At 40.2% G+C, this 72,089-nt stretch overlaps 1 long non-coding RNA gene across 1 annotated transcript; it reads left to right on the top strand.

Moving 5' to 3' along the window:
- The first annotated feature begins 12,613 nt into the window (after nt 1-12,613).
- LOC140332033 (uncharacterized) lies at nt 12,614-47,971 on the top strand. Its single transcript, XR_011921021.1, has 5 exons — nt 12,614-12,707; nt 46,914-46,954; nt 47,043-47,206; nt 47,296-47,433; nt 47,548-47,971. It is a non-coding gene; the product is annotated as an uncharacterized lncRNA (long non-coding RNA).
- Nucleotides 47,972-72,089: the final 24,118 nt, after the last annotated feature.

Raw genomic sequence — 72,089 nt, forward strand, 5'->3', positions numbered from 1 at the left:
CTAGAACTGAGAAATACCAAAAATTGGGATAGACATATATAATTAAATTTTAAGAATGTGTGGTATAGAGATTATACTGTTTAAATATGATTTGTTGGAATACGAACAACTTATGACACATTTTATGTTGGCTTGTTTATTTGTATGAATAAAATGAAAACTAATTGAAACAGAATCAGATCAGGGACCCCACTTCAATGGAAAGGTGATGCAGAACTGCATGCAGATGCTAGGGGTTGAACAAAGATTCCACATTCCCTACCAACCGGAAACCTCGAGACAAGTGGAAAGAGCTAACCGTCAAATCAAAACAATGCTGAAGAAGTTTGTTAATATTAATGGTAAGAATTGGGACAACCTGTTACCATTGCTGGCCATGACCATTAGGGCCATGCCCTCGACAGGCACCAAATTAACACCCTTTGAAGTAATGACAGGTAGACAAATGTGACTACCAGAACATCTGTTGATAGAGTTGCATTCCCCTACCATTGATCAACTGTCAATGGACCAGTATCTCTTAAAGCTTTCCAGAGAAATACACCTATTTCCCGCCATACACTTGGGTAAGAATCAGAAAAGAGCTAAAGCCTATGTTGATAGAGGAGTGAGAGACTGTGCATGGACAGTGGGGGACAGGTAATTATCTGCTTCCCCTGTGCTACCGCGAGCACAGCCGCCGGAGGGAATAGGCTGTGTGCGCCCTCCTGAGATGGGCCATTGCCTGGGATAGAAGGCCCAAAGAGCGCACATTAAGAGGAAGGAAATAAAATGGCCAAAAGCAAAATACACCACTTTTAGCTGGCTCCATCAAGAAGACATTTCAGGATGATGTGGAGTTTGAACAATCAGGCCCCTGTTGCCTGGGTGCTGGTTGTCAGACAGAACCCAACGGCAAGAGAATCTCTGTCAGAGCTTGCTCCTGTTTTTGAGTTAATAGGATTTTAGTGTATTGTAGGGTATCATCATCATTGTTAAGAAAGGAGAATGGTGCCATCACCTGCCATAGAAGGAGCCTTTGAAAATACCTCCATAGGTGAAAGAGTCCAAGGGTTAAAAGAGCAGCTAGTGACACTGGAGCTCAAAGAAGGTCCAAGATATCATGGGGAGCTGAAAGGAATTTGCCTTCCCTCCAGCAGATGTAGCATAGGGGACAGAGCTGTGGATTATTGCATGCAGGGACTCTCTGCTGTCATGTGCAAGATTGGAGCCAGCTGAGGAGGATCATCCAAGTGGAGGGCAGGCAAGTGTGCCAGCTGAGGAGGATCATCCAAGTGGAGGGCAGGCAAGTGTGCAAAGCATGCGAGGATAGCGAGGAGGCTGACATACCTAGGGCCTGGAAGCTCTGAATGGTCTTCTAGGGAGTTGGATCCAGACTTTCCTGAGAGCTGGTAATCTTGGGGTCCTGTTGCCATTTGGATGTGCTCATTTTCGCTAGTGGATCACCTCTAAAAACCTTCCTATTCATAGGATTCATAAAAACATGCTGAAGTATCCAAACACATTATGAGAACAAACAGAAAAGTGGGAAGCAACTACATATTAATAAGATAAATCTTACCTCTAAGAGAAATGAGCAAATTCCTCCAGGTCCTATGTCTAGATGTATGAAAGAAGAGAGTAGTGGTTCCACATTTAAACAAATAAAGACTGTAATAGATCTAGAGAGCTCAAGGCCTAAATAATAAAACAAGGCTGAAGAACTGTGACTATCAAGAGGCATAATAGTGGATTTATCCCAATTAACAGTAGGGCCAGAGTAAGTAACACATGTAAATAAAATGGCTAAAGGTGTTTGCAGTGAGATCTTTTTTTTTCAAAAACAAAAAAGTATAATTGGCATATAAAGCTATTTTCTCAATCAATGTCCCCACCAAAGTCCTTCAATGGAGGAGCTAGGATTTGTAGTGCAATAAACAATTTGCATATGCATGAGCTAAACTTTTCATAAGGATTTTGAAATCCATACTAGGCAGAGGTCAAAGCAGGCAGCAAATGGTCAAAATTAGGCGAAGATCAGCAAAGGTAAGATAAGACACAGTGTTACACACTAGCTATCCAGGGAATAAGTGTCAATTTTTAAAACTTTGATTCTGTATTTATTGGGGTTTGTTTTGAATTATTTTGTATTGATTGGATACGGGAGTTTGTATCCAATCCAATACAAAATAAGAATTAGAATTTCCAAGTTATTTACTTTTATTTTATTTATTTTTTTATTTTTTTGTATTGGATTGGATACTGGAGTTTGTATTCAATCCAATATAAAATGAGCGTTTGAATTTACCAGTTATGTACTTTGTATTAATTTTATATTATTTTGTATTGGATTGGATACGCAAGTTTGTATCCAATCAAATACAAAATATAAATTTGAATTTCCAAGTTATTTACTTTTATTTTATTTATTTTTTTATTTTTTTGTATTGGATTGGATACGGGAGTTTGTATTCAATCCAATACAAAATGACAGTTTGAATTTACCAATTACAAACTTTGTATTTATTTGAATTATTTTGTATTGGATTCAATATAGGAGTTTGTATTGAATCCAATACAAAATGAATGAATGAGTTTCTATTTGAATTTCCCGCACACGCGCCGACGTCATCACGCACGCACAAGAAGCCGGCCGGCTGTGTTTTTCCTCCGCCGGCCGGCTTCTTGTTTCAGAGATCACCCGGCGCTGGAACGAGAATGACGCTGGATGATCAGCGGGAGCAGGTAAGAAACCGGCCGGCATCTTGTGTTCCGCCGGTCGGCCAGCGGAGCACAAGATGCCGGCCGGCTTCTTACCTGGTCCCGCTGGTATACGAGAAGGCACCCGACGCTGGAAACGGAGACCGACGGACGACGATTGACGGAGGACGACGCTGGAACACGAACCCGACGCTGGATGAGCACAGGGGGACCGAGATTTTCCCTACATTAAAATCCCCACTTACCTGTGTAAGTGGGGATTTTAATGTACGGAAAATCTCGGGCTTAACGAAAAGAGCAACTTTTTTGAGCCCGTACGAAGGTCGGGCTTAACGGCAAGGAGGTTAAGCTGATTTTTGTGTTTTTCCTTTAATTTTATTAAAAGTAATTTTTTTTTTTAAATAATTGTGTGTTTCAAACATTTTTTATATTCATAATATCTACTAGAACCCCTGTTCGGACATATTTCTGTAAGTTACAGGTCTACAATTTAAAAAAAAAATTTCATGAAAAACAGTGGATCACTTTTGGTACAGAAATCTAGACCTCAGTGTAACGCTCAGGAGGTTAAATATTGGATTGTATGCATCATTTAGGTGTTTACATAATTCAAATAGTACTAGTATATCAAACTTCCAGGGACAAACAGACTTTGTGGCAATCATATTTTCTTGCTTTTCCAGCCTTTCACAGTGTTTATGCAGGTTTGAATGCCATTTTAGACCTTGCCCCACTATATATTTGCTTTATCACCTCAGCTTGGTAGTGGAAGCACATAAAGCTGGATTCCTCATTTACCCAGAGGCATAATCATCCATGAATGTTGCTTTGAGCCAAGCCCATGACATCAGAGACCATAGAATGATTTCGTGGAAATCATCATAGAAATTGGCAATCTTTGCAATTTGAACCACATTAAGCAATATGCAAAAAAAAAAAAAACATGCCTATTTCTTCCTATAATTTCTCTTTTATATGTACAGTTAGGCCCATAAATATTTGGACAGAGACAACTTTTTTTCTAATTTTGGTTCTGTACATTACCACAAGTAATTTTAAATGAAACAACTCGGATGCAGTTGAACTGCACATGCTATTTGGTGCACCAGGAAGCGCCTTATCCACCATCTGAATGTCTAAAAAAGATCCCCCCCCCCCAAGCACCTTTGTATTAGTTAAAAAGACCTCTATTAAAGCTTCTGGCCTGTGAGTTCTTCCCTCTCCCCTTTTCCCCCACATCCATACTCCACTGCACACCCAAATGCCATTAGAGAAATGTTGTTAAGTTGTATTGTGCATGACATAGTGAATTGTACGAGCTCAAATAAAGCGTTAGGCCTGGGAGCTTTTTAGGGAATGTGCTTAGTATACTATATAAAATGTATGGGATAAAATGTTGTTGCATACAATCAGTTGGGGTATGGCGGAGTCATGCAGGATGTGAGGGACTAGCCTTGGTCTCGTCAGGCATCACACCGCAGGAATTAATGTATTTTTTAGCGTGTATGTTGGTGGGGATTGCAATGTAGTGCTTTTGCGCTGCGTCGCATTACCTTGGGTGAATGTTCCCTGACTGTATTGTTTAGGTTGTCGTATGAATGAAGCTTTTTTTCAATCAAAAAAAATTATAGCGGGGGTAACCCCCATGTTGAGAAACACAGCTCTAAAGACGCTAAGATGATACCATGGCTTCCTGCACAGGATAAACCAACTCAATACTATATGCAATACTACTTTTACATCTTTACTGATATGGCGGTAAAGGCTAAACGGGAAACCCAGAGCCTCCTGGGACACCTAGATCACCTATCCCAGAAGGCTTCCAGCTGTTCCTCATGCAAATGCCCGAGCTTGAGGATGCGCAGAACAAGCTTTACTACAATGTAAAAAAAAATGCTGATATGATGCATGCACAGTGAGATCAGCTTTTTTTTTAGGTTACATTTTCTGGAAGGCGCGTGACCCAATCTTGCTTCTGCGCAGTGCAGGATTGGGTGTCAGTAGAAGGAAGAAGAAAGAAAAAAATGGCGTCCAGTGTCCAGCCCACACCTGAACCAAGAAGGAAGATAGGATGACGCGGGACCAATGACGTTCCACCTGAAAAGATGTGTTTTTTTTCCTGATAGTTCTGCTTTACCTTCTGCACAAACACATGCATTCCAACACTAGGGTAGGCTGAAAGGCTCAGAGTAACCTCTATAGAAGATTACAAATATGCAGAATAGTTTGTTGAATAGCAGAAGAGACCATATATTGCTTCAAAAAAAAAAAAGGAAAAAAAAGAGATTAAGGTGTGTAAAGTATTAGATTGAGTTCTGGGGTAGCTGTCCTTTTAAACTGTAATAATTGCTTTAATTTAAAGAAGATACGGTTTTGTACCGTCATCTAATATTGCTAAAAACACTGACTCTTTTATCTGGGGCAGCAGTACAGTGGACACATAATGCAGGTAATAATCGTGATTTGAAATTCAAGCATTCGTCGTGTGGTAACTCAGCTGCAAAGATAATGTAAATATATACCTTTAGTTTATAAATATTCTCTTCTAAAATGCTGAATCACTATAACCATTTAGTTACGCTAGTAAACATACTTTGCTCGTCACATATACTTTAATGCAAATTCATCCGGCTTCTCTGAAGTCCATGACAGGTTTTTCCAACACACTTCGTAGCAAGAACCCACCCCCTCTCCGTCATCTTTCGCAGTTGCGCAGAACGCAACACTACCGTCTCTGCGACAGAATTTCTGCTAGTGTTTGAAAATGCCGTAGTTGTGTGACTCTCGCAAATTACAGTTGTAAAAAATGCTTAAGATTTTTGAGAAAATTAGGTCGGCTAGTTGATAGTTGCAAAGACTGATCAAGTATTACTATTGATTGATTTAGCGGCTGTAAATTATGAACTGTGGTAAAATGTTGGCAGGTTGATATGAAACTAGATTTGTAAACTGTTTTTATAGACTAACAGACTCGCTCGCACATTTTATTGGTTTCTGGTAGAAATGTTTGCGTGGAAATTTAAAGAGTGGTACAAGCCACAGTCTCTTCTTGAGTGTTTCAATTTCTGCTGCTGGGCTGTGCTTATTAAAGATTTATCTGTTTTTTCGTATAACAACTTTTCAGTGAAAAACCTTCAGCCTATTGCTGTAGGTGGTCTCTAATTTACCCTCATTTACATCTTTGGAGAAGGAGAACTATTATGTCAATGTCCCAAGCAATAAGAGCACAGTGTATGCACCATTATACCAATCTAGATAGATCGATCCTGCAACATTCGAGGGACAGACTCCTGGGCTAAACATTTTTTTCATCACTATGTAGGCAAACATATGTTTATTGAATGCTCATTATTGCATACAGGTCTTTGACTGCTTGACTGCACTGTTTCCAGGCTACCACCTATCATGTCAAGGTTTGCTAAAACCTTTAAGGGAAGGTTACTTCATTTGCTGACTTCATTTATGCCTGTATTACAGCAAACTCTTTTTGGTTATGTTCTGGATTAGAGCTTGACAATGTACCAGTGGTTACATTACTCCCTTGAGAGTGTGCCTATCCTGAGTTTGCCCACTGAGGATATAGTATATATAAATAAACCAATGTTCTTCCTGTTGATTGATCCCAGATCAATTGTCCCTCTTTCTGATGACTTTTGTTTACAGCGCTGGTAGAGTGAGTAACACAACTCAATGTGTGGTTAGATCACTCAAAACTTTGCACACAGTTTATATATCAGTTCAAAGGCATGATCAGTGCATGATCACATGACTACAAACAACTAGCTGACATGACAAATGACCTTGTGATTCTCTTAGAACAAGATATTTTTGTCAAGGTAATAGATAAATGCACAGAGGGAGGAAAGGGAGAGTTTCAAGGCAAAAAGGGGGGAGCTGACAGTTTACTGTTAAGAAGAGTACAACTAGTTTCAACATAATTCAATCATCTAAAAAACATAACAAAAGCACAAAAATAATTAACTTCAAGACTCAGCAAAATTCCTCAGCTCTTACCTCCTTTTATCCTTCAAAAAAGGATAACTACTTGACCTCATACCTCTGTTCCTTTACATACAAATAGACAGCTTCAGGCACTTGGGCATACATAACTTGAGGAAGCTGAGTGATTCTCTAGTTCTATCATCCTACAGTGGGGTATTTCAGAGGGGTTACAAGTCATACGGTAACATACATCTCCCTGGGTATTATTTATAGTATGTTTAAATATACAAATATATAAAAAAAAATTTCAGGGAATCATAGGTTTTACAGTTGTTGCAAAAGTTATAGGGGTTATGAGATAAACCCATATCACTTTCAGTAACATCAGTGTCATTGGAGATATTGCTAAAGACTCTAAGTAGTATGTTGACTGGTGTGGAGACAGCAATCAAACAAGATGTTAACATATTTTGAGTACTATGCATATCAGATAAGCAAAAACTAGAGCTATTATATATTTCTTTGGCAAGACGTTCCCATATGGTACCCCGGAAGTCAGTCCAGTCACTATACTCAAATCCTCGTCGGTGCATAGACATTAAAGAGTCATTCTTTAGGCTATGGCTTGATTGGAGACAAATGGCAAATCTTGAGAGTGATAGTGGCAAGTTGTTGTGACCCAAACAAGACAGAATATGACCATCAGGGCTCTAAAACTGCAGACAAGCATCTGGGCTTGTACTTGTGGATCAAGAAGCATTATCCTGGCTCTGGAACGGCGGTGCCTTCTTCATTCTTGAAGCGTGTATCCAGGTGTGTTCGCCATTAGCATGGCTGTTCTAGTGATGGCTTGCATGGTGACCGGAGGTCCAAAGAGCGGATCCAAGGATTTGTGCTTGTGCAGAGCTTTGACCAACACTACGTCTCCAGGCTTGAATGGGTGCGTTGGTTGATCTGTAGGTAGAGGAAAAGAGAGAGAGAGAGATTTCTCCATAGTTGCTGTTCCATTTTCAATTAACTTAGCTACATATTGATCCTGAATTTAGTCTCCTGGTAGTAAGATAAGGGGTTCTTTGGCCCAAGGGGTGGGGACTGAGCATCCCATTAAAATTTCAAAGGGGTAAAACTTATTATCTGGATTGGGTGTCATTCTTATTTCTGCTAGCATGGCTGGTAGGTATTGGATGGAATGTCCCTCTAGTTGCTTTCCTAAGTTTGTCTTTCAATATCCTATTCATCTTTTTTTTTCTCCAGCACTCTAGTGATATAGGATGTGGAACTTCCTTTCTCTGTTCATCATTTTTGAAATCTCCTGCGTGACTTTAGAAGTGAATGGAATGCCATTGTCTAAGCTTATTCTCACTGGGCATCCAAATCTGGGGATTATCTCCTTGCATAGTATCTTAGCTACTGTCCTTGCATTTTCTTTCCTGACTACAAAAGCTTCTACCCATCTGCTGAATCTATCTGCAATCACTAACATTATCTGTCATCTGTTGGAAGCCTTTGGCATGTTTGTAAAGTCAATTTGTAACTCTTGAAATGAACCCTGTGGAGGTAACAAATGTTCATGTTGTCCTGCTTTCTTTCCTTGCACATTATTTCTAACACATGTTAAACAATGGGAAAGTATGGCCTATGTGTTCCTTTAAATTTTGGGCACAAAATCGCTTGTTTATTTCATGTGTTGTGGTCCCAATGCTCTTGTGTCCTATACCATGGGTTTGAAAAACAATGAGGGGTACTGCTATTTGGGGCAGCCCTACTATCCCTCCTTTTGACCAGATTCCAAAGGATACTAAGGTCAATCCTTCCTTTTCCCAAAATTCAATGTCCTGTGGGGTGGCAAAGGACTTTAATTGTGTTCGAAGTGTGTTGGTTTCAGTGGAAGCTGGGATGGCAAGCAGAAGTGTATCGGGGGGGCTAGTGGTAGGTGTGGTAGACTGAGCAGCAGCTTTGGCAAGAAAATCTGCTAGTCTGTTGCTCCTGGCATTGAAGGAATTGGAAGAAGTGTGTGTGGTTGACATTTAACAATGGCAATTTGATTTGGAAGGTGAATGGCTTGTAAAAGTTTTGAAATTAATGCAGAGTGCTGAATGGGTTTTCCATCAGCTGTGGTAAAACCTCTTTGCTGCCAAATGGCTCCAAAATCATGTACAACTTCAAAAGCAAAGGGGGAGTCAGTGAATATGTTTACAGCTTTCCCTTCCATAATTTCACAGGCTCTGGTAAGTGTTATCAATTCTGCAGGTTGGGAAGAGTTAACAGGGAGTGGTGCGGCTTCAAAAACTCTGTCTGGGAGCTGTACCACAGCATATCCAGCTAAACAAGTTTTGTCAGAGGGTCGGGAACAAGACCCATCTACAAAAACATTTTCTGCTAAAGGAATCGGTGTTGTGGATAAGTCTGAATGTGGTGTTGATGTTGTATTTATTTCAGTGATACATGAGTGTGACTCAGGTACTTTATCCTCCGGCCCTTTAAGACCTAAGAGGGCATTGAGCACAGCAACAGGACTGCTGTTAGCAGAAGCATATTTTACACTTAATCCTGCAGTGGATGTTAGGATACCTTCATAACTAGACAACCTTTGTGCTGTTATGTGTTGAGTGGTTAAATTTTTAAGCAAGTGTAGTACAGCATGAGATGTGTAAAGCATCGTCTTGTGACCCAAAGTTAGAAGTGAGACACTTTCTACAGCCATTGCACATGATGCCAGCACACGCAGACAGGCTGGCATGCCTTGCACAGTAACAACAAGTGTCTTAGAGACATATGCCACAGGCCTCAATTTACCTCCATACATCTGAGCAATTACAGCAGCCATGGTTTTACAATTCTTGCTTGCATACAATACAAATGGTACACTAAAATTCGGCCTTCCCAATGCGGGGGAAGAGGTCAGGGATTCTTTTAACACCACATATGCTTTAGTCATTTCATCAGACCATTGAATGTTGTTAGGGGCACTGGGGGTACAAAAATTGATCATGCCAAGAAAACTAAGCAGCTGTTTCTTTGTCTGTGGGCAAGGCTGACTGGTAATGGCGAGTACAGGGCTGGGGGCTAGCATCCGGGATCCTGAGGTTGAAAGCATTCCCAGGAATGTGACCTGTTGCAGGCAAAACGGAATTTTTTTCTGCGACACCCTCTGTCTTTCCTTTCCCAAAAAACACAACAATGAAACAGTATTTTTCTGACATGCCTCCTGCGAGGAGCTACACAACAATAAATCAACACATAGTAAAGTGGATCCATGCTGCGGTTGCCAGTTGGCAAGCACCTGCTGGAGAGCAATTGAGAAAACTGTGGGTGAGTCAACAAAACCCTGGGGCAAGCAACACCAGGTGTTCTGCTGTCCCATGAAAATGAAAGCCATAAGGGGCTGAGTCTCAGGTGATAATGGTATAGAGAAAAATGCATTGGCCTAATCAATAACACTGTAAAATTGGGTCTCGGGCGGTACTGCTGTAAGGATGTTACTAAGATCTGACATGACTAGTGTCAGGGGCGTAACCAGCTCATTGATGGCTCTGAGATCCTGTGTAAAACGGTATGAGCCATCTGGCTTCATGGGTGCTAAGGAATCCTCCTTGTCTTCTAGTTGTCTCCTCCTAGTTAAAGGATACTGCTTTTGGTATATTGGTGTATGTGGTTTTGTGAGTGCTGTATATTGGGTGCAGTCCAGGAATCCCACGTCATATGGTCTGGTGGACCATGTGCTGTCGGGAACCAGAAAGTCCAAAATTGGCAGTTGCAAGGTTGTATTGACATTAATCCCTCCCTTTGGGTCAACCACCAGTGACAATTCCAGAGATCCCATCAGGTCCCTTCCTAACAGGTTAACTGGACAACTAGGTAATACCTTGAATGATGTGATGTGTAATGTATTCTCCTTGTGCTGTACATATGTAAAAATATGAGGTCTTATAGGGGTGATGACTCCGCTTATTCCCACAGAGGGCCCACCAGGTGTGGATAGACCTGATCAGGATCGGAGGACAGAACACATTGCTCCTGTGTCTACTAAGAAGTCTGTCAGGAACTGTCCTACTTCTAATGTAATTATTGGGTTCATTCATCAGCCTGATCAGAGATCTCTAACAAAGTGGTGGTGGAGTCTTCCTGTGGACATCCTTATGTTTAATGTGGTTTGCTTCCCCATTGTATGGGGTACTTTGGGGCAGGGTGGTTGTAATTGTAAGCTGAATGTGGCTGCATTAGCGCGCTATGTGGTTGCTGTTGTACTGACTGCTGTTGGTGTGTAGGGCAGTCCCTGGCCCAATGACCTTCCTGTCCACAGGCAAAACATGCTTGATTCCTTCTAACATTTCCATATCCTCTTTTGTCATTCCTGTCCTGTCTACCTCCTCTGCTTCTTCTTTTTTCTCTGTACTCTCCAGATTTACCTGAATAATGGAGTCCCTGCACATGGGGCTTTGACGGTTTAGTTATTTCAAAACATCCTGTTGCTTCTTTAGTTACAATTTTCCCATTATATCCTGCCGGGGTAATATGCTGCAATTATTGATAATCATTTTGGCAGTTTTAGCATGTTCAGGAATAATCCATTGATCAGTGACTGTGTAAAAACAACATTCAAATCTCCTCCTAATCCTAGACCTGCCTCTTCCTTCCACACTTTCCTAAATCTTGGAGCATAATCATTTACTGTTTCTCCTGCTTTCTGTTTGCACACTAATGATGTGGCCATTGATTTTCAATCTCCATTTATCCTAACAAATCCATTATGCACTTGATCCCACATAATTCGATATTGTTGCTCAGTAATGAGAGGATAATACTTCACAGTGGTCTCATCTGGAGATGGTATTTTTAGGGCTGGTGTTGGAAGTGACCAAAATTAATATGAACATGACTTGTATGTAAAGACAATTCTGCCTTCTCGGAAACAAGCTATAAACCTCATTATCTGGGGAGACAGATGCAGTCCCTCAAACATCAAAGGATTGCTTAACAGAGACAATGATTGATCTTCCATGAGTGGATGCCTGAGGATCATTAACACCTTGGCCAGTTTGACCACTTGGTGGCAGTTTCTGCCCAAACCAGTTCACTATAACTTCAGTCTCCCTGGAGGGGGCGGGGGTATGTGACAACAATCCCAAGCCTGGGACAAGGACAATCTGTGTGACCTCTTGATCAAGACTTCACCAAGGATGAATCAATAATGTAATTCGCTCTGGACCTGCAGCGGGTTGTGGTTCAAGGAGAGAAAACCCTGGTGTTTATGGTTATGTGAGAGATTGACCATGTGCTAGAGATAGAGCTAGACCCCTTTCCTTCCCCTTTTCTATATACCTTTTACCTTCTTCCCTTTTGTCTTAAAAATCATATGTAAATAACATCCTAAGCTGTAAATAAACCTTTCCCTTTTGAAAGATATATTAGTCCTTCTTTAAAAACAAGGCACCCCAAACAGATCACATTCTACAGCTGGTATTTTTCTAAAATCTACACCACTATCATCTAATTTGGCGTATCCTGTTACTCCTTCAATGATAAATCTAATGTGTTGTACTGTAAGTTGCTGGCCTTGTACCATTCTCTTTAAATAATAGTGGCTGCAGGTGTTTTACGGGGATCTGGGGCGTTTTTCATAATATCATTGAGGTCTTGTGTCCTCATTGGTTTAATATTCATTTGATCTCCGAAGGTAATAAAAGGCATTGTTACTGAGCCTTCCTTTGAGTTAAAGTATTCTGAGATCACCTTGGATCGGGTATTGTCGGCTGGGTGTGTCTGTGTCTTTGGGGTTAAGTACACAAACAGCGGATGATGTGTAGCCGCTGCTGCTGGGCGATATAGAACTAGTGGGTGGTAGTAATATTATCTGTGGCTGCTTGGTCCTTGTTTTGGTAAGAAGAGGAGGGGCTGAGGGGGAATCCTGTGTAATGGTTTGTTGCCGCACGGACAGTATTAGACAGATATTGTGCTCGTAATCTTCATCCTCCTTTGTGTTCTGCTGTTACTTGTGGATATAAGGGTGTATACCGGAGTGGAATAGAGGATGTGATTTGGGCAACAGTTTTCTCTTTACGGGGGTAATCTTTCCAATACATTTTCAAAGTATACCAGACTTCTCCCCAAGCCTTCATATACTGCCGGACCTACTTGGGAACTCGTGGATCTAATTTATATCCCAATCCGTCTCCATTACTGAGACACATTCCTAAAATACAACTAATTTGGAATTTAAAGAATGATCCTTTCAGTGGGAAGGGGTCAGGGCTTTTTAAGTTTTCAGTGCCATTTTTCAAATGTAATGTAAAAGGGTCAGTGTAATAGTCTCCTGCTCTGTGGTTAACAAAATCAACACAAGTTTCCCCTGGAACATTACAAGGAAAATCCTCATCACTGGGTGACATGGTTGTGAGTTTTTGTTTCTGTCTGATTTTAATGCGTTTCTTGTTCATGTTTTTTTATGTGAATCTGGGAGCTGTTCCTCCTTTGTGGAATTCCCCTTACTTTGGGAATTGCCCTTACCTTGGGAATTCCCCATAGTTGCAGACGGTTGTACACAGTAATTGTTGGTTCAGTTGGTAGCTGCAGTGCTCGCTGACATCCTGTTCCCAAGACCGGTTACCAAAACGCAGCTTAGGTCACGTTACTGCTTGCCTGAGGCAACCACAGCAGTGAGGATTGACCCAACCTCACCTTGGCAACCAGATTAGTACACAAACTTATCTTATATACAATATTTCTTACACTTCTAAATTATTAACAACAAAATTCTTATACTCTATACATTAAACAGAAGCCATCGGTGTGTACAAATTCAATAACTAACTAAAGACCCAGTCCTTCTATGAGGGAATCTACACTGCCACAGTGCTTAGGTTCGTAAGATATCTACAGGGACAAAGGGGAGGGCAGAGGTGGAAAAGAAAATTTCTACTTACCCGATCCTGGTCTAGAATTTTTTTTCAGCTGGGTGGGTGCGAAGCTGTACCCCTGTGGTCACAAAAGTGGGTGGGGCAATACCCAACAAATTTAGTGCTCTCAGTTTATACTATATGTGTCCAATAACCCCCGTTATTGTGTCAAAGTTCTACACTTAACAAAACATTGAACACAATCCAGGGTGTTGGTGGGCTGACATTATTTACAGGAATAGCATAGAGCACAAGGAGAGAGCAAAGAAAGAGGTTTTGAGGCTCAAGAGTCTTGTGTCAAACTATGAATGTATTAGTACATATTCACTTCATAAATAACAAAGTCATACAAATACATAGTTCAAGTTAACATACCATGTTATATTTGTTTCACCTATTTCTGCTTTAAGTCACAGAAATAGAGTAGTTTACTATACATATTATTGCTAGCGTGGACAATAGACAACAGAGAATGTATATGAGGAGTAAGAAAAAATGATAAGACCGTGTTTTCCGTATATAAATCCCCGACGCGTTTCGCCCAGATTAGGCTTCCTTAGGGGTATATGACTTTATACGATTTATGGTCTGTGTATACAGAAAGGTTATATATAAGTGACAGTTGAATATCAGAAAATAACTATACAAAGTAAATTGTCATATGCAATGATGGTTATATTGCAAATTAGTGTTTAAATTCTTAGATATAATGAGAAGGGGTCCATATATATCTGGTATATGGTCCCTCTCAGTTTTAGTAATAGGTAAGAAAAATGTAAATTGGTAGCATAAATAGTACTTACATGTGGTATAAAGATCGGGTCTGAGTATTAAATTCAGGACAGTAGTTCCTAAGGTAGTCCTGATACACTGCATTATAATTAATAATATATAGCTTGTTAATATATTTGGATTGCAATCATAATGGAATATACCATATGGAATATATTACTCAGACCCGATCTTTATACCACTTGTAAGTACTATTTATGCTACCAACTTACATACTGAAACCTGTAGTATAACTGTACAGTAGCATATATATATATATATATATATATATATATATATATATTTATATATACAGTTAGGTCCATAAATATTTGGATGGAGACAACTTTTTGCTAATTTTGGTTTTGTACATTACCACAATTAATTTTACATGAAACAACTTAGATGCAGACTGCAGATGAAGACTTTTGGCTTTAATTCAGTAGGTTGAACAAAAAGATTGAGTAAAAATGTGAGGAACTAAAGGCTTTTTTTTTACACAATCACTTCACTTCATTTCAGGGGCTCAAAAGTAATTGGACTATTGACTCAAAGGCTATTTCATGGGCCGGTGTGGGCAATTCCTTTGTTATGTCATTATCAATTAAGCAGATAAAAGGTCTGGAGGTGATTTGAGGGGGGGTGCTTGTATGTGAAAGATTTTGCTGTGAACAGACAACATGCGGTCAAAGGAGCCCTCCATGCAGGTGAAAAAAGCCATCCTTAAGCTGCAAAAACAGAAAAGACCCACCTGCGAAATTGCCACGATATTAGGAGTAGCAAAATCTACCGTTTGGTACATCATGAAAGAGAAACAAAGCACGGGTTGCTGGCGCATCGGCCAGGGGGCGTTAGGAACTACTGGAGCCAGAGCCGCCCCCTTGCAGTGGCTCCCCTATTTACCGCAATTGACGTTGATACTGCCGCCAGCACGGTAAATAGGGAAAGCTCCCTGAAAGTAAACCCCTCTCCTCCACATTGCATACGCGGAGAGGGATTTAACTTCAGGGAGTGTTCCCTGGGGTGGGCCGGTGGGCCCACCCCATAAATGGCCTAGTGGCCATAAAACTTTGCCGACCCCTGGTCTATGGTAATATGCTTGTTTTACTAAAAAAAACATTTTAAGCATGTTGGTATCAGATTAATAAATGTTTGTTTGAAGCATGTAGATTAATGACCTTGACTTTACCCATCAATTAATTATATCATTAGGTATTAGGTTTGGGCTTTGAATGGCTCATTGCAGCACCTAGACTGTAAAGCAGGAAAGGCCCAGTCCCTATTTTTTTGTCTTAACTGTAATTGTACAACCTACGCATCCAAATGCACTGTTCAGTGTTTTATATTTTACATTATTTTGTATTTTTTTTTGTATGTTTCTATTGTACAGATATAACTAATTTCACTGCATCCAATATTGCCTATATTATACAGAAGAATCTAGCACTGTATGAATAAATAATAGTGGACCAGCATAGATCCAAAAATTAGGAGTTCCTGCATTACTATGCCTTCTTTTAGGAATGGAAAATGTGGTGCTCCAGTATACACTAATAGCTTCCATGGTGTTACATAGTTACATAGTAGGTTAGGTTGAAAAAAGACATAAGTCCACTAGGGAAATAAACATATCCCAGATATAAAACCCTATAAGACATAGCTGGTCCAGAGGAAGGCAAAAAAAACCCCTGGTACAACTTGCTTCAACAAGGGAAAAAAAAATTCCTTCCTGATTTAATGATACAATCAGATGTTCCCTGGATCAACAGTCACTGTTTTTTTTACTTTAAAGCCTCAATACCCAGTTATATTCTGTGCTTCTAGAAAAACATGCAGCTTTTTCTTTAAGCAATCTATAGTAGTGTGCTGAAACTACTTCCTGAGGGAGCCGATTCCACATTTTCACAGACCTTACAGTGAAGAATCCCTTCCTTATCCCGAGAAATAAACTTTTTTCCTCCAGACGCAAAGAGTGCTCTCTTTTTCCTTGTAATGATCTCAAAGTGAATAATGGGGAAGAGAGTTCTCTATATGGACCGTTTATATATTTATACAGGGTGATCATATCCCCCCTAAACGTCTCTTCTCAAGGGAGAATATATTCAGTTCAGCTAATCTCTTCTCATAGCTGAGCTCCTCCATTCCTTTTATTAATTTAGTTGCCCTTCTCTGCACTCTCTCCAATTCCACAATGTCCTTTTTGTGAACTGGTGACCAAAACTGGACTGCATATTCCAGATGTGCTATGATCTACCAGAACCCCCAGATCCTTTTCCATTTCTGACTCCCCCAAATGTATTCCCCCTAGACAGTATGAAGCATGCATTTTGTTAGCTCCACAGTGGATAATTTTACATTTATCTATATTAAATGTACAGCGCTGCGTAATATGTTGGCGCTATATAAATCCTGTTTAATAATAATAATAATTAAATGTCATTTGCCACTTGGCTGCCCAATCCAACAGCACATCCAGGTCTGCTTGTAGATTATAGACATCCTGTATGGACTTAATTCCATTACATAGTTTGGTTTCATTTGCAAACATAGAAATGGTACTTTTAATCCCAAACTCCATATCATTTATGAAAATGTTAAACAGTAAAGGTCCCAACACTGAACCCTGGGGTACACCAAAAATAACCTTAGATCATTCAGAGTATTAATCAATAATTACAACTCTGTGGATGTGATCTTTAAGCCAATTCTCTATCCATTTACAGATTGAATTTTCTAAACCGATCGACCCTAACTTGCATATTAACTGTCTTTGGGGTACAGTGTCAAATGCTTTAGCAAAGTCCAAGTACACTATATCAACTGCTATTCCACTGTCTACCTGTTTACTTACTTCCTCATAAAAAGAGAGTAAATTTGTTTGACAACTTCTGTCTTTCTTGAAGCCATGCTGACTGTCACTTATAATACTTTGCTTTAGCAAAGTCCAAGTACACTATATCAACTGCTATTCCACTGTCTATCTGTTTACTTACTTCCTCATAAAAAGAGAGTAAATTTGTTTGACAACTTCTGTCTTTCTTGAAGCCATGCTGACTGTCACTTATAATATTATTTTCTAGCAGATCTCCTCTATGTGGCTCTTTATCAATCTCTCTAAGACCTTTCCAACTATGGACGTTAAACTAACAGGTCTGTAGTTACCTGGTAATGACTTTGCTCCTTTATTGAAGATAGGAACTACATTGGCCTTACACCAATCCATCGGTACCTTGCCAGTGACTAAAGAGTCTCTAAAAATTAGAAATAATGGTTTTGAAATAACTGAGCTAAGCTCTTTGAGGACATGTGGATGTAATCCATCAGGTCCTGGTGCTTTGTCAACCCTAATTTTTCCCAGCTGTTTCTCAATCATATCAGTTCTGAGCCATTGTGACTCATTTAGGGCAGTGACATTGCTATTATGAATTTGGACTTGAGCTCTGCCATATTCCTTCATGTACACAGAGCTAAAAAAAGTGTTTAGTAAATCTGCCTTGTCTTTATCCCCAGTTACCAATCTAGCGACATCCTTTAAGGGGCTCAGATCTGAACTTTTTGCTATTAAAATACTTGAAAAATGTTTGGGGGTTTGCTTTACTTTCCTTTGCAATCAGTCTTTCATTTTGAAGTTTTCCACATTTTATCTCCTTTTTACATTTTTTGTTATATTCTTTATAGGTTTCAAATGATGAAGGTGATCCTTCATTTTTAAATTTTTGAAATGCCTTTTCTTGTTCCTTATGGATTTTTTAACATCAGCTGTAAGCCACATAGGTTTTAATTTTAGCCTCTTAAACTTTTTACCCATTGGAATATATTTTTCAGTTTGCTTTTGTAGACAGACTTGAAACATTCCCATTTCTGTTCTGTGTTCTTTGAAGACAATATTGTCTCCCAGTCTAAGTCACAGAGAGCCGCCCTTAATAATGGAAAATTTGCTCTCCTAAAATTAAATGTTTTTATCTTTCCTGTTTTTGCTTCTTGTTTACAGCTAACATTAAATGAAATCATATTATGGTCACTGCTACCCAGATTCTCTTTTATTTGCACATTTGTTTTAAGCTCCGCATTGTTAGAAAGAACTAGCTCCAGCAGAGTATCATTTATAGTTAGGGCTTCTATAAACCGTACCAAAAAATTATCTTGTATTAAATTCACACATTTCCTCCCTTTTGCTGTTCCTGTAGTGCCATTACTCCAGTCAATGTCAGTGGAGTTGAAATCTCCCATGATTAAAACACTTCCACTTTTTGCTGCTTTTTCTATCTGTGCTAGTAGTTGATTTTCTATTTCTTCCTTAGTACTGGGGGGCTTATAGCAGACTCCAATCATGAATTGTGTGTTATTCAACCCCACATTTAACTCCACCCATAATGCCTCAATCTCATCGCTTGTTCCCTCCGCAATTTCTTCTTTCACATTCACAGACACCACCACCCTTTCGTTTGACTCTGTCTTTACAAAAGAGAGTATACCCAGGAATATTGACAGCCCAGTCATGTGAAGAACAAAGCCAGGATTCAGCAATGCCAACTAAGTCATAATTCTCTTCACTTATTAAGGCTTCCAACTCCCCTATCTTGTTTACTAGACTTCTAGCATTGGTGAACAGGCTCTTTAAACCATTGCAGCATTTACCATCATTGTTTGCCAAATCATTTTGTTTTTCAGTACAACTAGTACTGCACAATCCAATGTTTGTTTGTAACATGGGAAGCTCCTTACAATTATCCATAATCCTCGCCCCAACTATCCGCAATCCACCCTCCACTAGTGTCTGACCCCTGACTAACCTTTCTGCCACCTTTTTTGACTGTCCCACCCCCGTCTGTTCTAGATTAAATATCTCTCCACCATTCCTCCAAATCTTCCCCCTAGCACAGCAGACCCCCTTTCATTTAGGTGCAAACCATCTCTGGCATACAGGTTGTACCCCAATTAAAAGTCAGCCCAGTGCTCTATGAACCCAAACCCTTCGCTTCTACACCAGGACTTAAGCCATGCGTCATTGGTCATTGTCATTGGTTCCAACATGGACCAAGACAGCTGGGTCCTGTCCAGCCCTTCCCAGTAGTTTGTCAACTCGGTCCACCACATGCCGAACCCTGGCACCAGGGAGACAGCAAACCATTTGGTTGAAGGGATCCAGGCAACAAACTATTCTATCAGTCCTCCTGATGATAGAATTCCCTATGACAACCAACTGTCTTTTCCTTCCTGCGTTTCCCTTCTCACCACTACTGTGCTGCTTTTCCGGCTGTTAGGGGTAGCAGTAACATCTAGAGTTGCCACCACTGGGTCTGCCACCTGCACATCTTCACATAACTTTGCAAACATGTTGGGGTGCTCAAACCCAGGTCTGGCCTTCCTTTTCTGGGTGCCCCTACCACTCCCTCTAGTTACATTAACCTAACTCCCTACATGCTCATCCTGACTTACCTCTCCACTCTCCACATCTAAGCCAATAACTGCCTGCTCAGTGAGCAGGAGACCCCTCTCAAGGTGATCCACTGATTTCAGTGTTGCAATGCTTTTCTCCAGCTCTCCAATGCGAGATACCAGAAAGGCGACTTGCAAACATCTGTCACAGTGGTATTCACCTAGGAGCTTTTGCTCAATTTGTACATACATATGGGAGACTGTGAACTGAACCAAACCTTCCACCTTTCTACCACTCATCTTCCCAGTAACAATGTTTGTTTGTTTACAAGGAGTTCTAAACATTTATTTACAGTTTGTGCTTACTATAAGGATTTAACTCCTTTTGTTTTCAAACAAACAAGCTTGTGACACAATCATCTGATTTTTTGCCACAGAGAGTTGCTTACACTGAATGTTTTCAGGTAAGATTGTATGGGTTTAAAATAATTTAGTGCTGTAATGTGAACACTTGTTAAAATACCAAGTTCCAAAACATTTTTTATCCCCTATTGCAAATATTTACATCATATTCAAATGTACATAACTATAAACACAAATAAATATACAACATACTGTATTCTAGGTGTGTACTATGTTAATAAAATACCTTATTACCTCATTTAACTTAGTATTAAAGTTTTAAAGTAAAGAAAACAGAGTACAGAAGAAACTGTTGATCCAGGGAACATTACATTGCCTCACGGGATCAGGGAAGAATTTTTTTTTCCCCTGTTGGAGCAAATTGAACCATGTTTTTTGCCTTCTTCTGGATCAACTATGTCTAAAGGGTTTGTATCTGGCACATGATTATTTCCCCAGTGGTTGAATTTGATGGACTTATGTCTTATGAGGTGAAAGAGGTAGTTTATCCTAGTCGTCATCTTTTTAGTAGAAAAAAAATACCTTAAAGATTTGTTTTTTGCAATTATCAGAATTCTTGTCTCAGTGGCATTTTTTACAGCAGAACCTTATTATTTATTATTATTTGACTGTAAAATCAAATCTGTCTTGCATTAAAATGTGCTGCCCTGTCACACTGGCCACTTTTAACACTTAAACCCCAATTTTTCTGGAATGGGGAGACGTAAGAAACTAAAATGTGTAAGTTGGTACAAGTGGCTAAACATTACCTAAAAATAATCACTATGGTATCATTACCTAAAAATAATCACTATCGTACCATAGCATGGTATATAGTTACAGGTTTGTGAAAAATGCTCCATGCCATGTAAGTGGTCCCTGGGGCCCTTGCTTTTGAAACAACCCCCGTGTTTAAATTTCACAATTTTTAAACTTTTGTCCCAAATCTTGAAATTCTTTAAAGCTGGGGGGGCAACCAACCATTTGCAAAGTTTGAACACAATGAGTTGTTAAGCTGCGGAATATTGACAGCCAGACTTTACAGACATGGCTATCACACTCTGCTGCCGATAACGTAATTTTATATGTCCATTTGTACGGCCCCACTGTATAAAATTCACAGGTAGTTTTTTTTTTTTTTTAAAAGGCAGTGGTGACCTTAATCTGCTAACACATGCTGGTTAGTGATGAGAGGAGGACAGTGGCTCTCCTGCCCTTATCTGCTATCATATGCATGATGCTCCTAAAGCACACATTTTTACCATTATATAAAAGGGTGACTTTTTCTTTTCTGTTTTTATATGGGTCTCCTGTTATCTAGTTATCCTGTTAGCCAGCAGTATTCTGATTGTTTGATGGAAGAGTAGTAAGTTATAATTTGCCAATCCCTTTGAACTGATAAAAGTTCATATTGAAAGGATTAAAAGCGTAGGGATTTTTGTGTTTAAAAAGTGTAAGTTTCAAATAATAATAAATATATATAATTGTATACGTGATTGTATAAATAAACTTGGTGACAGAGTGTCATTGAGTGAAATGGCCTTACCAATAGGTGGTCGGTGCTGGAGGAGGGATGAAAAGTTGATTCCCAAATGGTATCCAAAGTAAAGACGCCTGGACTGATAAGGATGGCTGCGAAGTCCAAATCGCTTGGAGCCATGTGTTAGCAGCGTCTGAAAGTGCATAGATTGCTGCTAACAATACACAGGCAGGGACACAGTAGTAGCTACTACCAGCTTATACCAGCATGGTTTTATAGCTGCATATGTGTATAGGGTGGTATGGAATGAAGGATATGCTAAAAAAACTCTTCAAGAGGAACTACAAAAGAGTGAAATCTCTGGAATGACAAAAGCTCCTATTTAAAGTGCCAACACAACTAGGCCAGAGACAACCAACATAATCACTCGTTACAACCAACATTATGACACCAAATGTAACATTCTCTAAATTTTCCATACAAGCATGTGTCCGTCCATCATCTTTCTCAAAAAAGTGAGGGGGGGGGGTAAATGGAGGCCCCATGGGTCCCCATCTTTGCAGTCTTTTCTAGGATTGGAGCTGCAGCATGGCATTAAATCTCGATGCCTGATACTGTTAGCTGGCTGCTTCCATAATGAACTGTGGGAGGTTAGCATCAACTCACTTGCTGCAATAAGGTATTCCAGATTTTAAATTTAATTTCAGGGTGCTCTGACCACTGACCATTTACAAAAAAACTCCAACACAAAGCAAATCCAGGGTTCTCTCTTGCAGGAGACGAATGTTATCCACAGCATGACCAAAAAAAAACCAAAGAAACCAGGGCCATTCTTAATGTCTGGCCTGGAAAAAGGGAGGAGTGCCTGGCCCACCCATTTCTTGCAGGACACGCTGGGCCTGGATCCCAAATAAAATACCGCAATTCTGTTGCAATACAAATATGCATGGCCCTAAAATCTCTTTTCCAGGATAAGATGATGCCAAAAACCTTGCAAATTTGGCATCATTTGTGAAAAAGCTCATCATGTTATAGAATGTGGTGGCCATTGTACCCAGGGAACTCTTTTAGTAGGAAGTAGGCTTAGTCTACACGGACTGTTTCCCCAGCGTTTAACCTGAGGCTTTTAAAGCCCTTGTTTGAAGTCCCCATGCATTCCAATGGGCTAATCTACACCAGGACGTTTCCTTCAGGCACGTTTTTGAGCTTTATTTTAAACGTTGCTTGCAACGTTTAAAAAATTAAAACGCTGGTAAATCGCGGGAAATCGCGGGAAAACGCGTCCATTGATTTTAATGAGAGTGTTTTCCTGCGTTTATGCATGCTAGAAATTGTCAATAAAAAAGCTTCCATTGATTTCAATGGAGGCTTTTACAAACGTTTTAACAATAGCCTGTGTCCTGTGTCACTATTTCATGTGTCATGCATGATTAATTACATGTACTATGCTGTTAAAAATTAACACCTATGCCTGGCACGTGTGAAATTGTCTGCCATTGTGTTTGCTTTTGGTGCATTTCACACCTGCAAATGATGTCATTCATTATCACTTGTGTGTAGTCTTTGTCTTTAATTGTGCTTCACTTTGCACTCTTTTCACTCTATTCTGTGTATACTGTTACATTTGTCACTGTACTGTTGCATGATCACATTATCACATGTATGCAGGGATGTATGTACTTCCTGTACTTGCAGAAATCACTGCCCAGGGTCACAGTTTGCATTTCTACCAAGTGCTAAAACGCTTGTAGAATCGCGGTAAAACGCGGATAAACGCGGCATAGACGTTTTTCAGCTTTTTCCAGCATTAAAAAAAAAGTTTTAAAACGATAGAATAAGTGCACGTTTACATGCCTTTTTACAAAACGTCCATGTAGACCCAGCCGTAGGGCCCCATTTTAGTAAGATGTTCTGAGGTGACCATTTTACCTTGATGACTTAGCGCTAAATTTGACAAGAAGAAAAATGACAAAAAGTAAGATCAAAAGAAAGTGCCTGGGTGGCCATATTGCTTGTGTATGCAAGCTGTTGGCTCCTGGTTCCTGTGAGCTGTTGTTCGCTTCTTCTGCTAATTAGCAGAAGAAAAAGGGGATGGTCTTAAAGAAGAGTCTCTATCTGGAATTGACAGAGTGCCTAATCTAGCTAGTATCTGCCATTGGACCTCTTCAGCAACAACTTTCCACCAGGTTTTTATCTTTCTGTTGTCTGCTATGTTTTGCTTTCTCTTTTCTACGTTTAGTCCGTTACAACGCCAGGATTAAATAGGACTTCTTTGGGGACCTTCAGTATGTATGAGAGGAGGGTATCTGATTTTCAGGGTTGTACAGGTTACTGACATGATTTTTTCCTACCCAATGCAATGCAGTGCTGCAGGAGGTTGCAGAGAGTTATGCATGTGTTTTCTGCAAACTGCATTTATCAGCATTATTCATCCCAGGAATTATCAAGCAACTGGTGCAATTATGACATCTGAGGAAAATCAGACTCCATGTCTGCCTCTGAAGGCTCTGTGGCTGATTTATCAAGCAAACGTGCGTAAGCTCGCTGCGCGAAGATACGCGCCACTCGACACAGCGTATTACCGCTAGCCAGGTGCTAGTGCACTCGCCTGCACTGCATTGATTAATGAGCAGTGGGGTCAAGAATTCGCCCATTTAATTTTCAGCTGCACAATTCAGGAGGATCTGCTAAGTTCTGTCAATGGTGATGTCATAGCAATCAATTAGCGCACACCTGCCCCCTGTTCTGTGCACATCTACAGTCCATTACAGGCCAGTTTGAATGTTTTTTCACCTATTGTTTTTAATAGAAGCTTTCCTAAAAAGCTTACAATCGCTTGTAAAAGTGCCTAAAAATGCATATAAACGTGGCAGAAAAGTTTACATGCATTTTTTAAACAGTCTGTGTAGACCAAGCCTAAATAATAAAAGACATATATTTATAAATAAATATAACTTTTCATATTTTTATACTATATTTATATTTATTTATATATTTATCATAGATATCTATACATCTATTTATATAAATATAAAAATTTATATATATATATATATATATATATATATATATATAGAGAAGCAAAGAAGAACGTGGGTGGATGATCTAGTCCACTGGCAAACCAGACGGATCCTCGGGTCAGGTATTGAAATCAGTTAACTCCTTCTGAACCTGAAAATATTAGGTCATATAAAAATATGCTTATTTCTAAGCTAATATATATGTTTGAAACATTTGAACACATCATTCATCTTTATTTAGGGCTAAGTGGAAAATGTGTGCCTTTTAAAACAATGAATTTTTAGGGAAAGATTGACTTTTGTTTCAATCGTTTTTATTGGTTATAACAACAATTTAACAGATATAAACATAACACAAGGTTTACAAAAAAACACGACATTATGGAAAAATATTAGGGGGAGTACCCCGACACGTGCAATGAAATAGAACAAGTAGCATGTCATTGCTCAAGTGCAAACCATGCAGCTCAATGACCGAAGACCATTACAAGAACAGCCTCCCGGTCAACTATTAAAAGGAGAAGGGAAAACCAGAGGGAGAAAGAAGGTAAGGTTAAGGGAACATGAGGGGCAAGAGGAAGCCTGACTGGCCCAGTAGCAATGCACTCGCTTGTGCTGTACGCCCCGATAAACCGAAGCAATTTCTATACTGCCCTTGAGTAATGTAGTACCTATGGCCAAAGCATTTTAAACTGAGGTGATTCCTTAAACCAGTCCCACATGGACCATGTGAGTTTGTATTGCTCCGTCCTATTCTCGTCCTCCGCAACCAGATACTCCATCCGTTGTATTCTTTCCAATTCAGTAAGCCATTCCCTTATAGATGGTGCTAAGGGCTGCTTCCATTTCCTTGGTATTATTGTCCTAGCTGCATTTAAAAAATGCCTAAGGACATCCCGTTTATTTGATTTTATAGAGCCAGGGAGGATAGATAATAAAGCCATTTTGGGCGTTAGTGTTAAGTCAGAATCAGTCGCTGTATTGTATAATACAATGACCTGATTCCAGAAGCTACGAATGTCAGAACAGTCCCACCATATATGTAACATAGTACCCCGGTGGACATGACACCGCCAACATGCGTCAGAGGATGATGGTGATATCCTGTGAATATCTGTCGGGCATATATACCACCGGGCCACTATTTTATAATTGGTCTCCTGGGTTTTACAAGAGAGTGCCATTTGATGAGTTAGTATGAATGCTTTTTCCCACTCCAAAGGGGAAACGGGGGCCCCCAGATCCTTTTCCCAATACTTTGTGTACGTGGGCATGCTAACGGCCGAATACCTCGTCAACATTTCGTATAACTGGGAGATAACATGCTCCGGCCGTCGTGTGCTGCTTAGCAAAGATTCGAATGCCGTATGGTTTCTACAGAAAGCAGGCATATCCGGGAATGTAGATAGAAAGGACGACAGCTGATTATACAACAACCAGGCATAAGGTCTCCTCTGGACCTCAGAGTCCAGGGAAGAGAAGGGAGGCAACCTTCTATTCTGTAGGATACTATAGACCTGTCTGTGGTCCTGAGCCGTCCAAGAGAGAAAATTGCTTACATGCATTGCCGGGGGAAAAGCTGGGTTGTCAAAGAGAGGGGTCATGGGGCCCACCCGAGTAGACACCTGTCCAACTCTAATAAGGCTGTCCCAGATTTTCAACAGGTCTGAAGAGACAATAGGGATTGGGTCGTGTGCACACAACTTAGACCTGTCCACCCACAATAGGGAGCGTAGGTCAATAGGGGATAAAAGAGTCTCCAAGGCAACCCAGCCCTTCCTGTCCCTGTTGTGAAACCAGTCCACTATGCGTGCCAACATGGTGGCTCTATAGTACGTTCTAAAGTCGGGAACCCCCGCCCCACCCAGTGCCTTGGGTCTGGACAGGTAGCGTAAAGCTATCCTAGATCGTTTTGCTTTCCAAATAAAGTCTCTACATAATTGTTGTATTTTTCCAAGAAAGGCGGGGGGTAGGTATATAGGTACGGTTTGAAAAATATATAGTATTCTAGGTAAAATATCCATCTTCAGAGTATTGATCCTCGCGAACCAAGATAGGGGCAGCGATGAATATCGACCTAAATCTGATTTCAGCTTACCTAGTAACGGTTCATAATTGTGACGGAACATCTTAGCAGGATCAGCCGAAACAAAAATCCCCAAGTATTTGATCTTGTCCGAGCAAATTCCAAAGGATGTATGATCTCTAACATACCGAACTTGGGCTGGTTGGAGTGAGATATTGAGCAAGTTTGATTTAGTATAATTTACTTTGAAATTGCTCAACTGCCCAAAGAGATCAAACTCCTCTAACAGCGCAGGAATGGACCTTTCAGGTGAGGAGATATACAAGAGTAAATCATCCGCAAATAGAGAGAATTTGCAGTGGTAGCTTCCAACATTGATCCCTTGAACATTGGGGTTATTCCGAATTGCTACCGCCAGATGCTCCATCACAATAGCATACAGCAGGGGGGATAGGGGGCATCCCTGCCTAGTGCCGTTACGTATCGGAAACGGGGCCGACAGACTGCCATTGATTCTTACTCGTGCTCTGGGTGATGAGTAAAGTGCCACTATTCTTGCTATCATGCGCGGCCCTAAGCCTATCTGGTGCAAAGCTTGGTACATAAAAGCCCAGTTAACTCTGTCAAAAGCTTTTTCCGCATCAACTGACAACATGCACAAAGGGGTGTGTGAAATTTTTGCGGCATGAGCGACCAGAAAGGTTTTGATGGTATTATCCCTAGCCTCTCTCCCGTTAATAAAGCCTACCTGATCATAATGTATCAGCCCAGGCATGTAGGTGGATAAGCGGTTAGCTATTAATTTGGAGAAGAGTTTAGCATCAACATTGAGGAAAGATTGACTTTTAATGGAAGCTCGCTTGTGTCAAGCTGCTGGAGATGCGTGCCTTGAAGCGTACAGTCATTTCAGTTGATAAATGTCAGGAGAATATGTCGGCGTATTCTCGACAGCTGAAATTTGGTTGATAAATACATTAGAGGGGCCTGATTCCAGATCCGAATACGTGCGCGTGAGTAAACTTCCGATTTTGCTAGATGAATCAGGCTCAATGACACTGCATCCATTTTTTGGAAAGGAAAGGGAGTCTTCCTTTATTAGGGCTATTCAAGAGACATTTAATTTTGAAGAGCTTCAATATCCATTTGCCTATGATGTTATGTAAAAACAAAAACCTTTAAACAAGCTGTTACCATACTAACCTTTTCTTTGATGATTTTGTTTTAAAGTTTAGGGGGTGATTTTTGCTTTTATAGTGCCTTAATATTTCTGTGTGATGTACCTCTTTGAGGTCCCACAGAGTCATCTCAAAGTGTGTCAGACAACTAGGTTCCACAGAGGTTTTTGACCTCTGATTTTTGTATTTACCCTATCGGCTATTAGGTCTATGCTGAGCCAACGGGCTGCTGGCTGAGCGAGTCATGCTCCTGGTACTATTGGCAGAGAGGGTTTGGAATTTTTACTTTAACTAGTTTTTCTTGATGGCAAATCTTTTGTATAGCTCACAGTTTTTCTTGTCAGTAAAGTCCAAGGAACACAGCCTGTTTTTTAGTTTTATGCTTTTCCTCAACAAAACATGGTGTGTAAACAAACTATTCACAGTTACAGGAGGACACAACAAAACAAATTCAAAACTATTCAAATATACACATACATGCACACGCTATCCTTCCTGGCGAGGGAACACTGGCAATGTATACAAAAGGACACATTAAAAGTTATTTCCCTTCAGTAAGAGCTTTTCATGATTTCATTGGTGAACAGGACTCAGGCTTTGCAGTGGAAACTGGATACTGAGTCTTTGTTGAAGCTTCAAAGTGGTTCCATGTCAGCCTGACAGGGTCCTTTCCATTTTCTCCTGGCTTGCCCTGGATGTGGAGTCTTTGTCCTCTTGAGTCCCCCTTTCCATCACAGATGGAAACCTTTTATCAGGAAAGTTTGTGGCCACTCCCAGTTGGTTCACAATCTTTTGCACTCAAAGTTTACATTACTGTCTAGACAAAGTGTTTACATCCAAACAATAGGATCACATAGGTCAAATACATATGCTCTCTTCCAACTGTTTGTAATACTGGTCATTAATTGCACTTAAAATAGTTTGAACATCAAATGGTATGCTTAATGGTGGCCACCGAATAATCTGATGTTTGTTTGGCTTGTCCTGGACCTGAAATAATTAATCTACCACCAGTGCTTTTCATGTGTCACAATAAAAGAGGAACATGACTAGTTTGCAACCCTTTTCTTTCAACCTAGTCATGTCTCCAAAGTGTTAACCAAAACTTTTGCATCAGCACAAGCTACTCTAAGCAACACAAAAAGAGCTGTGCACATAACCTCATGAACAAACCTTTTTTGCATTAGAAAAAGCACACACATGAATTCTCCCTTCCGACATGTTTTTCCCAATAAGGGCTTAATAATGTTGACTGGTAATTCATTTCAAGAAGAATTTATTTGTGTGTGTAGCATAGTTCTTTTCCTGTGGCAGATGAAAGGGAGTGGGGTCAGGCTTTGGGCACAGCTGACACTCGAATGAAACTTCTGGTGCCACTTTCCTTGTCATAGAGCAGTAAGCTGTTTTCACATTTTGAATTTAATAATTGCTCCAAAAGGTGGGTTGTAATTTTTTTAGATGATAATTTGCTGTGGTCAAGATCATATACAGAGCTGGAAGTGGCTCTAAAAAAGATCAGAGTTTTGCTGGATTCCAAACAAGGAATTTGCTGGGATTCACTTTAAATTCCAACCACGCCAAGCTATTTCTCCTGCCACAGAAGTTACAAGAGTACAAATACAGGCTTGCCTGCAAGTCTTTGACCTAATGGTTGCCAGCCATTTTATATGTGCAACATGTAATTGCAGTTACAGGTTTGCAGTACAAAATCATGCAAAATCGGCTCAGGTTTCAAATCAAGCTACGTTGCCTAATAAAATCAAATGTGTCAATCCCCTCTGCTGTAAGTAGGGGAAATCTTTTCTTTACCCGTGATGGAAGATGATGAAGAGCTGTGACAACCTGTACGGCTTCTCGTCCTGTATCCCAGGAAGCTTAACAGTGCTCTTTCTGTGTATGCCTGAACTCACTTACGCTGTGGGAAATCAGGTGACGTAGGCAGAGGACGAAAGTAGGCGAAACAAGATGGCAGCACCCAGTGCTTCTTCCGAAAAGCAGCTACCCAGAAGGAGAATCCAGGTGGATTTCGGGATCAGTGGCTTTGCAGAAGTAAAGGTAGGTACATAGTTACATAGTAAGTCAGGTTGAAAAAAGACCTAAGTCCATCAAGTTCAACCAATGAGGAAATAAACATATGCCAGAACTAAAACCCTAGAGACATAGAGGAGGAAGACAAAAAAACCCTAGTACAATTTGCTCCAACAAAAAAATCCTTCCTGATTCCATGAGGCAATTGGATGTTCCTTGGATCAACAATCTGTAATCTTTCCTTAAAAGCTTTAATACCCAGTTATGTTCTGTGCTTTTAGAAAAGTATCCAGCTTTTTCTTAAAGCAATCCATAATAATTCAGTGTTTTCCCCAGAAAATGTTTTCAGCTGGGTGGGGGGAAGCTGTAGCCAGGTGTTAAAAAAGTGGGCAGGGCAAGACACTGCAAATTTAGTGCTCCTATTTATTTATGCCATAGGTATCCAGTAACCCCTATTATTGTGTCAGTGTTCTACCTACCCCCTATACTTTTTCCCAACTTTCTAATGCCAGGCTTGTTTAAATGTCTAGTTTTTCCATTTTTTTGTATTATGCTCAAACTGTTCAGTGCTGTGTATTTTAATCTAACTGCCTAGTGTTCCATATTTAATAATGTAATCCCTAGTAGTAGTGTGGTGTAACAAGTTAGGCTTTGTTCACATTAGCATAAAAAAATCAGGGCCATTTACCCCTCCTGAGTGACTACTTGGCAACTGCCTAAGCACCTGGGATTGGTAACCAGTGCTGGGTTTTTTTCAGGCCTAGAAGTTTTTGAAGCAGCAGTGGTTCCTGGTGAAAGTGAGGGGTAAATGCAGCAAATGTAACCTTACTGCCGGTGTAATATCAGCCTAACTTCAAATGTGGCCTCTAAATCTAGGTAACACAAAACTTTTGTGAAAAAAAAAAAATTCACTTGATCTTTCTACAAACAGCCCAGCGAGTGCAAAGCTTGCTCATCTTCCCTCTTCTTTCCCATGCTCACCGTTTCATCAAGTGCTAATCTCATTGGGCATGAGTGAGATTGTGCACTATCTTTACGAAGGAAAGCCTCTGATGTTGGGCATGCACAAAAGGAGCAGCCCACAGCCATCTGGGATATGTGACACAAATACCCCAGGAGGCTGCAGATTTACCCTGCAGTCTTTACCACCATGGCAGTAAAGACGGAAGGGGAGGGTATCTCCCCCAAAAATTAAAAAAAAAAACAAAAAAAAACATTTTTCTATTACAACAAAAAGTGGAATGTCACCCTTTATATAATGTTAAAATATGGTGTTGCTTTATGAGCAGACTCATAGTTAGTAATAACCAAAATATTTTAAAGAATTTCAAGATATGGGGATCACAAGTTTAAAAACTTTTGGAAAGTGGACATTTGGGTTGCTGTTTCATAAGAAAATGCACCTAGGAGCCCAAAATTGAAAATGCAAATTAAGGACCCCCAGGGGCCACTTACATAGAAAGAAGCATTGGGGTGGGGCCCCTAAATTATTTACCTACCTTTCATCAAACTATAACTTTCTGCTTTTGTTTTTTAAACCACAATTTATCTGGAATGGGGAGGTGCAGGAAACTGAAAATGTAGATGCAAGTGGGGGACACATGTATAAACGCCCCCCCCCCCCCTTAAAATATAGTACATAAAAAAACCTCTGCCCAAAACTGCCAAACTGTCCGCTTCCCTACCTTAAACCCTAATTTCTCCAGAGAGGTGCAGGTAAACAAAATTAGAGGTGGGACACTTGTGGCTAACATTCCCCAAACTTTCATCTCCATGGCATCATTACAACATAAACTCTGCCCATCAAAACACACTGCCCTGTTACACGAGTGTACCCTTCAGGAACCTGAACTCCAATTTTGTTTGGGCAGTGTTTTCTATGTTCTAATGATGCCATAGTGATGAAATGTTAGGGGGTGTTAGCCACAGGTGTTCCCCACACATTTCCAGTTTCCTAGGCATCCTCATTCCAGAGAAATTGAGGTTCAAGTGTGGTTGAGTTTTTCATGTTCTGATGATATCATAGTAATTACATTTTACTGGGGGGTTAGCCAAAGGTGACCCTCCACTGTGCCTACATTTTCGGCTTTGCATACCCCACCATTCTACAGAAATTGGAATTCAAGGGGAAGCAGACAGGGTACCATATATTGATAGTTAAAGATTTGTGACTAGTAGGTATCAATTTATAGGCTCCATCTCAATGCCCCTGATGATCTGAAACAGCAACCTCAATGTTAAAATTTTACAAGTTTTTAAAATTCTGATCTCCATATGAAACTGTGGTTACTAATAACTATGAGTGCTCCTTGTGCACCCTGAAAATTTCAAAACATTATGATATACGGTTTAGAAGATATTGAGGTTAGTACACAGAGCTAACTAAGCTAATGTAAGGCTGCAGAACACACACACACAACTATTTTGCTGCTGATTACTTTGTCATTACACACCCCCACTAGGATGAATACATTGTTACACAATGGTTTTGTTTTTTTCAAAAGAAGACTCAGCACAGCTAGAGAAGGGGGAGGGACAGCCTATGACCCAATCTAATTGTAGCTGTGCGGCTCTTATCAGCAGCTGGAATCCTCTGAATAGATGGTAGCTGAGAACAGTGCAGCCTCTCTGTTCGGAGGATCAGAGCTGCTGATAAGAGCTGCTGGTAAGAGCTGGGCGGAGGGGGCAAGGCAGCCGGGCGGCCTGCCCACCAAAAAGGGGCTGAGGAGAACAATGGTATTTGCTGAAACTACTTCCTCAGGGAGCCGATTCCACATTTTCACAGTGAAGAATCCCTTCCTTAACTGGAGCTTAATCCCCCTAGCATTCTAATTCTGTCAGTTTTTTATGCAAAAAGTGATCCTATTGTTTTTGCATAAAAATTTTTGTTTATATTGTGGGCCTGTAGTTCTTAGGATTAACTCCCGGGTATAATAATTATTTTTATTTATTACATTATAATAATAAATTATAATCTAATAAATAATTATAAATCATAATTATAAAAAATAATGAAATCATAGACCACAACAATGTAATTTATCAAAAAAACTATTTTATCAAAAATTTCTTACTAAAAATTTTCCAAACAAGGGTGCAAAATTATTGATAAATAATAATACAATTTAAATACAGATTTTAGAAAAAAAAAATATTTACATTTTTAGTAAACATCTCGGGTGTGGTAGATTTTGAAGCAGGGTGCTGCACAAAGTCTAACATCACAGTCAGGACAGTAGAACCTGGTTTCTTTGTGTTTCGTCCTTTCGTTTCATCGGTCTTTGAGCAGCAAACCACGCACATCCTTGTAGGTGCTGCCTTTTTCTGGGTTGGTGGGATGTATTCAATGAAGTGATGACCAGTAAGCAATCTGGGTTGACAACGGTGGAAGCACGATGTCCAAGGTTATTCATAGCCTCTGATGGTGTTTGGTGGTTCTTGACTATGGATTCAGAAACTTGCAAAATGAAGCCTCCGATAGGTACTCCGAATAGGAATTCGATAGGTACTGCTCAACAAGATGCCTGAAGATTTTTTTGTAGTACTTCCTTTGCTGTTTCCTCATCACTGGGTAGAATGTAATGGCTTGGTCAGCTCTGTGGACACCTCTCATGGTGTTGTTGTAGTCAATCACCACCTGTGGCTTCATCACTTCTTTCCCACGTTTTGTGTGTACCAGAACGGTGGAGGCATCATGGACAGTACTCATCAGGCACACATCTTTCTTGTCACGCCACCTCAGGGCCATCATCTTGCTTTTCTGCCAGGCAACAATTTCTCCTGTCTTCAGATTCCATTTTGCAAACATTGATGACGGGTTGCGTCGCTTAGCCCTAACGGTTCCATAGGCATCTTTTTTTTGTGTTGCAGACAGAACTCAGGAGATAAAGCTCAGGAGATGTGTAGAAATTGTCAGTTGTGATAAAATAGCCCTGATCTAGCAATGGCTCAATGAGGGATAGCACTGAAGATGTTGGTAATTTATAATAGCTGTATCTGGGGTTGAACTGTGTCCTTTTTCCAGTGTAAAGTACTGTATTCCAAATGTAACCAGATAAGGATTCGCACAGCATATATGTACACATTTTCACGCCACATCGTGCCCTCTTTGATGCAATGTACTGCACCCAGCTGAGCCTCCCCTTGTAAGCCATTAGACTTTCATCAAGGGTGACATCTCTTACTGGCACATAGGTTTTCAGGAAATGTTGTAGAATCATCTGAGACACTTCCCAAAATTTTCTTCAGTATTGGTGCAGGATGGGTAGTCTCATCAAATTCTTCATTGTTTGCAAAGTGCAGGTACTTCATTATGAGGGAAAAGCAGTATTCTGGCATGACTGTGCCAAAGATTAGAGTAGTATTCATTTTATTTTTGGACCGGTACCACTTCTGCACGGGATTGCCCACAACTCCCTGCAGGATCACCAAGCCCAAAAACAGCCAAATGTCATCCTTGGTCATAGGTTCCATCTTTCTGCTTCTTGCAAACCTCAGGTGTGGAGCACCTTGTTGTTGTCTAGCATACCTGCATAAAACAAAATAAAAAAGGTAATTTAGGATATGTTCTTTTATAGTGTGGTGAAGGTTACAAGTAATATGTTAGCAAACACAGAGCAGCATATATGTTTGCATAAAAAAAATAGCAAAAAATTTAAAACATTTAAAAAAGCAAACATGTTGGCATGAAAAAAAATAAAAAGTTAGCAAACACAGAGCAGCACACATGTTTGCATAAAAAAAATTAGGAAAGGATTTAAAAAAGTTGGCAAACACAGAGCAGCATACCTGTTTGCATAAAAAAAATTAAAAAGTTAGCAAACAGAGCAGCATACATGTTTGCATAAAAAAAATAGCAAAAAATCTCAAAAAGTTAGCAAACACAGAGCAGCATACGTTTGCATAAAACAATTAAAAAGTTAGCAAACACAGAGCAGCATACATATTTGTACTAAAAACAAATAGCAAAAAGATAGCCAACACAGAGCAGCATACATGTTTTCTAAAACTTCATTGGTCAAAAACATCTTCAGGTATGCCAGGGGGTCGTCGCATTCAGCCTCAATTTTCATCCCAGGTGCGCCGGTAAATGGAAATCGTGGCGATGCTGCCTGGTCCGCATCAAGGTCAATAGGACACCATGTTCTGCGCACAGCAGTTACCTCAGGTTCAGAATTGTCGCTCAGTTCACTTTCACTGATGACAAATTTTCTGGTGAATCACTATCGCTCGATTCCACAAGGGACTCCAAACCGCTATAGCTGCTTTCAAATTCCTCCAAAACAGAGCTTGCGTAAGCGAAATGCCTTTTGGATGCCATGTTGTCTCCTGCAATTAGTCAGGAACAATCAAGGTCAAAGACAAAGTGATGAAATGATACATTCAGGAAGTGATTTATAGGTCATCAAAAGGTCAGATCAAGGTCAGGGCTAATAGTGGGCGAAATGTAAATCGGAGCACTGGGCAATGATGCTTGGTGCACTAAAATGTGCATTTATACTATTATGTGTTTTTTTTTGTGTTTTTTACTGTAAAAAAAATTTAAAAGCAGATTACATAGTAATCTGCTTTTAAATTTCCCGCCCCCCGGAATCCATCACTCCACCGCCATCACCCAGATGTCACATCTTGCCAGGTAATGCAATTGGAATGTCCCCACCCTGCTCACTCCCCTGAATCCACCAACCGCTTCTCACATCACCAGGAGGATAGACCCCCCTACAGACAGACGCCCTGGCATCACAGCAGGATCGTCCGATCGCCACTGGAGCACGGGGCACAGGTAAGAGGGGCTTCTAAAGTTACCCTGAATGTGACTCGGGGTTACCGCTTTTTGCAAGTATTTTCCACACCGAGTCACACTCGGGATTACCGCTAGGGGGGTTAAACTTCGTTTTCTCCAGATATAAAGAGTGCCCTCTTGTCTTCTGTAATGATCTTGAGGAGAATAATTGGAAAGAGAAATTTTTATATTGACCATTTATATATTTATACAAAGTGATCATAGCCCCCCCTTAAACGTCTCTTCTCAAGGGAGAATAAATTCAGTTCAGCTAATCTCTCCTCATAGAGTTCCTACATTCCTTTTAGGAGTTTAATTGACCTTCTCTGCATTCTCTGATTCCACATACTCCATACTGCATACTCCAGATGTGGTCTGACCAATGTTTTTTACAGGGGCAGGATTATGTCTTGATCTCTGCAGTCTATTCCTCTTTTAATGCAAGAAAGTACTTTGCTAGCTATTGAAATTTCAACTTTGCATTGCATGCTACTACAGTCATACCTTGGCTAACGAGTGGCCCTGCTAACAAATTTTTCCCTCACTGTTTATGGGACTCAGCTAACGAATATTGACACTAAGCCTTGAGCTAAAAAATGTAAAAAAAAAAAAAAAAACATGAAGTAAGACACCCGATAAGTACTTGCTGTATACTGTATCAGAAAGTGAGGGCGAGACATCACTTTGACCTTTATAACTGTGAATTTGAGAAGTAGGTGTGAATTATAGAATGTATTCTTTACATAGGAATGGGGCTTCCCTGCTGCTTGTGTGCAGGATGGAGACTTGATAGGGGGAGTAGGGTGGTTTACATAACTTGCAGAAGAAATAATGTACCTGTTACCTGCTGTAACTGGAGAAAGCTGTTCATCTCAGCCTTTGGTGAGTTTATGACCTTTTATTTTGTGCTTTTTACTATTTTTTAAAAACATATCTTTAAATTGTGGGCAGCTTCCAGCACAAACAAAATGATTTTCTATAGAAACCTATGGGAAATCACGTTTCAGCTAACAAAGGTTTCGGCTAACAAATGTGATTTCGGAACAAATTATTTTTGTTAGCCAAGGTATCATTGTATCAAGTCTATGATCCACCACAACCCCCAGATCCTTTTCTATTTTTGACCACCTCAAATGTATTCCACCCAGATAGTATGAGGCATGCATATTGTTAGCCACCAAGTGCATAACTTTACATTTGTCAATATTAAATGCCATTTGCCATTTGGCTGCCCAATCAAACAGTACATTCAGGTCTGCTTGTAGATTATAGACATCCTGTATGGTCCTAATTCCATTACATAGTTTGGTGTCATCTGCAGTCAGAGAGATAGTACTTTTAATTCCAAACACTATACCATTTATAAAGATGTTAAACAGTAAAGGTCCCAAAACTGAACCCTGGCATACACCACTAATAACCTTAGACCATTCAGAGGATGAATCAATAATTCTCTACTCTCTGGATGCAGTCTTTAAGCCAGTTCTCTATTAACTTACAGATTGACGCTGCTGGATCGTGGGAAGCAGGTAGGATCTTTACTATGCTACCCTGAGTGTGGCTCAGGGTTACCGCTTTAGGTACATAAAATTTCCCCCCGAGCCACACTTGGAAATACCCCCAGGGGGGTTAACTGTCTGTAGGGTGTCAAAAGCTTTTGCAAAGTCCAACTACACTATATCTGAACTTTCTGTTCTCAACTGTTTTCCTGTTTACTTACCTCCTCACAAAAAGTGAGTAAATCTGGTTTGATAACGTCAGTCTTTCTTGAATCCATGCTATCATTTAATATACTATTTTCTAGCACAAACTCCTCTATGGAGTTCTTTATCAAACTTTCTAGGACCTTTCCAACGATGGAAGTTAAACTTACAGGTCTGTAGTTACTTGGTAGTGACTTTGCTCCCTTTTTGAATATAGGAAACCACATTGGCCTCCACCAATCCATTGGTACCATGCCAGTGATTGAGGATTTCTAAAAATTTTAAACAATGGCTTTGAAATAACTGAGCTTAGCTCTTTTAAGACACATGGATGTAATCCATCAAGTCCTGGTGCTTTCTCAACTTTGAGCCATTGTGGCTCATTTAAGGCAGTGACATTGCTATTAGCCATTTGGACAGCTCTGTCATTTTCCTTTTATCTACACAGGCTAAAAAAAAAGTATTTAATAAATCTGCCTTTTCTTTATCCCCAGTTACCAACCCAGAGACATCCTTTAAAGGGCCTACATCCTCAGATCCGATCTTTTTGCTATTAATATATTTACAAAATTTTGAGGGGTCTTCCTTAGTTTCATTTTGAAGTTTTGCACATTTTATCTTTTTTTTACATCTTTGGTATATTCTTTAGAGTTTTCAAATTATGAAGGTAAACCTTCATTTTTAGATTTTTTTTTTACTCTTTATGACTTTTTAAACATTAGTTGTGAGCCACATAGGTTTTAATTTTAGCCTCATAATCTTATTACCTATTGGAATATATTTTTCAGTGTGTTTGTGTAGACAGACCTGAAACATTCCCATTTCTGTTCTATGTGTTAATCGATTTGTGGGATTCATTTGTAGGCCGAGTAAAGATTAAAACACTTATGATTAAGTAAAAGTTTGCTGGTCTTTAAAAATGACATCTAAAAGATGCAATGCCACATCCCAATTAATTTGTGTCAATCAACTTTATTGAGTTTTCAGAAAAGAAAAAAGGAAAAAACGAACATACATAGCAAACATTAAAACATAAAACACATACATCTTATTTACCCTTAACGGCAGTGGTTTCGTATGAGCATAAAATATACAACCTAGATACTGCGTATACTCTGATAAGCACAGTAACAATCTGTCTAAGCCCTTATGGATCAGAGTAAAATAAATCAACACAAATATACAGAAAACAACATAAATACTCATAAAAGCATGGAACATAAATAATGCTCAAATGATCTTAGACCGCCAATATTAATAAACATATATATATAAAAACTTCTAACAAAGAACAACTATGAAAAGAACAATACAGCCCAAGGGGGAAGAGGTGGGAACGAATGGGAAAGAGAGAATGTACACCACCCAGAGTTGGAGGAGTTAGCAGAGTACCCTCAATGCAAAGGCAGCATCCTAACTAGCATACAAGAACATTAAGATAAGTACAGTTGGAGTCAGGGAGATTCTTTAAACCAATCCCACGTGGACCAAACTATTTTGAATTGTTCCATTCTGTCATCATCTTCCGCCACCAACATTTCCATATGGCGGATTTTTTCAAGTTCGGATACCCAGTCAGCTATAGAAGGAACAAAAGGCTGCTTCCACAATGTCGGGATGAGAACCCTAGCAGCTATAAGAAAATGACGTAGAACGCCTTTTTTATTGCTTTTAAGCAAGCCCGGGATCAAATATAAAAGAGCTACATTAGGAGTGTTGGGTACGGTAGATCCAGAGCAGTCATTAAATATCTGAATAATCAGATCCCAAAAACGAGATATCTTTGAACATTCCCACCAAATATGGAGCATTGTCCCCCTATGTGACTGGCATCGCCAGCAGCGATCCGAGTGTGTGGGAGAAATTTTATGTAGATCCACAGGACAATAATACCATCTGGACATGATTTTGTAGTTAACCTCCTGGGCTTTACAGGTCAATGCCAGCTTGTGTGTAAGGGTAAAAGATTTTTCCAGTCATCTGCCGTTATGAGGCCAGTCAATTCCCTCTCTGTTGTATATAGGAGCAAAAAACTCAGAATTTTGAGTGAGTAGCTCATATAGCCTTGAAACAATATGAGAAGCGCGAGCGGGTGAACTAACTGCTCAAATTCCGTCAAACCTCTGTTCAGTAGGGATGGATCGGAAAAAGAAGCTACAAGGGACGTCAATTGCCTGTACGAAAGCCAGGATAGCAACTTGCTTCTGTGTGAAAGGTCCAGGGAGGATGGGGGGGGGGACCCGCCCATTATGAACTATATTCTTAAGATAACGGTTTTCGGAGGCAGACCAAGATAAAAAATTGGCAGCTTTCATTGCCAGCAAAAATGCTGGGTGATCGAACAATGGTGTCATAGGCCCCAGTTTCGTAGACAATTTGCCCGACCTAAGAAGAAAATCCCAAATACGTAATAAGTCCATAGTAAGTGGAGGGATGGGGGAGTTCAGCCGTAACAACGACCGGTCCACCCACGGCAGAGACCGGAGACTTACTGGAGATAAAAATTCTTCCAGCAACACCCATTCCTTCAACTCCCGATTGTGGAACCAGTCTGTCAGGCGCACTAAAAATGATGCCCTATAGTAGGAAATATTATCAGGGGCCCCCACTCCTCCTCTACACTTGGATTTAACCAATATACTGAATGCCAATCTGGGGCATTTCTTATGCCATAGAAATTTTAAAAACAACCTATGTATTTTACAAAAATATGCAGTTGATAAAAATATGGGAACCGTTTGGAATATATATAACAAACTGGGGACAATATCCATTTTCAGAGTATTTATGCGAGCGAACCAGGAAAGAGGCGGGGAGTCATATTTCTGAAGGTCGGATTGAATTTTACAATACGCTTGGGAATAATTAAGTGAGAACAATTCAGAAGGATCCGATGGTATCATTATACCCAAATACTTAATGGCGTTAGGGCAAATCCGAAAGGACATATTATTGTGTATAGTGGACATTTGAGTCGAGTCTAAGGTAACATTTAGAAGTTCAGATTTGGAATAGTTTACCTTGAAGTTGCTAAGTAAACCAAATTCATCAAATTCCTTCAGTACCGACGGTATCGTGACATGAGGGGATGTTATATACAGCAGAAGATCATCTGCGTATAAGGAGAGTTTATATTGTGTATCCCCTATCTTGATCCCTTTAACATCCGGATTGCGACGCAAGGCCACAGCCAAATGTTCCATAACTAAGGCGTAGAGCAATGGGGAAAGGGGACACCCCTGTTTCGTACGGTTTTTAATTTGAAAAGAGTCAGAAAGGGTGCCATTAACCCGCACCCGGGCCCTAGGTGAGGAATACAATGCAGCAATTCTAGAGACTATACTGGGGCCCAGGCCTACCTGACGTAACCCTGAATACATAAACTCCCAACTAACCCTATCAAAGGCTTTTTCAGCGTCTATGGACAGTAGGCACATAGGAGTACCTGTAGACTTAGCAAAGTGGGTCAGCAGGATAGTCTTAATAGTATTGTCGCTGGCTTCCCTTTCATAAATAAACCCAGTTTGATCCAGATGAATCAATGAGGGCATGTGTGGAGATAACCTATTGGCAATCAGTTTAGAAAAATTTTTAGCATCAACAATAATCAATGATATGGGTCTATAATTAGAGAAAACCATTTGGTCTTTGCCAGGCTTAGGAAGAACTGTAATGTGAGCTTCCAAACTCTGTGGAGGAAACGGCGTGTCGACAGAGATGGAAGAGAACACCTTAGTCATAAAAGGGACAAGATTAAGGGCATGGAGTTTATAGAACCGTGGAGTAAAGCCATCAGGGCCAGGGCTTTTCTCAGTCGGTGTGGCACGTAAGGCAGCAGAGACCTCCTCCTCAGTAAACGGGGACTCCAATTGCGATATCACCTCAGAATCTAACGTTGGAAGGGCTGTTTTAGTTATATAATCGTGCAGGGGGGATGGAGTTACATGGGCAGGGCGTATTTTGTAGAGATTGGCATAGTATTTATGAAAAGTTTGTAAAATCTCCTTAGGAATAGATGTTAAGCCGCCACTAGCGGTCCGGATAGACGGAATATAAGTGGATGTGCGTGGGTGTAAGCCCCGTTCTAACAATTGGCCACATTTATCCCCATATTGGTAAATTAATTTACGGAAACGATCCCGGTGGCATTGGTGTGCTAGGTCATATAGCTTCAAAAGGTGAGTTCTAGCAGCAGTCAGTTCTAAAAATACAGCTGGGGCCATGTTTTGTTTATGTGGGCGTTCCAAAGAGCGAATTTTATCACATGTGAGTGTAATATCCTGCTATCTGAGCCTTTTAAGCCTGGTTCCTTGTTGAATTAGGACCCCTCAAACCACCTCCTTCATAGCTTCCCATTGCAAAGGTAGGGGAGTGGGGTCCGAAACGTGGTCCCCTATAAAATTGGTAATTGCTTCTAGAATGGCTTTTGCACAAATAGAGTCCTTGAACAGAGAGTCATTACACCTCCAGGTCCATTCTCTAGGGCCCATTTGAGGAATCAGGAGTGAGAGGGATACTGAGGAATGATCAGACCAGGGGCAGGATTCTATAGAGGTGACAGGACTCCAATCGAGTACAGAGTGGCTCGCCAAAATATAATCTATGCAGGAGTACATATTGTGTGGGTTGGAGTAAAAGGTATAATCTTTGGTGGTGGGATGCAGAGTGCGCCACATGTCTACTAGTCTAAGATCGTGTGGTTTAGAACGGGAGTTTGGAATAGGAGACCGGAGTTTTCCCGATTGAGGTATCAATCCGGGGATCCAAAACGCAATTCAGGTCACCACCCACTATGATCGATCCCTCGGCGAACCCCTTCAGAGTCGCCAGGTACTGAGTAAGGGCCACAGTGGGTTGATGGTTAGGTGCATAAAAAGAAATTTTTAGGATCAGATATCTGCCCTGTGGAGTGGGAGTCAAGTATCTGAACAGGTAAAGTTTTATGGAAAGCTAAAAAACTCCCTTAGTTCTAGACTCAGGACTGGAGCTGTGACGCCAAACGGTATAATAACGATTGCGGAGAGAGGGAATTCTAGTGGATTGAAAGTGGGTCTCCTGCAGAAGTAAAATGTTCACTCTCGCTTTGTGTTGAGCATATAGCACCTGAGAGCACTTGTTCGAGCTATTTAGACCCTTCACATTGAGGGTGCGGATTCTCAAAATTTGCGTTTTTTCGTGTATTGAGTACATCAGGGGGAGTAGGCTAGGGAAGGGGCACCAGACGGGCGAGGCGGGCTAAACCCCGACCGTGGGCTCAAAAACTAAAGCAGGATCCAAAGGATCCCAAATCACCGCCTAGTAAGGCAGTGGGCCTATGTGGGGAAAGTGTCTGTGCGCAGCAGGGGGAGGCAAACAGACAAGCAACAAATATACCAGTGGATCCCACCTGGGGGAACCCACAAAACCAAAAACAATATAAATAATAAGCAAACCCTGGGCATTCGCCCAGTGTACTAAACAGTCCTGTAAACATTTTAACTAAGTTATAGCGCATAAATCGAAAGGCATTAACATATAAAAAGCAGTTCACTAAGTTCCTGCCAAAGTAGTCTGAGGAAGCTGGGGAGCAACATCCCAGGTCCCATAATAGGGCTAACTAGAGGGCGAGAGCAGTAAAGCTCATGCGCCCCCTAGTTGGCCCAAAGCATAATTAACCACATAATCTAGAAGGCATTCAGAAATTGCTATCCAACTAACAGCAGGATCTGCAACAATAAACACTAGTTAGATATCGCTCAACATAGCTACCAATATATGGAAAGTCCTACCCTGGAGGATAAACATCTTACACAGGAACATAAAGTCTCCATTCAAATGTGGGCCGTTCTCTCGGCCAAACATGGCAGGTGGCAGATCAAGTTTAGGTCAGGAGTAGTCTGATGGTGATTGGCAGCCCAATAAACAAGAAAAAATAGGACGGCAGACAGAGATTCCAATAACAATGATGGAGGTGGTCTGAGATCCAATAAAAACTGCTGTCGATGCCGAATCAACAGGCTATATTGTGGAAGGAGGAGGGGAAGAAAGATGACCCATGGAGGTCGTGGAAGAGCTTGCGATGACGCTGGTTTGCTGTTGAGCAGTGATGTCGCTGTAAGCCATTCAGGTAATATAATATCAGGAAGGTGTAGATCCCGTACAATGTGAGGCAGGTCGGATGGTTCACGAAGAACAAGGGTTCTACCTCCCGATCTGATAATGAGATGGAAGGGAAATCCCCATCTATATGGGATATTCCGTTCACGTTCCCTGGTTCTGAAAAAATCCGACAGATAACATCTCTAGGGCGTTGCAGATTTGTGCTGCGTGGGCCCAGAGTTCTATGTATCCGATCTATCTCTATATCAACATCAGATGGAACAGCAAGGAGCTTGGCAAAAATAGAATAGGCCGCTGTGGGCAATTCTGAATGCGGTATAGTTTCAGGAAGACCCTGTATTCGTATATTATTCCGCCTTTTGGTTTTCAGCATCATCATGCAACAAATACAACATATTAATTTGCGCCTCGTGGTGTTCCAAAATAGCCGCATGGGATACTACTTGTGAAGAAAGATCAGCACATTGGGTTTGTAGAGCTGTGGTGGCACTGGTAACTTGTTGGACGGACTGACGCATAGCGTGAAATTCTGCCTTGCAGCTCGCTTCCAAGCGCCCTATACTATACTCTAAATCCTGCCTGGTAGGTAAGGCACGAGGTGGGCCTTCCAGTCCCACTCCTCCTCGGTATCCATGTTGGCAGGGCTATGGCTTAAAGATGCTTCCAGAGAAGGCATTAAGCAGGGGCTAAGGATGGGGGAATCAAAATGTACCTCTGGTGGTGAAGTGGTGGAGACTTCTGGTCCCTGCACCGCTGAATCCTGCTGCAATCCGGCCCGCAGTTGTGTACATCTCGCGGCAGGTGCCTGCCCGTCGGACACCGCTGAAAATCTAGCCCCCGGCTTTGGGGTGCCTCTGGGGCATCCCTTCTGTGCCCCCTTCATTTTAGAACCCATAAAATCAGGTAAGAAGGCGACTTAGCACATACATAAAGAAAGAACCCCCAGCCGGGACACGGAGCTCAGGAGGAAAGCGTTCTACTCCGCCGCCATCAGGCCACGCCCCCCACATCCCAATTAATTTAATAAATATTCATATTGGTGCAAAACAAACGGGACTTTCTAGGCATAAAGTAAAATTTAACAATGAATATTTTAATGGTAAATCATTTTTAAAAGCCAAGACAAAAGATTGTAGAATTTCCTATATATCATAAACAATGTTACAATATACATCACAAGTTCTTTTTCAGGATCTTGAACATGAATCTCTTTATAACATGTCGCCTCTCAGTAGTTCTATTTTACATCAACGCATTTTGTGACTATTAAGGCGACTATTATGGCTTTTAAAAATGATTTACCGTTAAAATATTTATTGTTTAATTTTACTTTATGCCTAAAAAGTCCTATTTTTCTGCACAAATATGAATATTGATTAAATCAATTGGGATATGGCATTGGATCTTTTAGATGTCATTTTTACTGACCAGCAAACTTTCACTTAATCATAACTGTTACGTACAGGTGGGAAACACCTCCTATGCTGTTCAGTGATAATTTAGATCATTTCATATGAATATTGTAAAGGTATGTATTGTTTGCTCTAAGTATTACACAAGTGTTATTTTGATTTATTGCTTTTTTCATTTTATTCTACTTGTTAAAAAAAACCTTTGGAGGTGTTTCTATCTAAGATGGATTTGAGAGGTACAGCATGGGAGGGTTTTGTTACAGGAATTAGGAATAATCACTCAAACAAAACAAGAAACGAATTGGAAGTTAATGGGGTGGCATATAAACTGAAAGGAAATCCATAGCCTACTGGCTAGTGCACTATTTGAACAAATACATAACTGAAAGATGTAGTCCAATGGGCCTGCAGGTGCAAATTTTTCCAAATGTCAGGGACAATTCAGCGATCAAAATGAAATTGGAGGATGCCTTAAAAACCTGCTTAGTACGATTAATGGAGATACTAAACAAATATTACAAAGAGGAAATTGGTGGAACCGAAAGTGAACTTGATATTTCTTGTACTGAATATGCTGACATACTAGCATCTGAACAATTTGAAGCAAAAAAACAATGAGATTAGGCTGTTTTTGGATAAATTTAATCAACAACTCTGGTAAAGAAAAATAGTTCTTCAAAGATAAACAGGTCTTCATAGCAGGAAAAGCATAATATTGGCAGGATCCTCAAAAACATCAACCCCTTAGATACCAAAGGTGTATCTTTAACTATCATCCTGAAATAGTGGGAAGGTTTGAAACAAGGTATAAAAAGACAAAAAGAGGAATATATGACTAAAGATAAGCAAAAACATAGGAGACGTCCAAAAGGTATGAATGAAACCCATCTTGCTTCTAGTAGAACTAACACAGACTCAGACATTGACACTTCAAATTCAACTATGGGTCATACAACAAGAACTGGCACTTCACTAAATCGGGCACTTGAACACTTGGACACTAGACTCAAAACAAACACAAACACTTTTTTAGGCATGACATCTCCTCAGATCATGCCCCCAAAATTATGTGTATTATATTATGCGGGGTATTAGATCCTTATACATGTATATGGTTTTATTTTACAGATCCTTTAGATCTATATATGTGTATTATATTACTAAATGGTCATTTACTGGTGCTGAACATGCACATTTCTTACCTACATAATGTCTTCTAAGCATCCATGTTATCAGGTGAGCCACAGCTGGGGGCTGTAAATTTCTTATCAGTGTGTGTGTGTGTGTGTGTGTGTGTGTGTGTGTGTGTGTGTGTGTGTGGTGGGTGTAATGGACTGGCATCTACTGATAATGTGTTTAATCTTTATAACATTTTATTCATTTTCATTCATTTTTATATATATATATTTGTAGCTTTGTCATATTATACTTTACAATTTTTACAATTAGATTGATTAAGGAAAAATGTAAATAAAAATGCAAAACGGACTGTGTGGAACAGATTGTCATACTGATAATGTGTTTATATAATATTTTATATATAAATATATATATATATATATATATATATATATATATATATATATTACTTTACATTTTTTAGAGATTAGATTAAGGAAAAATATATATATATTTAATATATATATAATATATATATTATATAATATATAATATATATTTTGTATGAATGCTGCAAAACAGACTGTTTGTAACAGATTGTCATTACTGATAATGTGTCTAACCTATATATATATATGTGTTTAACCTATATATATATATTTAAATATAAATATATATATATATATATATATATATATATATATATATAAAATAAACTCATACAATACTGCAACTCAGCAATATGGATGTTGGTGAGACATCATGTTTATACCAACATAATGTCTTCAAGGAAACCTTGTTATCCTGAGATCAACATACGCATATTTATGACACAGCAGAACACAAGCCCCCCTCCCTCTTACTAGCATGTGCTACAACAGACTATAAAAGCATAAGCCAATAGTTTCAAGAGCAGAAGACAGTAAGCTATCACTTCAAAAAAGGTAATTATTTATTGTCACTTTGCTGATCCTTTCAGAATCGAATCGGGAGTCGGCGCTTCGACATCTCAAATGACCGGTAAGGACTGCTGATGTATACAAAACAACAGTATTGATTTTTCCTATTATATATTGATCGTGATAATGTCGCCACGTTCTAATTTTAGGAGCTAGCGCTGATAACGTTCTAAGGACTGTGAATAGAGCAACGACTATGGAAAATAACATGTCTTTAGACACAGTGGCGTCGGACACGCGCAATTCTGAACACCGCAAGGGGCTAAAGGAGAATGCGCCGCCAGCCATTATTGATCTGAAACCCAGATGAACGGTATGACGCTCTGGCGTTCTCTGTAATAAAGGTGTCGATAGCTATAAATGTTTACCGCTCGTGATAATGTTCTCATGTCCTAATTGTAGATGTTTCAACGCCAGTGAGCGTCGCACAGATTATGAAAAATACAGGCCCGATAGGCGTATCAGTAACATCCAACAGCGCAGGTGGCAGCCAACTGAATGAAAATTCCACAGGGCCGGTTATCAATTGTCCTGACGCACGTAAGTTGAAATAATGCATTTACGCTATTTTATTGTAATGAACCTGTTTAAAGTACTTAATACGATGTTTCTAATGTTAACTTTTTTCATTTCATTTCAAAAATTGGCGGTCAGGCATTACAAACAAACAGAAATCAAGCTCCAGGCGATCAGAACCGTTATCACCGATATCTGAAATTATTGATCAAAAACGAAAAAAGAGATCTCCACAGTATGGTGAGACAGCGTGCATTATAAACGACATTTCAGGTTTTTGCCAAACAGCATGCAGCAGCCCGACCACACCTGTTGATGACGCACGTCCTTTGAATAGACGAATCACATTCAATACGCCAGAGCACCATCATTTGCATGGCGGCATACAGCAGACACGTATCAGCAATTGCTCACACGAGCCACTTATGAACAATTGTTCATCATGCTGTGATGAAAATACATACATCGCATTCCAGTACATCGAGTTCTCTCAGTCAATACAATAACAAAATGTTATGTGTTGCAAATTTTCTAAAATGTTGTGTGAGAAACTCTATGCTTTTAGTGTTTAACAGCCCTAACAAAATTAATGCCCAGCAAATACATAATGCGCATGAAAAATACACAAAGCTTGATGCTATTGAAAAATAGATGGCACTTAAGATCTGACTAGAAATGATTGGCGGAGCAAGTCTCTTAAAAAACAAAAAAATACCGGTGAGAGAAAGATCTTGAAAATTAAAACGGACTATAAAAAAGTACTTTGCGGCTAAGCGGTCTAAAAATCTTAGGAAAAAAAGGAGGCGCCGTTATATCAAAACGGTTACGCCGTCATGCTCCCACAATGAGCAAACACCACACAGGTCACAAACGCACCATCTACCGACTTTCACACAAATCACAGGCATCAATCTGACCATTCGTTTGGGCATACAGATGTTACAAACGACCCCTCTGAAGACCTTGACGATAGAACAGTTAATTTAGAGCATGTTTTTCATCAACAGCGTTGTTGGTGCTGTTGATGCAATACGCGCTGCTGTACAAATATTGTTAGATCAGGTTTTAAGGGATACAGAACTGGGAGATTTTATACAGTTTAGACTAGATGGAGGTGAGACATTTCACTCTGTTTTTTCATTGAGACAGTCTAGAGAGGGGTTTAGCGCTGAAACATTTTTGAACAATATCGCTAATGCTTTACAGAGCAACGCTGAATGCATAGCAGGTAATTCTTATAAACTTGTTGTTATTGTTTTTGGAAACCATCGCAGGGGTACCAGAAGGCGTCTGGGGGCAGTTGAGTATAGTCAGATTTTTGGTTATAAAAAAAAAAACATTTGTATGATTTTAACAACTACAACACTAATGTCTGCCTGGCTGCTAGTGTGTACACTATTTTTGAAGGGGCAGATGTAAGTGATGCAGTGTTGCTAGATAAGGCCCAGGAGTTGCACAAAGATTTGCAATTACCTGAAGCTCATTTGGTTTCTTTTAGCGACATTGTACTGTTTGAAAATTATTTAAACATTACAATTAAACTGTTGTATCACAACAGAGACCAGTGGCGATATTATCATACAGACACTCTTGCCAGAGAAAAGACTGTCTATATATTACATCATGAAAAACATCATTACGGTATTAAAAACGTGAAAGCATTTATTGGCGCCAATTTCTTTTGTGAGAGATGTTGCTCTGTTTATGGCCATAAATATGGGCATGACTGTCATCAGTTTTGCAGAGCCTGTCATCTGGCAGACTGTTAAAAAACAGGGTGAACAACCGAGGTGCCTGTGTTGTCGTGTGTTTTGCCATTCAAATGAATGCTTTGAAATACATAGAAAATTGGCAGCTAGTGATGGTGCAGTTTGTAACAAAAATACGTTTTGTGGCTCTTGTTACAGATATATAGACAACAGGGACACACATAGGTGTAACGGCCTGGCCTGTAGCGTGTGTGGGGCTCTTGACAAATTTGACGAGCATATCTGTTACATGCAGCCTTACAAACCCAAATGTCCGAGAAATAAATCTTCCATGACTTGCATGCAAGAGACAGGTACACACATACCCAATTACATTTTTGCAACGACATTATACGGTGGCACTTCCTGGGAATTCAGCAGAAAAACCTGCGCACAAGACTTTGTCCAGTTTTTTACCAGCGGTAAGTTTTCAGGTTACACATTCATAGGGCATAATGCAGGAAGATATGAAGCTTGTTTTGTTGTACAGGAGTTGGTCAAGGAAAAACTGAAAATTGAAATTGAATTGAAACTGAAGCTATGGGCTTTTCTGGCACCAAGGGTCATTTCCCCCATTTCTTCTAAACACAAGAAAATAAAAATTACATAGGGCCGATACCCGACGCAGGGTATTACGGCGTCGATTACATGATGCCTGATGAGAAAAAAGAATTCATAGTGTGGTATGAAAAACATAAAAATGACACCTTTATTTTTCAGGAAGAGCTAAAAGCTTACTGCAAGCAGGATGTGGAAGTCTTGAGAAGGGCTTGTGAGTTCTCAACAGTCCATTCATTCTTGGTGGCGAAGGGACTTCTGTTAAGATGTCTAACAGGATACGGCATAATTGGGATCTTTTAAAAGCGCTGGTCAGAACAAAACTGGCTGTCAGAAAATCAAATTTACGCAACGCCAATAATGATTTGATATCCGCTATTGGCGAAATTGCTCTCAATATCCTTTTTTTTTTTTTTTTTTTTTTTAAATAATTTTTATTGAGAGTTACCAAGGTTCATACGATAAAGTGAGATTTTTACATTTCACATTTCAAATCAGCAGTATGACATCCAACAATAAATAAAGTGCATACATTATAGTTAAGTAACATTGTTATGGCTATGAGGGGAACCAAGACATCTCCATTTTTCAAAACATTTATAAAGAAAGCGAGTTAACCAACTTAGAAGGGGAAAAACAAGAGAGAAAAAAAGAAAAAATAAGGGGGGGGGGAGGGGGGAGGATACTGACCAGCTGTTTAATTAAACACACTCTCGGTATATCATCAGACTATGAGTAAACACTGACCCTTATACAATTATTGACTTAAGGGGGGTTGTAACATGTTACAATATTCCTCAGTGGTAGTAAAGTGGATCCAGTGGTACCAGGTCTGGGCAAATTTATCTGCCCTCTTAGCATCAGTGAAAATCAAGTCCTCCATTTGATGAATATCAGCTACCCTTTTCAGCCAATGCACTGGGGGGGGGGGGGGGTTATTTTTCCAAAAGGCTGGGATACAAGCCTTAGCTGCGTTTAAGAGGTGTCTCAGTAGAGAGTTGCTATAGCCCTTACGGGTCATGCCTGAGACATGAAGGAGCGCCAGAGCTGGATTATGTCTGATATCCACCTCTGTAAGTTTCAAGATGACATCAGCCACCGAATTCCAGTACAATTGCAATTTGGAGCACTCCCAAAAAATATGAAGCAAGGTACCCTGTGCATCACCACATCCACAGCAAGTGCTGTCTGACTGCGGGAAAATCTTAGCGAGTTTCACGGGCGTCCTATACCAGCGGGTGGCCAGCTTATAGTTGGTTTTCCGATATTTATTGCAGATAGACGCCTTATGGCAGAAGTGGAGTAGCATGTGTCTCTGGTCATCCGTAAAACGGGTGTTTAATTGAGCTTCCCATCTAGTCACAAATGGGGGGGAATCCAGCATATGTGCAGTTAACAGGGTTTGGTAGGCATAGGAAAGTGTACCGCGCATAGGTTGTCCTGCAGCACACAGGGCCTTCAAAGGCAGGAAGGATCGAGCAAATGCACAGGGTTGTGGCTGGGATCTCAAAACATAGGTAAGTTGTATGTGGCGCCAGGGTGACAGTGAGGGGAGTTCTCTGTCTGATTGTAAGGTTGGTATATGTATCCATTCCCCGTTTTGCAGGAAGCGTGACGCTCTGTATACCCCCAATTTACGCCATTGGCGAAATATAGGGTCAGAAAGACCCGAGGGGAACCCAGGATCGCCCAGAATTGGAGACAGAGGGGATGGGTATGAGGCTATGTTTTGGGAGGCAAAGTATTTAGCGACCACTTTCAGGGTCTCGCCAATCAAAGAGTGGTTGATCATAGTGGCCCAGGCCACCGATGGTGCCCAAGTCAACATGTCAATCGGGGTAGTGGAGCACGCATCTTCCAGTCTAACCCATACCTTAGAGTTACTGTTGGTGCACCAGTCCAGCAACCTGGACAGATGCACAGCTTGATGGTACAAAACTGGGTCAGGGAACGCCATTACTTCGTTGGCTTTAGGGAGTCATAACACTGTCATCCTAATCCTGGGGGATCCTGTATGCCAGACAAACTTTATAAACTCTGAGCGAAATTTCCGCAATACATAGTGTGGGATATGTATCAGAAGGGCTTGTAACATATACAGTAACCTAGGCATAACATTCATTTTAAGCACGTTACATCTCCCAAACTAGGTAAAGGCCAACTGCTTCCATCTCTGTAAGTCTCTCCGGACTCTGTTTAGTAGCGGTATAAAATTGAGGTCAACTACTTGCGTCAGGTTAGCGGCGATCTGGGTGCCCAGATAGGGGATGGCCGTGGTGGACCATTTAAAGGGGAAGGAGGGGGCTAATGCCTCCCTAGTTGACCGGGAAAGAGTAACACTCAGTGCCTCTGACTTTTGCAGATTTATTTTGTAATTAAAGAGTGAAGCATACCTATGCAATTCCTGCATATGATTAGGTAGGGTGGTTACTGGAGCAGCAACGTAGAAAAGTAAGTCGTCTGCATAGGCAGCTACTTTGTGCTCACTAGACCCAATCTGTACTCCCCTAATGTCCTCATTAATACGGAGCAAGCGTAAGAGGGGCTCCAGGGTCAACACAAACAGCAGGGGGGACAGTGGGCAGCCCTGCCTCGTCCCATTGGCAATGCGAAATGGCTGGGAGAGTTCGCCATTGACCCATACACTAGCACTAGGGGAGGAATATAATGTCTCAATCTAGGTCATGATACGAGGGGGAAGGCCCAAGTGCGGCATGTAAAAACGTCCAGTCCACCCGGTCGAACTCTTTCTCAGCATCAGTGGAGAGGAGCATCAGGGGAACTCTATGGGTATGTGCATAACCAATGACATCCAAGGTGCGTATCGTGTTCTCCCTGGCTCCCCTTAGTGGCAGAAATCCACTTTGGTCAGGGTGGACAATGTCATTCAATACCGGGGACAGTCTATGTGCCAATATTCTGGCGAACAGCTTCAAATCACTGTTGAGTAAGGATATTGGTCTATAGCTGGAAGAGAGGAGGGGGTCTTTGTCTGGTTTGAGTATGACCGATAAATGGGCCGCTAGTGTGTCTTGGGGGAGGCTGTGGCCATTGGAAAGCACGTTCAGTACCGTGACCAGGTGTGGGCCCAGGATATGAAAAAATTTCTTCTAGTAGGCTAATGTTAGGCCATCTTTGCCGGGTGCCTTCCCTGAAGCTGCCTGTAGCTCAAGCAATGTGATTGGTTTATCTAGTGTCTCTATAGTTTCGGGTGACAGTGTCAGCAATTCCGAGGCACTGAGATACTCCTGAATTTTGCTCAATCGCTCTGAAGGAGGTACACCTCCAGAGTCCGTTCGCAGATTATATAGCTGTCTGTAGTAGTCATGAAAGGTTTGGGCAATATCGGATGTAGTGTGCGCTAACGTACCCAAGGGTGTTCTGACACTGGGAATGTACATAGCCGCCTTCTTAGACTGAAGCGCTCGCGCCAGTGCCCTTCCACAATGATTGGCATGTTCGTAATGGAACCGTTTACATCTAAGTAGTTGTGCCTTAGCCTTTTTCCCTATAGAGAGAGTTGTTTTGTGTACGAGTGGCGTGTAGTTGGGATTCCAAGTCCGTTGTTGGGAGCCTTTTGTGTATCGTCTCTAAGCGACGAAGCTCCTGCAATAATGTTTCTAGTCTTTCCTTGTTTAGTCTATTAAGTCTGCAGCCCTGCTGTATGAACAGTCCTCTAATGTAACATTTGTGAGCTTCCCATACATGGAGTGGGTTATTTGTAGACTCTGCATTACTGGCAAAGAAAAAGGTAAGCTCTTCCTCAACCTTTGCAGACAGTCCCGGGGCTTCAAGCAGTGTCTCATTAAGCCTTCATGAACTAGGTTTACAATTCTGGAGTCTCCTGGAGACTTCTATTGTGACTGGGGCCTGATCAGAGTTGCAGTTGGTCTTGTTCTCGAATAGTTTCCTGGGAGCTCATCTAGGACATCCAACCAGTTGGGGACATTAATGGGTTCTGCGCCCAGGAAGGTAAACAAGGCTGGTAGCTGAGATGGGTTGTGTAATAAGAACGTAAAGTTGGGCTTAGACACAATGAGATGTAGTGGATGACCCCATCTATAGCAGGCGCCGTGCGTGGTAATGTAATCCAGGAGTGGCTTTAGTATGCGCCTCATCTGTAGCGTGCGGGGGGACAGGTCTGGATGTATCTGGATACCGGCACCATCAAAATCAACAGGGCCCTTCTGCCATGCTTTCCGTACAATCTGCTCTTTGATTTTGAAAAAATGGACCCTGCAGAGGACGTCCCTGGTACGGTCAGACTGTCCATCTCTTCTCACTCCCACCCTGTGTCCAATTCCATACGCTCAGACGTGGACCTTTCTAAGAGAGTATTGAAGATGGCCGCAACAGTGCTTTCCAGATCAGGCCCAGATGTGGCCTCAGGGATCCTCCTTAATCTTAGATTGTTGCAGTGACCCGTTTTCTTGGTCATCTAAACAAAGGGCCAGGTTGGAGAGCACAGACCTCATTTGCAGTTGGGTCTGTTCTAGTGTGGCTTGCCTGGAGGATGTTTGGGAGGCTGAGGACTCTAGGGTGGTAATTTTAGCATCTACAGCCTGTACTTTCTGATGTATTTGCTCCAGTTCTGTGTGTACAGAGTTTTCTATGCGGTGGGCCAGTGATTCCATCTCTGCTTTAGTGGGAATGAATTTCAGTAACACTTGCAGCTCTCTAGGCAGCTGCTGTGGTGATGGCACTGCATCTATATATCCCATTGGGGAGCTGGGAGACAGGGAGGAGTACACAGGAGAAGAGGCTGCAGGGCTCCCTGTCAGAGAAAAAGTCCCCTCTTCACTCACCCTAAGTTCAGACTCCACGTGGCCGGCTTCACTTGTGCATGTCGGTGCCATCTTGAAAGCGCTCCCCCCAGCTGTGTCTGCCGATTCTGTAGGGAAGTATTTATGCAGGTTCCCCCTCCTGGGGGTTTTCCCCGTATCTTTAGCCTTCCGCTGCCTTGTCATCACGGAAGGGGTCAGAAACGAGCCGGGTATCTGGCAATATCAGCTGAATAAGCCGCAGTGTGCACGGAGCTCCGTGTTAAAGCCTGCTCACAGCGCCATCGCCAAGCCACGCCCCCCCTCTCAATATCCTTAAAGGAAAGATCCCTCTTAAAAAGCGCCAAAAAAATATACTGAAAAGGTGGAGGCAGGCTATAAAGAAGTTAAGCAATAAAAGATATCCCATTAAAGGCAAGAGGTGCATTGTGAATCAGCGCGGCGGGTTTATAGGTTCGCTGCTGGTGCTCATAATGGAACCGGTGGCTCCTAATGGAATCTACCGAGAAAATGTTCTTGGTTTCCAAGCAAGAACTGGACAAGCTAAAAAAACAGCTTTAGAAGCACCCGACATACGCGAAACCGCTACACAGCGTTTAAAGTCCGAATTAGAGACATACTGATGAAAAAATTAAAATGTACGCGAACGTACTACAGCGATATTTGATGTTTACCAAACAGGCTGGTAAAGAAATGTCTGCCTTAACTTTAATTACACAAACGCCGTCCGATCAACAACTGCCAACTGAATCATCTAACAGAGATGATGTTAGAGAAATACTTAATAATGTTTATGTAGGATATAAGAAAAATGCTGAACTTTTGCTGAATAAATTGCATCAGTCTGGTGACAATGCCTCCTAGAACGCAAAGGCGAATTCGTTTACAAAGACCGGCCTATACCTGGTTCCAATATCATTGACCTGATCCGCACTGCTACGCAGAGTCATAATGTACCTAAAGCTAAAGCCCCTCAAGGTTGGGATTTGTTCATGGACACCATAGCGGAGCTGAACGTTCCCTAATACAAGAACAAGAAAACTTCTTGACAACTTAAAAAGGGGCTCACGCGACAAATCTTTTGGCTCGCTTAGCAGTCCTTTTAGACAGCCGTTGTTCGCAACACCTTCACCAGGGGTATTGCAGGGTATTTTATTGCCTAAAAAGAGAGCGAATCCTTTGTTACTGACTGCATGGCTAACAATATAATATTATAATTTTTACTTCCAATTAGTATACAAATTTTCCTGGCATGCTGTGTTGTTTTAAAAATTATGTATGCTAATACGTGTTTCTGTATATCCTAAATAAACTATTGTTTTGAACAAAAGCATTTAATAAAATAATAAAATAAAAATAAAAATGAATAAAATGTGGTCATCTTTTTATATCATTTATATAAGGTGTCACAAAAAAATAAAAATGTTTTGTAAAGTGTAAAAAAATTTAACAAACTAAACTCTTTTTATTATTTTCAATATAATAAATCTACTATCTTGAAATGATGTAATTGCATTTAGTATATAAACTACCCATGAGGATGGATCAGGGTAGTTGGTCTTAAAATCGGTCTTTAAAATGCCTGCAAAAAATGAAATATTGAGAAAACAGTACTACACACCAAAAAGCCGTCAGTTCTTACAGTGTTACGGTGTGGTGTTGATGCCTTATTCAGGGAAGTACAGAAATTTGGTTTAAGTAAAGGTATTGTGGAAAAATGGTTGAACAATGAAGACACCTATACGCTACACAAACCGGTGAAAAAAGCATTTAAAAGAAACAAAGTCATTGTGTCCGATATAGACGGTCAGTGGCAGGCTGATCTTGTGTCAATGATAGATTTTTCAAAAGAAAATGATGGTGTAAAATATATATCATGGATATACTATCAAAATTTGTGTGGGTGTCAGGACTAGCCAATAAAACAGGTGCAACAGTGGCTGCCGCTTTTCAGCAGGTATTTATGATAAGTCGCCGGACACCCAGGAAACTTCAGACGGTGGTAGAGAGTTTATAAAAAAGCCTATGAGAAAACTTTTTGCCGAATATAAAATACATCATTTTTTTTCATCAAATACTGTGAAAGCGACACTAGTGGAAAGTTTTAACAGAACATTGAAAACAAGAATGTGGTGTTATCTGAGAGAGCAAAACACATTCAGGTACATTGACAAATTGCAAGATCTGGTGTATAGTTATAATCATTCTTACCACAGAACCATAAGGTGTCACCCTGTTGATGTGACAAAAGAGAACTCTTTACCCATTTGGTAAAATATCTACAGCGATTACGCGGCTAATAAAAAGTTAAACCTTTATTAAAAATAGGCGATCACGTTAGAATTGTTTGTTATAAGGGTCCATTCACAAAGGGTTATGAACAAACCTTTAAAGGGTTAAAAACATACGTATTAGATATTTACTGTTTACGCTATAAACACTAAAGGGCACAGGCCTCTTTATAAGTTGAAAGACTTTGCTGATTAGTTCATTCAAGAATCATTCTACGCGGAAGAAGTCCAAAAAGTCCGCCTTGATAAACGGCGCATTTACCAGATAGAGAAAATCATCACAAAGAAGAAAGTTAAGGGGAAAACGCTGTATTTTGTAAAGTGGATTGGCTACCCTGAAAAATTTAAACCGTCGGGTGTGTAAAATATGGAAGATGGCTCGTCTTACATTACTTTACCACGCAATGCTTCGTCTAAACTTTACCGCGAGAATACTATACTACTAAATTAGCAAAAGCTGTCCATCTCCGTGGGCCTTACGAGGTCGCCTTAGTAGAGATTCAATACCCTCATACATGGAATACCTTTGAGCCTGGGGATGGTGTTTTTTTATATCGGCCGACGAGATGATCAGGTCAAAGAATATTTTGTTAAATCGGGATATTACGCTAATATGAACGAACTGATCAAAGCCATTAATAACAAACTTGACTCTATAAAATTTCCACCTGAACAACTAAGATACAACGAGGTTGAAAGAACCATTCTTGTAACCAAGTCGGCTGTGTACAGGTTTATCCCCGGAGAAAAGTTGGGTCGTATACTGGGCCTGGTGGGGCATACGCACGAATGCTCGAAAAAGAATTTAGACGATACGACACATATCGTTTTGCGTTACAATGAATTTGGAGTGCCTGTTGTAACAACCAACCATATAAAAGAGGTTTCGACGGATGATGATTCAGTTTTAACAAAAGAGAATGACGCTTTATCTATACAGAAATATTTTTACCCATATATTAAGGCGGGGTTTTAAAAGGATGTTTGTTTATACTGATAAAATTCAACATCAGCTTGTTGGCGATAGTTATGTACAAGTTTTAGGAACTGTGGAGATGAATGGAAAAAATGGTGACGCCGTTACGCAAAAGTATACTAGGCCTGACTATATACCTCTCTGCAAACAACACTTTGACACCACTACAATTTAGATATTATCGGATCAAGCTAAACCTGTTAAATTCAAATACGGAAAAACGATTGTTCGATTACACTTTAGACCTCGGGCGGTGATGACGTATTAAAAATGCTGTCCCAGAAAGTGTACGGCGACCCGGTTGCATATACCCATTATTGCATAACGCATGGTTTGGACGGTTTCCATGGCGATGAATTCATGCACGGCGCCGGCATCACTGGACTATTTTGGGGTCTGTTCTGTAGGGTAGTTCCTCTGTTTAAAAAAGGTGTGGATAGAATAAATAGACCTAAGCATGAGCAGGAAGGCTCAGGTATTGTATAAATTAGAAAAAAAAACAGCGGAAAAGAAAACGTGGTCTTGACGGCGTCATCCTCCCCCTTTTATGAATAAAACAGCAACGTCTAAGAGGCATCGGCGCCAGAAAGCAAGAAACCGTTCGCCAGGTGACATCTTCTTATTGCCAGCTATGGCTTTCGTACATGATGCCTCTGCTGAGTACGCCAAATCAGAGTTGGATATCTTTCAAATACCACCCACGCAGACAAGTATTGAAAAATCGCTTTATGTAGAGGTACAGCCAATTGCGGCACTAGCGGACAATGCGCCGTTGGAGTTCTTCATCTCCGGGAGCGGGGAATATTATTACGACCTAAATAATACGCTGTTATATGTCGTTTGCCGAGTCATTAACCCTGATAACACCCCCATACCTGACGGGTCCCGTGTCGGTCTTATTAATTACCCTAATGCTAGCCTTTTTAATCAGCTGGACATAACGCTGGGTGACACATTGATTTCATGAAGTGACAACCTTTAAACGTATAGAGCGAATATCTAATCCCTAATAAATTATAATTCACAAACTTTAGCCGCTCAATTCACAGCCGGATTATTCTATAAAGATACCGCTGGTCATCATGATGACCAGGCTCTTGACAGGCATAATGTTCCAGAAGCGTTGAATAAATGGGCCCCATTTACGCTGATATATTTAATCATCCGAAGCTGATACTGAATGGATTGGATCTAAAGATAAAGCTGACTAGAAACAAAGATTCTTTCTGCCTTATGTCTGCTAAAGGTACCCAATTTAAAGTACAAATACAACACGCTTCCCTGTATGTCAAAACAGTTCAAGTATCACCCGCTGTAAGAATAGGCCACAGTCGTGCTCTGTTAACAGCTAACGCAAAGTACTCGGTCAATCGAGCATCTCTTAAAGTGTATAGTATTCCTGCTGGCACGCGCATATCGAACCACGAAAACATCTTTCTCGGAAACATTCTAAAAACTGTAATACTAGCGTTTGTGGACAATTATTATTATTATTATTATTATTATTAAACAGGATTTATATAGCGCCAACATATTACGCAGCGCTGTACATTAAATAGGGATTGCAAATGACAGACTAATACAGACAGTGATACAGGAGGAGAGGACCCTGCCCCGAAGAGCTTACAATCTAGTAGGTGGGGGAATTTCACACACAAAGGATGTGAGATATGTAGTGTGGACAACGACTCGTTTTCGGGTAATTACCAGAGAAGTCTATTGTGCTTCAACCACTACAATGTAAATTATGCCGCCTTATATTTGGATGGACAGCAGATACCTGCAAGACCGTTTCAACCTAATTTTTAAGGTGCTTCAGCTGTTCAAGAACCTGGTGGACATTTCTCTCTAGTAAAAACCGAAAATCTCAGGGCTGAAATTAGATTTACGTAACCTACACAAAACACTATTAACATGATTGTGTATTCAATTCATGAGAATATTATTGAAATAAATAACAGAAGAGAAGTATTGTACGATTTTCAATAAAATTAATAACTATGAAATTACCAGCGTTATTAAATCAGACTTTCATGCCCAGCGCATCTTTAAAGGCATATTTCCATGTGATTTATTACTGGGAAACAAAGTCATCGGCCTATATTGTAAACACGGATAAATCGCATCAGAGGGGAAAGCACTGGATTTTAATTATATTATGTACGAATGATTTGTCTATTTTTTTGATAGGTATGGAATATCACCTGAAAATGAAATATTTCCTGATGAATTCATGAAATTTTTATCGCAAAATTCTAAGATTTTATGATATCAAAACAAGCAAATACAGGACGCCGCTAGTTCAATCTGCGGCAATTACTGCATCTATATCTTACATTGTATTGCTAAAGGGATGCCTTTTGAAAATGTATTAAAAACAATCACGAATGATTTTAGAAAAAAATGACCGCATTGTACGTGACTATGTAGCAACGCGATTGAAACAATTGTCTGTGTTGTAATTACAATCAAACATGCATACCCTACTGTGATAAGAAATAGATGCAACATTGAGTGAAGTAAATAAAGATAATTTGTTTTAAGCACATAAGGCATCTTTTATTTTTTTTTACAGTATTAAACATAATCGTAAATTGTTTTAAAATCCCCTGGACATGCCTGGACATGAATGGACATGCCAGGACATGTCTTGACAATAGGCGGTGCATGGGTGGAGATTTGCCAGGTTAGGTTGGGGGGGGAGGGGGTGGACATGTCTAGATAATAGACCATAAATGGGTGGAGAGTGAGTGGAATATAGGAGGGGGAGGGTGGTAGGCTGGAGATTGGATGGATGTGGGACAGCCTTGGGAGGGATTATGTGTGGAGTGGGTGGGGAAAGAGGCGTGTCGATCTGTCACTTTTAGTTTGACAAAAAGTACATACGATTTACTACTAGGTTATAGTCATAAAATTTTGAAAAAGGCATATAAAAGAACGAACTCACTATCTCGAACACAACTATTGTTTGGACAAAAAAGATCTAAAAAGGAACCTAAAATGAATATTAATTCTACATATTCACAAGATCATAAAGAAATGACAAATATCATAAAAAAATGTTGGCCTTTGTTACTGGCGGACTCTGAGATAAATAAGCATATTAAAGCATATCTATCACTTATAGAAAGCTGCCATCATTAAAGGACAAATTAGTTAATAGCCATTTTAGAATTGACAAGAAACCTCTACCACTGGATACGAGTACAGTGGGTACTTTTCCCTGCAATAAATACAATCAATGCCGCTGATTCACACAATAAAAGATAACTTTAAGATTCCTATTAAATATGTTCCTCGCTACCCCCTAAACTGTGATTCAAAAGGTGTAGTTTATTTGGTGTTTTGTACCAGCAGGCGTTAATACGTAGATAAAACAATTAGAAGTTTGAGAAAAAAAATTTATGAACATGTACAATGTGACAAGTGGCAAAATTATCACTCCAGTGAGCCACCGTATGGGTATGTATCATAATTACAATGTGGATGAAATGAGATTCATAGCATTAGAACAAGTTCTCCCCAATGATAGAGGTGGTAATTTGGGTAGTTTACTTTTGAAAAAAAAGAGATGAAATGGATTTCAAGCTACAGAATACCCAGGCTTAAATGAAATCCTTAGTTACAAACCCTTCTTGGAATAATCATTTGCATACATATAGGAGTAAAACATGAGATACGAAAGAAAAGATACCTCCTGTCAGTTTAAATAGATTTGCCCCTCTTCCTTTCTTTTTCCTTCCTCGTGTCATCCCTTTCCCCTCCTTCCCATTCCCTCCCCCTGATTTCTGGTTATTGATAGTATTTTGCATAGTTTTGCATTTATTGTAATTGTGATTAAAAGCTTTGCTTTTGTGTACGCTGGTTTAGAAGCAATTGTTAAAACTTGATTTAGTATTTGTCAAGATTGTTGATCTATATAAACTGATTGCTTATTGTACTCTGAGAGCATCTGATGTGTGGTGTCCTGCCACCCACCCTTGCAATTACAGCTCTGATTGGCTTGTTCTGCTCGGAGGGGCGGCCGTAATAACCTGTGTGGATCCTGTCCTGTCTCCTGGCGTCACTCTGTTAACATTGATTTCCCTTCCTGCCGAGTGCAGTCGGCAGAGGGCAAGTCTATGATTCTGCCATGTGTCAATTGACGTATGAGAGAACCCAAAGGTGTGGTTCCGCGTCATGACTGAATGGAGACGCCATTCCCGCAATCGGCGGCTCTATAGGAGGAGGTTGTGTGCGGGCGAGCAGTTGGGAATGGAGAATTCAGCATGCAGGATGCCATTTAGCAATTAGTATACCCCCTATTGGGCTTTTTTTCATCTTGAATCAACTGGTTCTTACTTTTATTGTAACACGTCCATCATTCCCTTGGTTTCTACTTATAATCACATCTATATGATGCTTTGGAATATGTATTTCTTTGCAAAGTGCTAATACTAAGATGTTCTATTGACTGAACATGAATAGGGATGTATTAATATCACTCCTATGTAATTACCACATTTGCCATACTGTTGAACTGGCGGCCATTGTTCCCTTGGTTTCCACTTATAATTATATCTATATGATGCATTGGAATTTAAACTTCTTTGAGAAGTGCTAGTACTAGGATGTTGTATTGAATGAACATGAATAGTGATATATTAATATCACTCCTATGTGGTTAATAGATGTGCTAAGGTCTATATAACTATTTATTCATTTAGATTGTTATTCAAGGGAATACTTTTTAGCATCCACTTGTTCATTCAATAGGCTCCTCCTAAATTACATCTGCTGTTTTTGCCCTTCTGCTCCTGTCATTGTGCTCTATCTCTTGCTGTGGATCTGCCTTTACAATTGGGAAGAATGACTCCATTGCTATTTGGTTATCAGTGTTATTTACAGTAGTATGATGTTGAAAATATTTGTAAACGTATTATTCTACACATTACTGATAATTATAAGCATTGTACCTTTTTTTTTTTATACACTGTATTTACTGATCTTAGGTCTCTATATTTGATTCATCCTGAAGTCGCGAAACGCGTCAATGTAAAATAGAACTACTAAGAGACCACATGTTATAAAGAGATCCATGTTTAAGATCCTGAAAAAAAACTTGTGATGTATATTGTAACATTGTTTATGATATATAGGCAATTGTACAATCATTTATCTTGGCTTGTACGTTTACAGGGTAAGCCTTAGCAACAGTCCTTTTTTTTTTTTCAGAGCCCCTAGAGGTGAGGATGTTACACTACAGTCTGTTGCCAGGTTGTGGCCCCTATGCCCGCAGAGGCTGGTGACTGCTGACAGACAGAAATAAAACGAGGTCCCAGAATGTAAGACAGGAACGTGGTCAAACAAGCCAGAGGTCAGAGAAGGCGGAAAAAACAGAAATAGTCACAGGTCAAAGCTGTGCTTTTGAGTCGGTACACAAGAAAATCAGCATCTGGAAACGCAGACAGGAACAGCTGGAACCTAGGAACAGAACAGAGAACTCCTTGTTAAGGCAATTTCCTGTTGCCAGTTACTTCCTTTTATATGGGAGGTCATGTGGCAAATTGGAGTCACATGACCAGCAAGTGAGCAAACCCACCACCAGAGGGAGTGCTGGAGCATAGGCAGCTCAGGTGGTGTTTACACGTCTGCCAGCAGAGGTAGTGTCTCTGCGGAATACTCTGGTTTTCTAGGGTAGAGGGGCAGCTCTTTGTTTAGGTATATTTATCTGCATAAATATGGAAATTAAATCCCCTATCAATGCATATAGATATTCAATTAAAGAAGGTTCATGCACAAATAGCTAGTCATTCAAACAGTTTAATTAAGAAAACAAGGTAAGACAAAGTACACAACAATATTGTCAGATATTTAAACACATAGGAACTTCAATTATTGATACATATATATATATATATATATATATATATCACATGGACATAGTAATTAGTAGTAACCCCTGTAATAATCTAGTAACTACTTAGTACACAATACATCAAAACAATATAATAAATAAATAATAGCATAGACATATACTGAACAATATAAGAATGCAATTCAGGAATGTGTAATAGCTACCTGTAAAGATGTTGATGGGTACTCCATGAGCCTGATTCCCTAAGAGCTCCCATCATTCCCTTCTATTTGTTATATTCCAGCACCCCTTTTATATAGTTAAGTCCCATTAGGTAACATTGGGACTCTTGTATTGGTTAGTGGGTGTGTTCTGTACAATGACTATCAGTTGGCACACACCCTACTAGATTGGGATTGGTTAAGGTAATTTGATGGACCTCCCAACTAAATTTGATACAGATATATAGATTCCTCTTGCTGGAATCTAAATGTAAGGGTCAACCAGAGGTCCAGCTGCGTTATCAACCCAACCCATCTGTTTGATTATGCATCCATCTTCTGCTGACTCAGGCTTGATGGATTAATTGCCCCTTGAAGGCCCTACTAGTGATCTGTTCTTTCATCTGTTTGTTTGTGGTTTCTTGGCAAACCCTCTATTGGTATTTACTACCTCTTGTTATTCCTGTGAAGTCCTTGAATTAGAGACCCCTAGGCGGGCCAGAGGCCAGTACAAAGATACAACAGGTTTTCATGTTTACTTAGATACAGTCTCACTATTAGGATATCTCCAACAGGGCACCATATACATAAATCCCTGAACACATATCTATATACACATATATGTACATTTATATCTATCCACATATATCTATAAATATCTATAAACAATCTTGAGGTGCAACACTCTTAGGATCACATGAGCAGGATGTGACCAGCAAATAGCATTCCAGAACAGGGCAGCTGCTCCTGCTGGCTGCAGAGGAATGTGAGGTGGGTGACACAGATCCCCTGGTGCTGTGGGGATCTGTGACACTAAATGGGTATATATGAAAATGTAATGAGAGAAGTGAGTGGGCTCTGGTGTTTCTGAAAAAGGCAACAGACCTGTTAATGTTGTTGAGTAAATCTGGTAATGATTTTTACAGTACTTTGGGTTGAAGAATTTTGTGTGCCAAACAGCATCTTTTGTTGATCTAATATTTTGACCTTATTGTATATTTAAGTTTTTTACTATTGCCTCTCTGGAGTAAATGAGCCCTCAGGAGTTTTGCCTGACTTTGGGGGTGAGGTTTTCTTTGCTGGGCTGATTCCCTGGCCTAAGCAAGTTCCATTCCCCCAACAGGCTGCTCCCACTCAGAGCAGCCACTTTCCCCTTTGTGAGGATTGCCAGTTCCCGAAGCTTTGTGACGTGTGTGTGCAGTGCCTTGGGTCTTCTTACTGAGCTGCATGTTTGCTATGAGTGTTCTGCTCTAGGGGAAAGCTGCCTGCAAGGTGACGTGGGAGATGTTTCCGAGGGCCTGGCACATGGGGAGGAACAGGGTGAGTTTTGAACCTAGAGAGGACATAAATACCCACTTCCAGTATGCTCATTGCGCTCACTTACATGGCGCTCTATTGTTATTATTTGGGGATTCAGCTAGCTAAACAACAGGAACAACTCTTTCCCACTATCATTTGCATCAACTGCATTATGGCAGTATCTTACATCATCTGCATAATGGTAAAAATAAACTGATTTATATCCTTGTGAAGAAAACAAATATTCTTAAAAAATGCAAACTAATCTAGTTTATCTCAACAAAACATCAATATCGGTATTGATGTTTTGTTGAGATAAACTAGATTAGTTTGCATTTTTTAAGAATATTTGTTTTCTTCACAAGGATATAAATCAGTTTATTTTTACCATTATGCAGTTTAACTTATCCTGGTGTGTTTTCTATTTAGAATCGGTACAATAACAGTATATGAAATTTTGATAACTCTGTCCAATCACCATTGATATTCATTACTTTTTGATGTATACTTATTTAGATTCAAATACATACAAATTACTTTTTGGATCAATAATCATAATTGACTATAGGACTTACCTGTTATGCAAGCTTAGTCCCAAAACCTGGGTACTTAACTCTCCCTTACAAGCTCCTCAAGAGTAATATTGTAATTATTGTAAGTAAATTTAACGTATTAGCTTGTAACTTATTAATCTCTGATTGCTCCCCTTTTTCATTGTTAATATAGTTGTTATTTGTGTAATATTTTCCCTGGACTATCTCACGAAACGCGTCGGGATAACAATAATATCACCCTTTTTTGTGTATTTAAGACTCATCTGTGTTCAATACCTACCTTGTTTTTATTCTATCAAAAAAAAGTGTATGTGGTATATTGTTATAAGCTGTGCATTGCTTTTAGGAAGATTATCAATAAAATATTTTGATGCTTTAAAGATTGATGCCTTTGTGCCACATAACTCCCTAGTTTATGGATTCACCCTCTGTGTAAATAACCCAAGCTCTCCTTTGACCACCCTCTTTTTGTATTTGTTAATAATTGCTAGGAATATGGCAATCCATATGCAATAGTTTTTAATTTTCTGGGGTTTCCTTACATATAATGAATATCCCCATCGATGGATAATTGCTTTACCATACTTGAGTGTTCATATTTAGGTTACAATAAAACTATAAAAGAAAAAACTATCCTGCTTTGTTGCATTCACTCTCTACCCTCCTATGTTACCTGATCCAACTCAATGCCCCTGATTCATCATTAAAATCCGCGATCGCTGGAAGCGCGATAATAAGCTGTCGGATAAGCGCGGCTCCGTGCGCTAGCTTTTTCCGGTTGTTGAATAGCGCGATCGCGCACGATTCCGGATCGCTAATACGAATGCGCGACCGATAATCCGATTTTGCTTGATGAATCAGGGGCAATGTGTCTTGATTCAGCCATATCAATGCCATTAAAAATCTAATTTGACCCATGAGTGTTCTTCCCATCTCATTTCCCTCTCAGATTGTGTTTTAAGGTTTTAAAATGTATCTGGCAGTCGTTGGGGTTGGTCAAAAGGTTCTATTTCATTCCAAATTAGCAGGTGGGAAAAAAAAGTAAAAGAGGCGCATGCGCCAGCATCTATGGCAGTGAGCTGCTAGACAAGCCGGCTCCCTGAAGGCTCTACCCACACCGATGTGTATCCAGGCTGAGCAGCTTCCAGGAAACGTGCAGTGAGATGAGACTGAAATTACAGCAGCATAATGGTAGGAAGAAACACTGGGAAGGAGCGTTCCTCTAGATCACAGATCCACCCAGAGCAGGGGAAGATGGTTGTACGCCTGCCTGGAACTCACCGCAAGTAATTCCAGCGGGTCAGCAGTCCGGCGCTTCAGGTAGGAGAGAAGGCATTGAAGCAGGGTAATGGAAGGTGATCTCCCCTTCAACCTCCCAGGGGGCAAAATTGGAAGGCTTTGGTATTTCAAGCTCACAGCATGGTGGTAATATCTCACAGAGCCAATCCTTACCACAAAGTCCAGCTTTTTCCCTTACAGCTAATAGTGAGATTTCATCTGATAATGTACTTACCTGTTCAGAAAACAGACATAATATAACATCTCAAAATAACCCCCTGCCTGCTGTTTTTAACTTGTCAGCTGAAAGTGAATCCAGAGTGTTGGAACACCTGACAACTATTATACAAAATTAACTGGTGAAAACCTTAGTGGTTATTACAGCTGAAATAAAACTAGATCTCCAAGGGATTGGAAGCAGATTAGAAGCTATTGAACAGAGTATGGATAATACTAATATTAAAGTTTCGCAAAATGTAAAACAGATATCGGCACTAGATAGACAAGATAAAGATTACAACATAAAATAGACGATTTGGAAAACCATTCAAGACAATCTAACTTTCGTATGCGAGGATTACCAGAGACCTTTACAGATATAAAAACTGTGTTTAAGAAGTTCTTTTTGCCTGATATCCCAAAAATAAATCTTGAAATTGATAGAGCTCATTGGTACTAAATAAAGCACAATGCCTTCCAAGAGACATATTATTGAAAATTCATGATCACTCCACTAGAAAGGTTAATGAAAATTTTAGTGGGAGAAGATCCAGTGATATTGGAGTGTGCTTGAGTTCAAATTTACTCTTACCTCTCAACATACACTATTTAATATCGGAGGACTTGGAAACCATTACTTCAAATCCTTATATCTCATAAGATAAAGTTGGGCCTATCCACTGCAGTTGGATTTTGAATTTCAAGGCAAGACATTTTCCTTCTCTACACTTGATGAAGGCAAACAGTTGTTACATGAACTTTAGCTATCTCCTTTGACGTCTACCCAAAATCAAGAAACAACCGCAGACCAAATTTCTTTATATCCGCTATGGCAAGGGGCGAATCAGAGCCCTAAAAAAGCTTAAAAATCTACTTAATGGGATATTGATGTTAACTGGAACAACATATTGTGGTCTATTTTTGTTTCTTGTATTTTTCTGTTTAGTGATCTTGTGGGGATCCTTTAGGAGAGGTTGATTAAAGGTTATAATAGGTGCGCCCTATCAAACAATGTAATAGATTAATTAGAGAGCTTAGGGGAAATTAGACTAATAGCATAGGTTGATTTTGTTTGGAAATTTCTGGAGATTTGGCAAAATAGACTAGCTTGGTAATTTACACTGGTGGAAACCAATAGGTACTTTTATGTATAATATGTCTTTATTGATATTTCAACAACATTACAGACAGAAGAACATAATTAGGAAATAGACAACCAAAAACGTGGAGGGGGGGGGGGGTATCAGGAAAAAAGCAATGACACAAAATATTAGTATTAAATAGTACCACACACGCATTCAAAAATCATTTTACATAGAAAGCGGCAGATCACATGACTAGTCAGGATATACAAAGTCTGCTGTTAATTATACCCATAAGTTGTTGCAGACTCAGAATGTAGTAAATTACCTCAGGTACACCCAGTCATCATATTGAGTTGGAAAGGTAACACAGTCTTATGAGAAGCATACTACATGTCTTGTTCACTGGAGGTATGTTTGAACATCGAGGGACAGCCTAAGCATTTCCCATATATCCCATTCTATGTTGTGACATGGCTCAGTCTCCTCCTGGAGTATTTGGCATTCAAAGCTCGCTATACTATCCATTTCTGTAATCCATTCCAGCATAGTAGGGCCTTCGGAGGAACCCCAATGTCGAGCAATAATCCTCTATCCCGCCACTATAAAGTGGAGCAAAAGACCTCTTTTAATAGCTTCATTAGAGCCAGGAAGAATACCGAGCAAAGTAATGTATGGATTTGGGGATAGATCCTCATTCATGATCTTGTTGTAGACTGCAAATATCTTATTCCACAATGTAGCAATAGACGGGCAAGAACTTCATATATGCAACATAGAGCCAGGGTCATGTCCACATCTCCAACAAAATGGGGAGTATGTGGGGTTAAATCTATGTATAGATATTGGACAATTGTACCATCTGCCAAGGAGCTTATAGCTTCTTTCTTGGTCACTAGCTGATCTAGATAATTTATGTGCATATGTACAAGACTTTTCCATCTCAGCAGGGTCTAACCTACATCCTAATTCATGTTCCCAGTATTTAAAAAAGTGGGGTGTGGTGGTCCCGAGTTCCGTTAAGAGGATATCATTATATGGGTGCTATGCCATGAGTCACTCTATCATTTTGCAAATTAAGAGATTCAAAAGTCGTAAGGGGTCTAGAAATGTTGGTTAATGGGTGCTGAGATTGGAGAAAATCTCACAATTGGAAATACACCAACCAGGTAATTCTGTCTTTGTGGCAGTTGGGCCAGTGTATAGAGCTTGTATGTGACCTTGTATATTCGGACCTAGTCCTGTTTCAAGGTTTCCTGAAGAAAGACCCAGTGTACCCGGTCGAAAGCTTTTTCAGCATCAACCGATAAAATACAAGTAGGGACTGCGGATTTTCCAACCCAATTTATCAGAGAGACTGCTTTTAGGGTATTGTCTCATGTTTCCTGTCCCATCACAAAACCTGCCTGGTCATGATGGATAAGGTGAGGCAGCAAGGCTTTCAATCGATTGGCCAATAACATGGAATAGAGCCGGATATCCAGGTTAGTTAGAGAGATTGGTCAGTAAGTACTACACATAGTATGATCCCGACCTGGTTTGGGTATCACTGATATGAGAGCCTCCAAAGATTGTACGGGAAACACAGAGGTGGCCGACACTGCGTTAAATACAGAAAGTAAAAATGGTGAAATAGGTTTCTGGAACATCTTGTAAAACCTAGGAGTGAACCCATCAGGGCCCGGGCTCTTACCAGGTACTAAAGACGAGATACATGTTTGTAATTCCATTTCCGTAAAAGGGCTGTCTAATTGGGATTTAATTTCTGCAGGTTTAGTTGGTAGTGCCGTGTCAGAGATATAGTCATGTATCTTGGACGGAAAAAGATCCAGGTCCATATCAGCAAATTTCCCTTTCAGATTGTATAAGTCTGAGTAAAATTCCTGAAAAGAAGAGACAATTGTCTGCGAGTTGAAGGTTTTCTGTCCAGATCTCTGTCGTATACAAGGCACTGTGATACTTTTAATTCTAGGATGTAATGCCTTACCTAGCAACCTCCCAGGTTTGTCACCCTAGTGATAAAATAAGTTACGGGTTCTATCTCTCGGCTTCACCCAGAAGCAATCTCAATTGTGCTTTTTCTGGGACAAAGATAGCAGGAGCCCTGTGTTAGGTTTCTGTTTATAGGGTTTTCCAAAGAACCAATATCTGCCAACAGACCTTTGATAGCTGCAGATTTGTGTTTTTTAAGCCTAGCTGCATGTTTGATCAAATGGCCTCGCAGTACACATTTAAGTGCCTCCCATTGAATAGGTAGGGGCGTATCATCTGTGTCATGGTCTGATAGAAAATGTTTGATAATGTTAGGGAGCTTCTGCGCACAATCTGGGTCAAACAGCAGATCGTCATTTAACTTCCATGTAAAGGAAAATTTTGGTACATCTGTGACCCCCAGAGATAAAAAAAAACACGGTGCATGGTCTGACCAGATGAAGTTCTCTATAGAAACTTCATGTGGGGTAACCAGGATATGTTGGGATACTAAAAACATATCTAAACGATGGTACGTATTATCTGCCGGGGAGAAAAAAGAATAATCTTTATCATTTAAATGGGTAACTCTACTCACATCAATTAGGGAAAACTAGGCGAGAGCTTGCTTTAATCTTGTCAGCCTGGATCTTGAATACGGGCCACCTCCTGATGAGTCCATGGAGGGTTCTAGTACAAAGTTGATGTCTCCCCCAATAATGACCTGACCTTCTCTAAAATACATAAATTTGTGCAATACATCAATGTCATATTGGATCGGGTCATGATTAGGAAGATACAGATTTGCTAGGGTGTATGTTTTTCCATGAAGCCCTATTTTTAAAAATAAAAATCTACCCATTGGGTCTGATTGTTGATCTAGTACAGTGTATGGAACAGACTTATGAATGCCGATAGATACCCCTTTAGAGCACAGTATGAAAGTTCTAAGAAAAACATCTAACATAAATAGGCCTGCATATAGACATAAATTGAAACCTGGGATATAATCCAATGTCCAAATGATGTCGCAGCCCGTATCAAATAGTCATTCCAAAAGGTCTATTTGTAGAGAGTGAGTGAAAAATAAAATAAACATTGGAACACATACTGGGAACATTCTCAGCAGAAGGCAATCTGGGTCAACTGCAGCAAAAGCGTAAACGGGTATACAGTAGGATCAGCAGTAAATATAGCCCGCTTCCTGATGCCTACAGTCACATGTTGAGATCGTAGTCATGAGCCAGGATCCACAGCCTAGACCAATCTCTCCTAGAAGTAGTCCTGCAAAGCCAGTGGGTATAGTAGATAGTATACCTCTTAGGATGAAGAAAGACTTGGAGAAGGCAATGTGAATCCAAACCATCATATTCCAAAAGAGGCAAATATGAACTGAAAACATAATTTTCCCAAAACAGTTCAGAAACCAGCAATTGCCTGGTGTCATTGAGGGAGCTCAATAGGTGGTATGTCAAGTGCTGGAATGATTTTTGGGAGGTAATCAAAATTCTTAAAGGTCAACATCTGCCTTTGGGAGCGGATATATAACTGGAAGGGGAAACCCAATTTATAGAGGATATCTCTTGACATTAATTCCTCCAATAGTGGTTTAAGAGCTTTGCGGATTGCTAATGTGCGCCTGGATAGGTCTGGCAAAAATGACAACTGTGCGCCATCAGAATCCAGAACCTGTTTCCTCCCTGCAGCCACCATGATGTCTTCTCGAACATGAAAGTAGTGTATTCTACATATGACGTCCCTCGGATGTGATACATCAGAAGGCCTGGGACCCAGCGCTCTATGGGCTCTATCAACAAGAATTTCAGTGGTTACAGGCCTGTCCAATAAGAGAGAAAAATCCTTTGT

Source organism: Pyxicephalus adspersus, chromosome 5, assembly GCF_032062135.1.
Source record: "Pyxicephalus adspersus chromosome 5, UCB_Pads_2.0, whole genome shotgun sequence".
Taxonomy (NCBI): domain Eukaryota; kingdom Metazoa; phylum Chordata; class Amphibia; order Anura; family Pyxicephalidae; genus Pyxicephalus; species Pyxicephalus adspersus.